This window comes from Neolamprologus brichardi, chromosome 7 (assembly GCF_056152115.1).
Source record: "Neolamprologus brichardi isolate AB-2024 chromosome 7, ASM5615211v1, whole genome shotgun sequence".
Lineage (NCBI taxonomy): Eukaryota > Metazoa > Chordata > Actinopteri > Cichliformes > Cichlidae > Neolamprologus > Neolamprologus brichardi.
Window position 1 is genome coordinate 13,693,691 of NC_142110.1, and position 70,765 is coordinate 13,764,455.

General features: G+C 40.0%; 4 protein-coding genes across 4 annotated transcripts; all 4 read right to left on the reverse strand.

Moving 5' to 3' along the window:
- Positions 1-14,601: 14,601 nt before the first annotated feature.
- On the reverse strand, positions 14,602-19,449 carry fbxl22 (F-box and leucine-rich repeat protein 22). The gene is made up of 2 exons (XM_006789293.3): positions 18,878-19,449; positions 14,602-15,902 (listed from the first exon to the last, which is right to left on the reverse strand). Exons 1-2 carry the CDS (start codon positions 19,447-19,449, stop codon positions 15,554-15,556), a joined length of 921 nt encoding a protein of 306 aa, XP_006789356.3. The 3' UTR covers positions 14,602-15,553.
- A 1,242-nt stretch (positions 19,450-20,691) lies between these two features.
- Positions 20,692-32,489, reverse strand: usp3 (ubiquitin specific peptidase 3). Its single transcript, XM_006789292.3, has 15 exons — positions 31,987-32,489; positions 31,664-31,724; positions 31,028-31,165; positions 30,736-30,819; positions 28,916-28,997; positions 28,571-28,650; positions 27,025-27,138; positions 26,675-26,788; positions 26,317-26,466; positions 25,996-26,102; positions 25,653-25,733; positions 25,415-25,533; positions 25,187-25,300; positions 22,769-22,836; positions 20,692-22,144 (listed from the first exon to the last, which is right to left on the reverse strand). The coding sequence occupies exons 1-15, from the start codon at positions 32,075-32,077 to the stop codon at positions 21,676-21,678; spliced, it is 1,872 nt and encodes a 623-aa protein (XP_006789355.1). The 5' UTR covers positions 32,078-32,489; the 3' UTR covers positions 20,692-21,675.
- Positions 32,490-38,748: 6,259 nt separating this feature from the next.
- On the reverse strand, positions 38,749-42,076 carry LOC102776964 (thrombin inhibitor hemalin). Its single transcript, XM_006789291.3, has 6 exons — positions 41,967-42,076; positions 40,808-40,999; positions 40,186-40,362; positions 40,011-40,055; positions 39,784-39,862; positions 38,749-39,681 (listed from the first exon to the last, which is right to left on the reverse strand). Exons 1-6 carry the CDS (start codon positions 42,061-42,063, stop codon positions 39,597-39,599), a joined length of 675 nt encoding a protein of 224 aa, XP_006789354.2. The 5' UTR covers positions 42,064-42,076; the 3' UTR covers positions 38,749-39,596.
- A 6,714-nt stretch (positions 42,077-48,790) lies between these two features.
- On the reverse strand, positions 48,791-56,345 carry LOC118454068 (actinia tenebrosa protease inhibitors-like). Its single transcript, XM_087844360.1, has 6 exons — positions 56,198-56,345; positions 55,362-55,553; positions 53,397-53,573; positions 52,759-52,950; positions 49,533-49,709; positions 48,791-49,017 (listed from the first exon to the last, which is right to left on the reverse strand). The coding sequence occupies exons 1-6, from the start codon at positions 56,343-56,345 to the stop codon at positions 48,791-48,793; spliced, it is 1,113 nt and encodes a 370-aa protein (XP_087700486.1).
- Between the last annotated feature and the right edge of the window lie 14,420 nt (positions 56,346-70,765).

Consider the following 70,765-nt stretch of genomic DNA (forward strand, 5'->3'; position numbering starts at 1 on the left):
GTGATAAATATCTTTATATGCACTCCTCTGATTATGCTTCCCTTTTGCAAAGATCAACACCTGGAAACAGCGAAGCACATTTGCAAAGGGCAACAGCACTATGGCATGCATAATGAACATACTGTACAGACCTGGAAGGGAAAGTCATATATTTATCCAATGAGGATAAATAACGATCTGTGGAGCGTTTCTCTCAGATGCACGTGTACGGCGGTAAAGGGATTTGAATGGAGGGGAAGTGGCGCCAAAACACAGCTAAGCACAGTGAGTCTGATAACTGATCCTCAGGAGGAAAAGGTTCAGCCAAATGCATTAGTATAATTCAAGGATCTGCTTTTCCGCAAGGTCAGTAGGTTCAGAGAGTCACAGATGGCTGAGCCTGGTAGTTGGTATTTCTGAGCAAAGAGAAACAGCAACCGGGGGATGGGCTTCCAGCGGGTCACCGAGTTTGTGTACATTTCTGCATACTGGTGAATGTATGTGAAGCCAACTCACAAGTTATTTTAGAGCTACCAATTAGCGAAGTAGCTTGTATTTATGAATGGAAATGTGGATGAAAGCCTTCTCATTTCCACTGACGTGATCTCAAAAACAGATGTACGTCAGCGTGGAGGTTTATAGCAACAGAGACGAGTAATGAGCTTCAGCACCTCAGAGGGAAACCTATTAAAAGCCCTGCCAGCAATCAGCAGCTCTACCTGCAATGACGGCACTGCGTATCTTAACAACTCTCTCACAGCAGATCCGGAAACACTTGAGAAATAACACGGCTGTGCAGTGGCTGGTCCTTAACACATGATGACCTTTCATTGTTCCTGGTCTCAGTGGAGCTTTGCTGCTCATCTCTTAAGAAAACATTAATTCTGGTCCGAGCTGCAGGTGGACTGACTGGCATTTCGTCTTTCTGCTCTTTATAAACTCTCAGTCTGCATGGCCTCCTATAAAACTTTGGGTCGTTTTTAATCACTGAGTCAACACGACCTATTGTATAATCTTTGAAAAAAAAAAAAAAGGCACTCAAAATATTAATATATTTTGCATAAATGGACTTGGACTTGGTGAAGCCTCTATTGCCTATGAAACTATTTATTCCCCTCTGCTTCTGCAGGAAGGTAGTGACGAGAAAAGAAAATTGAGCTATTCATACACTCACACACCTGACTTGACGGGTGGCATTGGCTTTTTAGCAGAATGCAACTGGAAACCAGTGTTCTTGTCTGACCTGTCAGAGTTCATTTTCTAAAATGTTCACAGCCAAAATGTCACAGCTCATTGAGAGAGTCACAAAAATTAGGTCAGAGGTCCCAGGATTCCCTATGAAAAGCATCACACTGTTTAACCATGCAGAAGACAGGCTGGTAGCAGTAGTGTGTGTCGCATCTGTTTTTATACATGCCAGATTATTAGCTTTTAATGCATTATTTAGCAAAGCACGATTATCCTCTACACAGATTATAGACAGTAACTGGCTTCTTAAAGAGATTTAAAATAGTTTTTATTTAAAATGATTACGTGATACAGTTTTTTACAGATTGCTCTGATTAGCTGATTTGAAAGAAAACTGAAATATTCTTACTGCTCTGTCTGTTTTAATTTTAGATCTCAACTTTCAGCTTATTCCCACTTACTAAAGGTCAGTCGGACCACTCACATTTGAAATTCTTTATTACTAAAGTAGAATAGAGTTAGAGTTTGGTGTATAGACTCTGAGCTCATCACATTACGTATAGAAGGTTGGGAGTGATGCGCAAACATCATCATGGTGGTGGGAAGACCAAAGATCAGCCAGCGATGCTGGGCAGCAGCAATGAGCTGTCAAAGGGAGAAATGGGAGAATAATGCAGACCACTAAAGAGAAGGGGGGAGTGCAGGGTGTTAGGTGGGGAGTGTTTTGGCATATAATGTGAGGAGAGTGAGCATGAAAGTGCAGCTTGCCTGAACAAGCTTGCAGGCTGTGCTCCATTAGTTTAAATGAACTCTACCTTGACCAGCTCCAGAATTAGCAGTCCCATTTCAATGCATTAGTGATAATAACGTTTAAATCCACAGAAAACGGCATTCGGCATATCAAAAAAAAGGGTTTGTACAATTTGTACTCCGTCTGCGATGGAATATCCTGAAAGTGAATCGAAGTTTTCTTGCAGTCTTATCCAAAGCTTTTTGTCCAATAAAGATTTCTCATGAAAGCGGTTTGGATGTTAATGATCTGACAGACAGGTTTATGGCACTCTCATGTTCCATCGCATAGTTTTGGTCGGATCACCCAGAAGAACAGACGTTATTGAGGACATGCTCACAGATGAATTCATGCCACAGGCTGCAGCGAGTGTGTGTCTGTGTATCAGAATATTTTTTATTCTTCAGGTGGAGGTAATTGACCTTGGCTACTAAACCCAAGGAACTGCGAGCTCAAGAGGCTGTTGCCGCGTTTCTTTTGTTCTCCAAGGTTAGGAAGCCATTATGGCTCTCTGTGTTTTCAATCCTCTCCATCTATGTTTCCCCTGCAATTTTAGAGCTGACATCAAAAGAGTGAGCACATTATGAACTCAAGTTGAAAGCCTGCAATTATAAGTAGCTCCCTCATGTGTGCACGCTGTGACTCACATGCAAGCTTCATTCAGCCGCCCACTCCTATTTGCACATGTCATCTGCTGCTCTGTCCTCTAACGTCAGAGGCGGCTGGCTGTCCTCCTACATTCCCCGTAGAGTGCGACCAGTTGGAGAGGCAGCCTGGTCTGAGGATGAAACCTCTTTGTAGAGTCTGTGATCGACAGCAGACACAGAGAGCCCTTCATACTGCCTGTCTAATTATCAGGCCACATGGGGGGGGGGACAAGGAAACAGCATGCGGTGTGCGATATCGGCTCAGTGTACAGCTTCACATCCTGCGCTGCTTTTAATTCTGTCCTGGCCTCACGCCTGGCCAAAGACCATCATCACCATCTTCACTGTCTTCCCCTTTAGTGCTCCAGTTCCTGCCTCACATGTGCTCCGGCCAGAGCTCGTCAGCCTGTGTAGATGCTCTGACAGACAGAAAGAGAAATAGCTCCTCAAATAGACCCATCGTTTGGCTCACTGGGGAGCACTAGCCCCACTTCTGTGTGCTCTTGCCTCCTATTTCTTTTGTGCCTCAGGCCACAACAAGTTAGAAAGGAACCACAGGGAAATCAAATTTGGAATTATTAGATCACACTGAAAGTATGGAGGGACGAAGAAAAATGTGTGCATAAATACATATTGTTATGAAAATGGGTTGATTTCTGGAGCTTTCATCTCTCTGTCAATAACAGGGTGAAATCTGGAGCAGCTTAGTGGGAAATAACACTACCTGCATTTACCTCACGTCACCTTTTAAAATGGATCTGCAGTAACCTGCAGGTCTCTTGAAAACTGCAAAGTTATAACGTAAGAGTAGAAACTAAATTCAGAGTATTACAGAGAACGAGCAGTTATTGACCTCCTGGATGCTGTGCGTGTGGTGATTAGATTAAGCAGGACCTCCTTTTTTAGTGAGACGTTTTACAGTTGGCGCTACGTGTAATGAGAACAAAGGAGAGCTCACGGAAAGAACATCTGGAGACTGAGTGTGCAAAATGCCTGCCCAATGTAGAAACTGAATTTAATTTAGAGTTATTATCCTGCGTTCATCAGTGAAGGTTTGAAATGTAATATCAGAACTGTGCATTCAGTAAAAACTCGCTCCGAGGAAGGAAGATTGAGTTTTCGCAGCAAAGTCTGCCTATAAAACCGGGATAAAATCTTGATGAGGTTTCACAGCGTGTGAAAGTGGGAGGCGAGAGACTGCCAATGACTGAGTCAAACCTCCATCTGTGTTGCGACTCCCGTTTCTTTTGGTTTTTCTCTTTTTCTTTTTTCTCTTGCTGTCATGTTGTGACAGACGCAAAACCTGTCTCTTGCCCGGACTTCACGTGTCCTTGAGCTGGCTTCCTTTTGCAAAGCTGCTCCACTGCATATCCTCTATTTCACTGTATTTCCCTCTCTGCTATCTCATGTACACAACACCTCCCAGCGTCAGTGCAGGAGCGGAGTGAAGAAGCTATTTCTCAGGTAAGAACTGAATGTGAAACTGGAAGCAGAAAGGTACAACATGGTGGAGAGCAATACCTAGAAATATACACACATAGCTACAGTACCACAGCTACCTAAATAATTTAGAACTGTGGCCTGTGCTGCTGGGTAGACATGAGAGAGCTACCTCAGGACTGAGACCTCAGGCATGGAGTGTTTGAGTTCCTTCAGGAAATGTGGAGAATAAAGTATCCCAGGACAAGAGAGGGGCTTCAAAGCTTTGCTATATTATTAATATGCGCTCTCCATCTGCACAGTGGGGCCTGAGGACAGACTCACACCTACTGCCAGATGCAACATAAAAGCGCTGAAATACACTCATGCAACTTGCACTAAAATGCCATTCAAAATTAGACTTATGAGGCAGTAAATTTAATTAAACTCTTAACAGGGAATTCAGACATCTCATTCTCACAGATATATTTGTCTCATGTGTCTCTAACCCTGCTAGTACGTCCAAACACCTGTCTACACAAACTGAAACCAACTATAGCGTCCAAAATTGAAAAAACAAATATGTGTCTGACTGGAAATGCAAGTTCGTCTTTTAAATAAGAGTAGCAATTACCCAGTGTATACATCATCTATAAGAAATTAAAGTCCTGCACTTGAAACAATAAAAAAGTATGGGAGAAATATAAGGAAATTGTTCTTGCCCCATGTTTGACCAGCATTTTAATATTAGTGCTGCAGTTTAGGCTAACTGTATGTGCTACTTTTTAAATTGCTGTGTGAGAAAATGCCCTACTTTAGTAACTGTATATATTTCCTACACAGTGTTTTCCCCAAAATGTGTTGAATTAAACAACACCAGTTCCTAAAAAGCAAATAAAAACAGAATTCAGTAATTTTCCAACTCCTATTCAATTTTCAATAGAGCAAATTAAAGATAATGTCCGGACCGGGCCGTGTTTACCACTGTTTCCGCTTTCTTGATAGCAGTCGGTAAACATCTGGGAATTGGGGAGAGCAGTTGCTGGACTTTTAGGAGAGGAATGATGTCCAATTCTTGTCTCACAAAGGATTTTAGCTGCTCAACAGTCCACGGATGCCTTTTAAAAAATTTTTCCATCTTTTAATGTGACAAATGCTCAGCACCTGGGCTCTTCGATTATGAAGCCATGCTATTGTAACAGCTGCATTATGTGGTTTAAGATTGTCTTACTGAAATATGGAAGGCCTTTCCTGTAAAGGATGTTGATGTGCGAGCCTATGTTCCTCTGAAATGTGTAGTTACCTTTCAGCTTTGATAGTGCCCGTCCAGATGTGTGACCAATTCCATATAGGCACCGCTGAGTGTTAATAACAAGCTGATTTACACAGCATCTGTGTTGTGTAAATCAGAAAGAATTTCAAAATTCGATCACACAACAATCTTCCACTTTGTTTCAGTCCATTTTAAATGAGCTTTGGCCCAGAAAAGATGACAGCGTTTCTCCATCATCTTCCTACATTTGTGGATGACTCAGGGAATTGTGTTCACAATGATTTCTGGAAGTGTTCCTGTTTTTAACACTGTGTCTCCTGAGGGCCAAAAGATCATCCAGAAATCATCCAATATTCAGTCTTGTGCTTTGCGTACAGAAACTTTCTGAATATTTTGATAACACTATATTGATGATATTATGTAGACGGTGAGCTACTCAAAGTCTTTGTAATTTTATATTGAAGAACATTTTTCTTAAATTCTGTCACAATTTGTAGACGCATTTTATTGCAGATTGGTAAGTCTCTGCCATTTTTCCTTCTGAAAAACTCTAAGGTCTTCTTTTATGACCACTGATGTTACTGACTAGTTGTTAATAAACATAATTAGTTGCAAAATGTTCTTCAGCTATTTTTGTGCCCTTCTCAACTTTCTTGAGACGTGTTGCTGCCATCAAATTCAAAATGTTTAATATTTTTTGTGAAATACATAAATGGCTCTTTAAACACTTTATATATTTTCTAGGGGTTTTTTTTTGTGAATACAACATGAGTTAATTAGATTTGTAAATTTGAACCATTGGATTCTGTTTGTATTCACACTTGCAGACCCTTGGCTAAATGTAACTGATCTAAAACCTATTTACACCTTGTCTCACACAGTAAAAGGCTTTATTTCCACTGTCCACATTGCATTACTGATCTCTAAACCAGGGATGGGGAGTTAATTATCCAAGGTGCTGCATGAGAAACTGGGACTGTTGTGAAGGGCTCTACCAATAAGCTGAAATCACTCAATATTAATTTGATATCTTTATGAGCTGATTGGTGTGGCCCTCCTCAACAGTCCCAGTTTCTTATGAAGACAATTAAATATTGCCCATCTTTGCTCTGTAAACTGCATAGAGGAGAGGAGAGGGGAGGAGCCAGCTCATATGTTATACCACTGATTCTTATACAAAGAGCTTTGGACTGTTTAAATGGCAGTACATATATTGATTTGAGTTGTTGCCTCTAATATAACACAGCAGTCCAGGAGCCAATCGTTAAAATAGCATGCACTGGATTTAAAATGGTTTTTTTTCTATACTGAAAGAGTGAAAAATCCCCAGAGCCCCTCCTTGAGTCAACTCAGGACAAGCGCTCAGCCACCGACTCCCAAACACACAAAGTGGGAAGCTCAGAAACATCAAAAACATGAGTCCTCTCTGGTTTCTTAGTCCGCCCCCTCCCAATCCCAAAGTAATCTTGGTGGGTACTGGAAATGCCTCCCATGGCTGACCTTATATGGCAGCCAGGAAACTGCTGATTTGGGGATTTAGGGCTGCCTTTCACCTCAATTGCTCCAGCCCTCCCCACCCACTATTACGGTCAGCATCCTGTCTCTGTGAGCTCATATTTCACACAGGGTAAAGGCCCACTCTACTGGCTCCACAAAGGCCTTTTCCAAGCATGACTTCTTAAGATAACATCATAGATTCTTCTTTTTTTAATTTTTTTTTTCTTTGCCAGCTGTCATCCTGAGTGCTGTTATAGACAGGGAGTGTCCTCTGCTAATGGCAGGATACAAATTGAGATGCTGAGATGAGTTGCACTTTTCCCTATAAAAGAATTTCTGTGTATAGTGTTCATATATGTTCGCAAGAAGGCACAGCCAGAAAGACAAAATAAATGTAAACCCCCAAGAGGCAGCATGGTTTAGAATATTTTGGGTTATTTGTGAAAGTGGATAAAAGGGTGATATAGTTCAAATGTTGAATCTAACAGTATTGGGTGGTGTTTAAACACACTTTTAAAAAGCCGCTTCTCAAATTTACAGTTACTGTGGAAGGAAACAGGATGAATGGAGTGAAATTTTACTTTGACAGCTAATGTATGTATATTCATTAAATCTGATCTCTCTCCTGAGCTACAATCACCCCAGTATCATGTATATTCATATGTAAGGTTGTACAGTTGGTTTGCTATTCATAAGCAAAGAAAGAGTTTGTGCAAGATTGGATTATTCAAACACTCTGCTGCCATTTGTGTTTAGGGCGTTAGCCGTGTATGACTGAATACTTAGACTCAGATAAACTAAATGTATATAAAAATGATTCTAGTTCTAAAAAGTGACGCCAACGTGCAGTTACTTTAGAAATGAATTCTTTGTAATTGCAGGAGGGGATAGAGCCTCTGATCTCAAACACGAGTTAAATGGAACAGAAGAAAATTAGCCTACTGCTCACATCATCTATAAGCTCAGTGAACGGTTTTCTGAGAAGTTTATGGCCTCAGTTGCAGGTTTTCCATTGTGTTTGGAACAGCGTGGGGTTCCTTTTGTAAATAATTTTCCCCATTATAATCAAGGAGGCTAAAGGAATGTATGCTTTATGGTGTACCTCACTTTGTGATTGACACGTCACTGCAGTATGAGGATGCAGCTTTCCAGGGTTCTCAGTCAGATCCAACCCTGACTGAGGTCTGTTGTTTCAGAAAAAATTAAGACAGCAACTGCTGAAATGCTCAGCTCAAGGATGAACCAGTGAGTCACATCACTCACTGGTCACAAAAGATGTCCCTCCATCTTTTATATAACACATATTATGTATCCAAAGCAGACAAACACAAACTAGGCAAAGAAATGCTCGAAAAGAAAAATCCTATTGAAACTTCACAGTTTTCTAGTGTTTCACGCAGGATCTCTTTTGTTGCAATAATGAATCCCATTATGCATTTTCCTATTTATTTCAATATTTCCAGTTTTTAAATCATTATATTTCCTTTTTTTTTTCCTTTTTTTTCTTTTTTTAATTTTTGGTGAATATATTCAAACCATTCCTTTTACAGGTGGACACAGAGACCTGCTCGAACTCTTTGCATCATTACATTTTAGAGGTTTGTGAGAGCTTCCCATCAGAGGCAAAGCAATTTGAAAAATATGCTCGACTAGAAACTGGACAAGTCACTGCTGGTCCATTTAACACCAGTGCAAACTTTTGCCAAGACCGTCAACAGTTGTTATTACAATGAAACAGCTGATCAGAGCAGACGAAAAAAGCAAGTCGTCTCCTTTCCTAGCCTCCCAAGTGAGTGCAATCCTAAATCACCAAGTAAGGGCTAGGTTGAAAAAAAAGTGAATTTCTTTTGCTTAAAAGAACACAATCTCTGTTCAGGATCTTTGCTTTAACTTTCCCTTTTTGTCAGTTTTAGAGGTCATTAAGTAAAAGCTGGGGGACTAAAATAAACAGAATAATTTCATGGCAAAGGAGCACGAAGAGCAAACTTTGCAAGAACGTGTTTCTGGAAGCGTGCGCCTCGGTGTTATTCACATGTTGATTTTCAACTGTTGTTTTTAATCTGCTATTGTTACCTCATCTGTCAGGGACCAGCAGCATCATGCTGTATATTTTAAACACAAATTATACTAACAAATTAACTATTGGAATTGAAAATGACCTTTTTCTCTTTTGATGGACATTAAAATGTAAGAGACTGCCTAACGAAACACGAGAAAATGCCACATCATTAACATCACGGTCTTTCATCTCTCCACGTGACGCCACAAGAGCAGCTAATTAAAATGATTAGCTGGGTCCCTCGGCAGAGGATTTTTAATGAAATTTGTTATTCTAATGGAGCAACATTAACAAATTCAATCAATCCCTTGCAATTTGCTTTTTATATGATATTCCGACAGGATCACAGAGTTGAAATCTTGCTGTGCCTTTCGTTCGGTGAGGCCTCAGAGTACACCGAGTTCCAGCTCCCTTCTTAAATGTGCAGGTTTTGGCAGGTAAGAACATAAGCCTGCAGAAAGTGAGGCTGATGCCATACTGTTGTTATGAGCTTCCTCTTGGGGGGAAGGAATAAAATGGTAAATAAAATAAAGTTTTTCAAGCACTTAACATACACATTTTGGGGTGCTTGTGCTTTTCATGCTATTTTACCAACAAATATTTTACTTCACACACAGCTGCCTTACATTGATGCATCAGTTATAATAATAGCCCAGTAATATGATTATATAATCATACAGGAGGTCAGTGTGTTGCATAATGAGTATGTTCTGCTGTTAATGTTTGCCTATTTTCATTTGAGTGACATTCATGCCTTATACCTTTGCTGAGATCCTTTTGCAGATGGGCAACCTGTTGAGTGGATTATGTGACCAAAGGCCTTTCAGTTCAGTCTTAAAATTGCACAACATTCAGCTTGAGACACTGGAACATGAAAGTTGTATCTGGCTGTTCTCATAAAATGGGGATATAATTGCAAAGCGTGGTCTGTTTGAAGATGTAGTTATCCACAACACCCAAAATCCACTGTGTTCTCTCCCAGGACTGCTTAAACAAGTGCAGACATATGCTTGTGGGCAATGTTCCCTCTAATTTTTCACGTGTCTGAGCGAATACACAAACTCCCTGAGCGGTCCCTTGTACCACTGTGAGCGACATCAGACATGTGCACTGTGGTCACACCGGCATCTAATCCATCCAAGTTACATGGTTTATTAAAATAATCAAATTACAGCATTTACATTTATGTTAGACTACTTTTAAGTAACTGCTTTAGCCCACTTACAATGAAATTTTTTTTAAAAAATTCTAGTCATTGACCTGTGCAGTATGTTAACACTATTGGAAGTAAAAATAACTTGAACTCCAATTTCGAAAACACAACTTACTTTTTTCTTCTTCTTCTTCTTTTTTATAAAGCTCTGACTTGTATCATGAGTATGAGTCTGTGGTCTGGGAGAGAGTCCGTAACTCTCTGTCTGCAAAATATAGTATATAATGACCAATGCTGGGCAATTAATTATATAGTTACTTCTTCAAAAAAGTAACTCGGTTTGGCAAACAACAAAGTTTTTTGCAGCTATTTTTTTTTAAATGCAGCCAATGTATTTTAAAATAAACATTTCAAACTATTTACAGAACAATCAGCTGTTCTGCATCAAATTTGATGCCACACAAATTATTTGTGCAGCTCCAAAAAATAATTTCTGTCCACTATGAGATAAAGGAGAACAACAGCCTGATACCTGCAGGCCTGACAACAGCAGATGTATCACTCCTGCAACACCTGTAACATTCAGCAGTCGCCTCATTGTTCTGACACACACAACAAAACTACACTACACACTAACTACACAAGATTTGCGCTAAACGTCTCAAATCTCTCACATCTCAATGCACCGCAGTCACTCCTAAAACTTCCCCCCGTTTCTTAACAACTAAAGGCCATGTTGCCATATCATTTTTTGATTGGTCGACATGGTACTTTTTTGGACGAATAGGAAAGGGAGAGGGGGGTGGAGTTTGTTTTTGCTCACAGAAGGAGAGCGCTTTCGAGCCTTTTTTCTTATAAATTTTTACCGTTTCTTCCAGCAGTAAATATAAACAACGATAGTATTCAGCAAGGAAACCAAACATTGCAGATATTTTTATTATAACTCTGGTTTTACGTGGCCTATCAACACAATTTAAAAACTGCTATAAAGTCCACACTTTTTCTGTCAATTGTTCCGTCGGTCCTGCTCACATAAGGACGCTGTCATAGCCTGTCAACAACGTTGATTAGCTGCTTATATAGGAATGTGAATCGCATCATTGGCTGGACTATGGGATAAGGTGGCATCGTTCTAATCCCATACGCCAGCAGCCAGTCACTCACTGACTAACACTGCAAAACAGAATTGTTAAAGTATTAATTTTAATTTCAATTCAGGTTAGATTTTTTTTGTGCGCAACGCAGATTTTCTGTGCGCAGAGACCGTGCCAGCAGTGCGCAATTGCTTAGATAGCTTAGAGGGAACATTGCTTGTGGGGATTCACATTTGATCTCGGGGGATTTTTATTTATTTCACCAGCACTCTCATGAACAGTCCTCTCATGAAGCGAGAAAACTACAACTCCAGTGGATATATGGGTTTATACATGAAAAAAACACAGAAAGTGGTTGCTCAGTTTAGACTGTAGCTTCCTCTAAAGATATCTAAAACAGAAAGCATAAACGGTCTTTTTTTGCTAATTACTTTTCCCAGAATCCACAAGTGTAAAAGCTGGACCTGAATACCTTATTCATAGTCCAGATAGACTGAAGGGACTGCATACACTCATATGAAAAAGCAAGCTGTTCACAGGACTTTCTGTGCTTGAGGTCCAGACTTTAACTGGGCTATTCTTTCCTGTCTTTTCTTTTTCAGACATTCTGTTGTAACCTCACCTTTGGCACTGGACCTGGTTTAATTTCGTCGATCAATAATTTTCGTCATAGTTTTGGTCAACTACTTTTTGTTTCCCAATAACTAAATAAAAACTGATGTAAAAGGACAAAATATGATGAAATGTATTGACATTATGAAAATAATTTGGGGAGATAATTAGGTAGGAGGTAGGAGGTAATCTCCTTGTGCAGTCAGGTAATACACCCACATTTAATGGGAAATGGTGCAGCTAGCCCCATGCTCCCCAAAATGTCAACCCTTTGGAGGAAGAGAAGAGTAGACATATGGAGACATTTCACATTGGACGTCAAGGAAAGTAAGGCCCTTGTTGAACCACATTGAGGAACTCTCAACGGTAATAACATTAAAAACTTTCACACACAAAGTTTTGTGATAATTAGTGGACTAAAACTAAAGGTATTTAGATGCCTGAATTATGACTTAAACAATATGATTTGAGTTCAAATGTGTCTAAAACTAAATCAAAGGTTGCTGCAAAAACTAACACTGCCCTAAACGACTTTGTTATACAGAGGAGTTCAAGGATGACTGCAACTATGTGACCAGGTCCTGTGGCTGCAAAACAACTCCAAATCACCACCCTTCCACCGCTGTGTCTGACAGTTGACATGATGTGTTTGTTGTGTTTGGTTTTCTCCAAACACGGTGCTGGGCATTATGGCTAAATATCTCTCCTTTGGTGTTGTCTGCCCAAAGGAGATTACCCCTGAGGTTTTGTGGTTTACTCAGATACAGCATAAGCCATGCTGCCATGTTCTTTTAAGTGAGAAAAGGCTTTCTCCTGGCAACCCTTCCAATAGTTTTCCTGCCATGAACTTTAACATTTAACACACTAACTGAGGCCTGTAGTGTAATTTTGCATCCACATCCACTTTTGGGAAGGAGTGTTAACAAGCACCTGAATGCTCCAGACCAGCAAACTGCCAGAACTTCTGTTTTTATAGATATGCCCACACTTGCTGATGATCAGTTCATCAAGTGGATTTGACTAGCAGCACCTGGCTGCTGCTTATCCTCTTAATTTTTAGGGAAGCTGTAAGGGTTTACTTAGTTTTTCACACAGGACTGCAAAGAGTCCTGTGAAAACCTTTTATTTTTTTCACATGTAAAGGAAAAATCACATTACATCAGCTGTAGCTGCTAAAACACATGGACACGTGTTCAGGTCTTTCTTCATTATCTTCCCTCGCAATCATCTAACCATAAAAACACTGCCCCTGGTAGAAACAAGTAGAGCAGTGATGCTTTGATACAGTCGTGTTTTTACATGTCTGGCACTCAGTGCTGTTTGTGTGCATGACTGCTGCAGGCAGCCGGATGTGCTTTAGGACCTTTTCTCCCTACTTAGCTCCTAACAGCTTCAGCCAGTATTTGATGGTAAATAATACACTTTTTGTTGTCTGGCCTCCAAACAGTACACCTGTGTTTCAGTCCAGAACGATAATTATAGTTGGCTTGGGGCTTGCTTTGTTGGAAACCAAGATGAAAACAGTACATGCTAGACTATCCTCTCCCACATGTAGATGAAAATAAAACTTGACTTGTCGATTTTTAGGTACGCACAGTTACAGCTAATGAAGTCTAACAGTTATGCAATGATTTCCAACCCTACCAGGTTTACGTTCAGTTTTTGTTGAACTGGTTTTAGAGATGTTTTGATTTCACTCTGTGGTCATTCTGGAGTTTGTGGTATTACTGACATGTGCTGCATTGTACTTGGAGGAATAGTCTTATTAGTTTCACTCTGTATTTTCCACCTGGTCGTCCAAGGTCCCAGCTGCACTGAGTCCAGGATTCTGTGGTCTGAGAGCCACTGTTGTAGTCCAAACCACATGGACCACATTACACTGCTTAATCAGTTTTGCATGGCCAAACAAAAAGAAAATAGGAATCATTAGATAAGGACAACTCTAGTGGGTTGTGTGCTTTTCAGATGTTCTTGTCAAACTCATATACTATATACACAAATATACATATACACTCTTTAATTTAGCATAATCCCCCATAATCTGTGTGTCTCATAAATAACATTCAATATTTGCACTCACTCAGCCTTATGACTATGGAAATAAAACACTACGTGGAAAGTTTTTTCTTCCCCCTCAAAACTGTTGCAGAGGTTCCCACAAGTGTTTTTCTTTCACTCTTCTGCCCATTCAGTTAATCCCAAACCAGCCTGATAGGGTTTAAGTTCAGGTCTTTCCCCTGTTGGAGCTTACCATCTAGTTCTTTTCTTTCTGTGTTTTAAGTCACAGTCTTTCTGTAACATGAAACTCTCGATCAACCAGTCTGTCTTCCTTTTGTTGCCTGCCTTTTTCTCACCATTTTCTGCTTTCCTACAGTACAGTATTATGGTAATAATGCATCAATTAGTATAATAACAGTTTGTTACCAAACCACCTAGGTGTAGACTGATGGCTTGCAAGAAATCAGACAATTTGGGGTGCCTGCATCGCCTTTCAAGGTTAATTTTCAGTACAAAAGCTGTATGTTTAACAAGTTCCTAATCTCCAAAAAAGCCAGTTTTCTGTGAAGTTCACATGATTTTAGATGATGACGTTTAATTGCTTAAGCTTTGGAGGTTTACATCTTATCTTTGTATCATATCAAATTCACTCGACTTGAACTGCTTCGGTTAATTAAAAACTGGAAAACTGGGTGTCGGAAACTAGCGATTAAGGAGTACCCTGCTGCCGCAGTCACCTGTCATAAATCTGTCACATGGTATTTACAGACACGCCTGTTCAGCCTAATTTTGTCACTATTACGTAAGATGACAACTCAGGCTTAAGGCATTTTTCCTTGGGAGAATCCTTCCTCTCTGGATGGAGATCACGACCACACACGTGTTTGAGGGTTTTTAATGTATTTTACTTTTTAATGCTGGAGTGGTTGTAAAAAATGTAATCAAACCATCAAATGCTATTAAAGGAATAGTTTGACATTTAGGGAAAATGACTATTCAATCATTTGGAGATACACAGAGATGATTGATTACACTCCTATGCCTGTGCTGGAAATAAGACAAGGCAAAAGAAGATCTGTCATTCAGTGTGACAGCAGCTACTTTGCTGGAAGAAGAAACTTCCTGAAGTTTCCATTTGTTGCCTGTCAACTAGTCCTGGCCAAGAGACAGGTCACGTGACCCCCTATGCAAACTCAAATTTTGTCATTTTGTCATTATTTGACACATGGGAACTCTGGACAATGTCAGGAAAACAACTTGGGACATAGCTTGAGATTGCCTCAGACACTACTGTGTTCGGTTTAGCGTGTTTGGCAGGTGAACTATCTGGATAGAGAGAGCAGAGTGCAGAGAGCAGAGCAAAGGCCATGGATACACGGGACTGATACCTGCAGCTGCTCTCACACGGGCACAGACTGACCCAATCGAACGTTGCACAGACTTTGTACAAGCGAGCTGGCAGGTCAAAGATTGTTTTGTGTCTAGTCCAGCTATGTCTATCCATTTGTGTTGTCACATTCTCAAAATCAACAAAAGTTCAGGGCTGCGGTGTGAAAACAGTTTGTGTTTCTGCAGTTGCTAAATGTCTTTTTTTTAACCTTTTGATAGAATCGATCTGCTCCTTCCTGTTTCTAGTTTGTGTAGCTCTTGGTGGCATCTTCATCTTTACTACACGTTTTTCCAAAAATGTCAAACTATTTCTTCAAGATTTAAAAGAAATTTATAGAAAATTTAAAGTGAAATTAAATACAAATCATACAAAACATCACAGTAGAGTCATTACACAGTAAGTTACAGGAATGCTCCTTTATGGTCCCGGTTAGTGTGGAGGTGAGCCGCTACCATCAGGAATGCTGCAGGACCTTCTGCAGTGTCCTCCTGATTGGTACCCTCTCCTCAGGCTTGCTGTCGGGGATCAAGTCAGCGCTCCTCTCAGCAGTCAGTTGAAGGGCTGGCTTCATCTCCTTACAGTGCTGCAGCCCTGCCTGAGTGATATTCCTACAAAAGTCCACCTTCACCTCCTCCAGATTGTCTCCGTGAGCCACCACGCCCTCCAGGCTGCAGTCAGTAATGCGGACGCAGTTCTCTAGGCGGAGGTAGCGTAGCTTCCTACAGCACTGCAGCACAGAAATCACATCCCGGTCAGTGATGTGTCCACAGCCAGACATGGTTAGCGACAGCAAGTTGGGGCACCTGTGGTAGAGACATCCGTAAGACATGTCGGTTAACTGAGGCAGGTTTTCACTTTTCACACATAGAGTACAAAACCTGTACTGTGTCATCTTTACTCATAATGCCTTGGGATATATATATATAGTGCGAGATGGACACATGATGTGTTTAATGACAGAGCTGTTAAATACCTAGACCGTCTGTGTACACCGAGTCCCACTGGGCCATGTGTTCTTCCTTTCTTTAAAAAGCTTTTATGAGTAAGTGAAGAAAAAAGAGGCGACAACAATTTTAATTAGAAAACCGCTTCTGAAAACAAAATGTCAAGTGTTTCTGTGAAATGCATGCACTGCTGGATTGTCATTCAGTGCACTGCAACCTAGCGGCAGGCCAGAGCTGGTAGACAGGCACCGGGATGGCAAGGGATAGTGAGTGTCATTCATGTTGACAGATGCAGATTACATAAAGACTTACATAATCTTACCACTTCACCACATGTGAGCCCGACATATTCCAGCTGCCTGCGAGTGTTGAGGGCAGTGCCCCAGTAACCTCGGAGCATGCAGTCGATCCATGTGCCCTGCTGCATTGTTGCATGGGCTCAGAGTGAGACTTTAACAGAGCATGTGATCGGACGCTATTGACATGAACAAAATATTGAGGAAGTCGAGCAGTGCACTAAAAAGAAACAGTTCCATTTAGAGACTCGTTTGTCTTTTTTAATGACATAGGATAGGAAGTGGATAGAAGCAAGAGATAAGAGGAGTAGTATTTTTTTTAAACCCATTACATAATCCGCCCTCTCATGGAACTTCCACTGTGCGCAGACTCTTTTGTGTGTTGTTCCAATATTTACACACCCACTTATCTGAATGTGTCTTGCACACACACATAGAATATGTGCACTTACATACATACAGGCATTTAGTTGTTGGTGCATTAAAGCACCGCCTCATAGCACCTTGTTTTTTTTAAGTGGAAAAAAATCTCTTTTTAATGGCTTTCTTTGTTTGTTCCGTCTGGAAGCTAGTTTTCAAATTCATTCCCATAATATTTCATATGTTCGCCAACTGTAGGAACGTAGCAGCTGAATGAAAAAAAGAAAAGAAATGCAAAAACCTTGATCTTTTCAAAGTAGCGAGGGCAAATATAAGTGCTTCCACCTAGCAGTGTGTGCCTAAAATGTTCAGAATTTTTTTTTTATGCCTTTAATTTATGTTTGAGACATGATGTAGTTCCCATTAAAAGAAACAGCAGCAAGAGCAGACTGGTCAATGTTGAGCACAAGCAGAGCACCACACCACCAACCCGTAATCATGCCTGTAATGAGCCGTTTGGTTTCCTAACGGTTAATTTGTCTGGTCAAATTATCCAGTGAGCTCTAAAAGGAACTGAGACGTAGTGTACATTTACTGTTCGTGTCCTTCAGTCGTTTGAGGGGAAAGGTTTGCGTCAAAAAAAGCCTAAAACATTGCTGGAACCTTCCATTTTCTAGATTTAGTAGTAAATATTTTCCAAAGCAGCTATCAGATAAATCTCTTAAGCACTTCATAAGCAAAAGTCACGCATGCTCTCGTTATATAAGAGAAAGCATCGGTTTATCCAAATGGTGCGCAGTAAAGATCGGAGTAAAACTACTCAGAAATGTTTAACCAGTCTCATGCCAAAGCTTCTTGTGCCACCCACTGCGCAGCCCACACTATACTGCAAATCAGGCATGTTAATTAATCTTGTATAATTCTAATACTGTGACCTTAAGAAAATTAATTTACTGTAGTTTTCTGGCTCTGCAGAGTATTACACTGAAAGTACACTCCAAAAGAGGCCTGAAGACATGCTATGTTTTATAGTTTTTTCCATGTAGATAAAAAAAAAAGAAGAGAATATAGACACGAGGTTGGCGTCAGAGTTTGCGTGGAGTCTTATCCAGGAAGAGGCAGGCACAGACAGAGCACATGTTCATTCCTCTGACGGCAACAAAGAGCCAATTGTAGGCTCCACCTGCCTGCATAAATCTCCACTATGCAGCTGACTGGGAGGGTCTGGAGCCAAGTCACTCTTTATCACCCCCACAGCCTCTGTGTTCCCTCCCACTTTGTCACGTGCGCTTCCTTTCCTCTGACAATTTGGGAGGGTTTATCAGTATGCAGAGAGTGTGCCTTAAGGACACAGAGATGCAAGCCTCAGACGAAGTGGGTGGTTCTAAACTCTGACTCATCTCACAGCTCTCACATCACAAATCTCAAATTTCACAATACAGGAAGTCCTCACAGGGTTGTACACACGCCACTGAGACTGCCCCTTTTCCCTTCCTCTTGTCCCGGCCAGCTGTGGTGGCCAAGCTCCCTCGCATCGACTGTTATTACTGGCTGCCTTGAAGAAATTATCCAGAGACCTCATTACGCCTCTCCGGGACGATTCATGCCTGGACCCGGCCACGCACACAAGGCCAAAAGCCAAAACGGCTACTTTTCAGCGACCTATCAAGTCCAACTGTCACGTCATTCATTAAATATAATTTGATATGTGACCACAGTTATGTTAGTTAATAGAATCAGTCTTGTGTCCCACAGATGTGTCATTTTTCTGTCTCCACAGCCAGTTGCGGATACGCCATCTGTTTCTAATGATCATGTTCCATGCTGCCTGCAGCTAAACATGGCAGTTAGACTGAGCGACGTGCCTTTAAATGAAAACCATTTGGTTCCCTGATGTGGGTGTAAATGACCCTGAAAGCAACATCCCCTCCCCCAAATTGTGTGAGCATCCTCAAGACACATAAAGAGAGACGCAATTTGTTCTCGTGCCAGTGTCAAGATGAACACAAGCTGCACAGGCTGTGCCAATGTCATGTTAATTCTACTCTACTTTTAAGGTGTTTAAAAGTCAGTGCTTGAGGTATTATTACAGGATATTACAGTGTCCTCTCTCCTCTTCTGTCAGTTTTCATTCTGATCACACAACACAGCAGGGGAGAGCCACACACAAACACTCACATATAGCAGACATGTGCCAGGAACGTGCTGACCAGGCTTTCGTGTTTACTGCAGATGTTCTTCTGAAACGAGCTCTTCAACCAGTCCTCGATGTTGCACACTTTCAGGACCATGCTGGAGTACCAACTAATAGTTAAGTAACGCAACGAGGGTCCCAGCACAAAGTTGTCCTTCCTGAGCTGACAAGGGGAGCTGAAGTGGAGTAGATTCCAGAGACAGGGGTCCAGGAAGACCTCACGCAGCTGATGACAGGTGAGGGACAAACTCTTCCGACTGTCCTTGTCCAGGAAGGAGAAAAGGTGAAGGAGACACTCACGGTTGAGCTGAATGAGATGCATGGTGTGTTGTCCTGAGACATAGAGATAGGCTTCGTCCCTGGGGCAGTGGTAGGCCTGCTGGTAAGCAGCAACAATGAGCCCACAGCCCGTATTGTGTGGCCTAGATACATGATGCCCCCTCAGGCACACCACACAGGCCTGCACATATAAGGCCGTAGAGCACGGGCTATTTTGGGAAGACAACTGCTGTGCAGTCAAAGATGGAAGTGTTTGAGCCATACGCTCCCTTTCCATCTGTCATGGCTCTCAACAGGCAGCAAGTGCTGGATTCAGCCAGATGTTTACACTGTCCTGGCCTAGTTCTCAGATACACACTAAGAGACATAAAAAAAGAGAAACACCTTCACTGGGTAGTGCAGAAACACCCGTGCAACAACTACGGTTAGGGGTCAAGTTGAAGGGAAAAAACAAACCTAAAACACCTTAAGAATTATGAAAAAATTCTGTGATACTTTTAAAAACAGAGGTAGTGAAAAAATAATGGGATGATATATCAGTCTCAAATTTTTACATTAAATGATTCTTTGCAAAATGTACCAATGTTTAAAAAAACCTGTATTTAATGTACTTAAAGGGATCTGCATTCCCTGCATTGTGATCAAGACCATCAGAGAGCCACATAACGTGGAAAACGCTTCATGTGAGTGAAAGTCACGAGCCGTGTTACACAGGACTTTGCCTCAAGGAACAGACAGTACTACAACTCAGAGTGTGTTTGTTCAGTTGGCTCGCAGAGGACGTACCGAGTTGGCGAAATGCAAAATACCATTCAGCTCATGTCATCACTCCACACTTCCTTGCCAGCTTTTCCTACGTCACTCCTTATCGGCGATCTCTATAAAAAAGCAGGACACTGGGAAATTCCACTGCTGGAAGGCGGATCACATTCTGTACTCTGCGTCACCGTGTCACGATGCCCCTTACAAGATCTCCAACGTTGTTTTTTCCACGTTTGTGATATAACCAAAAAAATGTGAAAAAACAAAACAGGGGGGGCACTTGTATCACTGATGGGGACAGAATAACAAACCACAGCCACCTGTGTGCAGGCGATGAAGAGCAGCTGCTCCTCAGCATACAGGAGTGCCTGTTCCTGCCAGAGTGAGACGGCTCACTGGGTGGCACGTGTGCCGGGGGGAGGGTGACTCTGCGAGTGTGTGTGTGTGTGTTTGTGTGGGAAGACAACAGAAAGGCTCTCATTTTAGAAGTCCTACTTGGGTCATATCAAAGCCAGCTAACCATTACAAGGCATAATAAGGGTGTTGAGACAGTTGTATACTGGAAATACACATGAAATATATTTTAGTATGCATGTGTCTACTGTACACACACACACAAAAGGAAAAAAACAGTTCCTAACATATGCATCAATAGTTTGGTGACGTTTAATTTGCATAAAGTACATGAACCTGTTTAGAAAATAGATTTCCAGTATAAGCTTAAAAATAGAGGCTTTTGTAGAAACATTAGTGATGCAGTTCTTTAATTCCTCCAGAGCTGCTCGCTAGGTTAATATCCCTACTCCTGACTAATGAACAGATTTCTATACATGTTTTTCTTCAATATTCAATCCTGTAAAATCTTAACTTGGAACCACACTTTATTAGTTTTGGTCTTACCGTCTTTCCTTGTGACAGTGCAGTAACCACCACCTAACGTGATCCATGGCGTCTTGTTTGCCTTTTACTGCAGCGGGTCGGCCGGTTGCCGTCGATGATAAAAACAGCCCAACACAAACATCTTAATAAAATGTTCTCCATTGTATTCTGTCATGTTCATGTTGCCTGGTACACATTTGAAGAGAATTTCACTTCAGGTCCCCATGTATGGCCATTTCAAATCAACATAAAATGTTACATGATACTCCAGCATCAGTACAGGCAAACTTTGAGAATGATCACTTTTTTTTTTTTTTTTTTTTTTTGACATTGGTTCTGGTCAAGAAGTTAAAACAACTTTCTAAAGCCCTAATGAGCACCAGTCAGTCATTGCATTCTAAATCTTAAAATATCCTCTAATGACTGGAAAACAGAACTACTGGGCTCTTAAGGTGAAAAATATGACATCTGAAACTTTAAAAACAATAGAAATGCCAAATATTACACAGTGTTCTTGACAATGAATCTCTTCAGTCTAGGCTAAACATTGGACCAACTGAGGTTTTCCAAGGCTAAAGCTTCATTACGTTAAACTTTAAACGATCACCTTTGGAATCTATTGGATATGGAGAAGTCTACCTCGGTATGAGGGCACATCATCGAGAGAATACATGCAAAAAGTCCCACTAAACAAATTAAGCAGCAAGTTAAAACATGACGCTTTCAAACAAATCATAACACAAGAGTGAAAATGTGAATGTTATGTGAAAATTATAATCAAGCACGGTGACAAATGTGATTGAGGTGAAGTCGAAACAAAAGTCACGAGCTGGTCTGAGGCAGTGAAATCTCAAAGAATTATTTATTGTGCAACAGTTTGTAGAGCTTGGTGAGATTCTTCTGTTGCAGCCTTGTCTGAGGTATCTGCATCTGCTGCAGCTTTCACTGATACTGTGTCACCCTCAGCCAGTGTAGCCATGTCTTTGTTCACATCTACCTCCTCTTTCTTGCCCGCGACGTCCCCGTGCGACGATGCTGCGTCTGCAAAATCCATATCTGTAGCTACCGTATCGGCTACGACTGTGTCCTGAGAAACGATTTCTGGAGAAACATTGTCCACAGCTGCAGCGTCCACGGCAGGCTTATTCGTGCCTGTGCTGTTTGATGCGCTTGTGTCAGAGGGCACCTGACCAGTCCTCTCTACGTAGAAGAGGATGTAGGCTTTGGCCTTCCTCACTGTATCCTCATTGGTCAGAGTCACTGTGCTGTCGTTGAAGTGGTACCAGTGACCCTCATGGCTGCCGTACGCTGTATAATGCCCCGACCCAACCCTGTGAACACAAACACACGTCATATTCTGCTGCCTGCTTTCATGTAAGACTTCATCTATCGTTGCTGAAGCAAGAGGGGAGAATTCAGCTTGACAATATAGCAGCAGTGCAACACTGCCACCTAGCGGCCAAAGACAAAAGCACTTTGATTCTGTTTGAATCTAAATGTGTTTTCAAGGACTTGCAGCCTAATGCCTTTTAGCAGCTACATGAATTTTTAAACTGCAGCTTTCACAAAGCGGATGTGATCCGGCTATACAGTCACTCAAAGCTGGCAGATAATAATGCACAGATCCATAACCCAGTCTTGATTGCATGCTAGGATTCAGTACCTTATTCTTCTACAACACAAAAAATACACTTGTACAAAAAAAAAAAAAAAAAAAAAAAAACATGGATCAAGCTGGCCCTTTTAACCAGAGGAAATAATTAGTTATATTATATAACTATAATTAGTTATATAATTATATGTAGTTATAATAAGTTAAATCAGTTATTAATTATAGCTTTGATTCATGACCTCTAAACATGGACGATTCTTGACTAAGAAAGCTGTGTAATTACCGCATTTTACGCCATCTAACAAATCAGGAAAGCCAGACTCAACAATGTTAAACTACTCACCCAGATCCATGATGCACCACGACAGCAACAAGGTCATACAGGCAGCTCCCTGGTAATGACTTCTCTGGCTGCAAACACAACAGAGCAAAAGGAAAATGCTGTGGAAATGCCCTTAACACCTGGAAGTGGATACAAGCCACAAACTGGCAGACAGACAATAATCAAAACAGTTTACACTCCTTCAGTTATGAGTAGAGATGTACGCGATTAATGGACTACATGTTTAAACGCTGCTGCACTATCTAGTCAGTACCAGAATTACGAGTCAGTTAAGCCTGTTTTTCTTATTTTATTCATGTACAACAGCAGTTACTGGTTGAGCTGGGATACAGGGACACTGACCACTTCCCGTTCACCACACTTCTGATGGCAGTTGAACAGATTAAAGCAAGTAACAACCATGGTAACAAGGCTGTTTTGCAGTATTTTGATGTTTTAAAAAACAAACAAAAAATAAAACAAAGTAGTTGTATATCAGCTTCGCCGGAATAAACTGGATTAGAGCCAAGCAGCCGAGGCCAGGTGTGACCACATTCTTCATGTGGAAGCTCCCAGAAAAGAAGGTCACCGCTGCTAGCACTGCTGAACTCACAGAGCCAAAACAATCTCACTCAGTGTGTGTTTGCAATGGTTTAAGATGTGTCACACTTTTAGTGAGGATTAAAACATGATTTTATTAACAAGGAAAATTATTGTTTTCATAGACAAAATTATTTCTATGAAAAATGCTAAAATTTCTCCATTTAAATTCTGTTCACTTTTTAATGTTTTCCGAGGATTTTCTGTCGTTTTGACTAGACCAGTTTTTCCTGTTATTTAGCAAATTAGCTGCCAACATCCCGAGCTCCCACTCATTACTTGCATTTGTGTACATGTGTTGCTTGACCTTCTGTGTGAAGAACAATGTACAAGACTATTTTTATCTGTTGACAGAGCAAAAGGAGCAGATCTGCAACTGACCTCTTGGACTGAAAAAAAAAGTCACACAAACATTAAAAATTTATGTTTGCTAATAATTTTAAAGTACAAACCCAATTCCAAAATAATGTAAAAACAAAAAAAAGAAAGTTTTACTACTGTTTACGTTCAACTCCATCTTGGATTGCTAACTCAGGGTTGGTGGGCTCTGCCGACTTTCCTAATGAGAAATAAAAGCTGAGTGGGCATTCCACATCAAATTCCATATGGGAACTCGGAAATCCTGAATCCTGGCTGGAACTTGAAATAGGGCCTTGGAAAGACACCATCAACACTGAAAGGTACATATGGGTTTTAGAGCATCCAGATGACATCTTTTTCAAGGTTGGCCTTGCATATTTCAGCAAAACAATGCTAAACTTTATATGTAACCCTGTCACTGCTCCTTTGAGAAGTGTTGCTGTATATAAAATATATACAATTAGCTTATATATTGCTTAAAAAGGTACATTTTCTCAGTTTAAACACTGGATGTGTTTTCTATGTTCAATTATGAATCAAATATAGATTTATGAGACATTGGCATTTTACAGTGTCCCAACTACTTAGGAATTGTGGTTGTATGTTAGGAGAAGCTCTCGTATTATAACAAAAAACTGACATACTTATTGCACAGCGGTCAGAAAAGCGATTTGCTGTAGAATAGCACCCCCTGAAGCTCTGGAGCATTCAGACAAACAAGATTAACACTTGTCACAAGTACTCTGAATTCCAGACCTTACATAAAGATCTAATCAAAAGCAGTTTATGCCCAGTATAAAACTGTTTGCACTCTGAAATGAAATGAAATAGACACTCCATGTCCCCGAATCAGACATAGGTGTGAATCAGCCATCACAGCATCTTGCAAAGTTGTGAACACAAGCACGGACCTCCTACGTAACCAGCTGGAGATCTATCAGAAAGTCACAAATGCAGGTGGTAACCACTGATCCAATAATGAAAAATGCATTCGCTACAGATGGTAGTTTAACAACCCAGGTCTGTGCAAGTAACAAAAGTAACAAAACTATAATGCTTCATTACAAAAAATTCAAACTAGCACAAGTAAACTACGTTCCTGTTGTGATCTTTCCTACCACACTGACTTGAATACCAACAAATCTCCACAATGGTAATTTCTGTGAACTTGTTTTTCTGTCGTAAGAGCAGAAAAATGGAAAAAGAAGATCATCACTGGCTGTACAAGTGTTTACTGATACAGCACTGTGAGCTTTTAGGAGCCAACAAAATTGTAGCAAATTTCATTTACTGCAGTTTTTATGAATTTTAGCTGGTGTGTTTTTCTCACCAACCTACTCTGGCCTTTGTATTATCTGCCATTAAAAGCATATCTTACCCTCTCCTGATTAAACTGCAGATCAACATTTGATCTGACTCTTAAATGTAGCTGTTGTGGAAAAACAAAGAAAATAAAAAGTCTGTCAGTGTTGGGCTCACCTCAAGTAAGTAGCCTCTCATGTCCAGACCTTTCAGTGGAAATTCTACATAGGTATCCACCTTGTTTCTCAAAAAGGCAGTCCAGTGGAACCGTTTTAGATGCAGGCACAAAACCTATGAGTAGAAACAAAAGTGCAATTTATTTAAGAAGTAAAAGCAAACATATGTTTTTATAGTTTCATAGTAGATACAGTGAAGTGTATATTAAAATATATATTAAAAAAAAACCTTTGGCAGCTTCTGGATCCAAAATTTCTTGGTTGATTTCTGTCTCTTTTTACACTTATGGCAGTAGTACAGCTCTGTGTCATCGAGTTCTTCCAGGTCGGTGAAGCTATGTAAGCAGTCTTAAAGAAAAACAAAAACGAATACACACAAAAAAGATTGAAAAGCTCTAAAGAATTTTAGTGTCACAAACTTTGAAACTAGGTCTATAAAAGATCATTTTTGACTACAAGAAACTTACCACGTAGAGTGCATGTTGGCACTGGCTCTTGGTCCTTATTTCTCTTTTGTCTGAACTGACTGGGAATGTCCAAAGACAGATCTGAGTAACAAACACACAAGGGGAAAAACATGACATGTCATGCACCATCAGGCTATATCAAATTTAACTCTATAACTCTATAATAAATGGGTTTCCATTCATTTATTTGCTTTATTATGTAGAGCAACAATAAAAAGATTTGCTACAGAAACCCAAATTTATTTTTGTGTTATCTTGTCAAACACTGACACATAAACTTTGCTGTATGGGACAACAAAAGCAGCTCAGTGTGTGGTTTCACTGACAAAGGTTTATGTCTTACCAAGAAATGGATCAAACTTTCGAGATTCTGTCCCACAAATTAGGCAGTTGACTTCATTCTGAAGTATACCACCAAAAATGGATGTCACAACACTGGCGGTCCCATTTCTGTAAAGAATAAAAAAAACCAAACAAACCATGCAGTAGCTTTTACATTCAAGTTATAGTGACTTACTGCTAAATATGGTCATGCCGATAGTATATTGTTACAACTAGTCTGTTTTAACTGGAAAAAAGTAGGAAATATTAACTATATGCAAAAAAATTCAGGATCCCGCTGAGACAACAAAAGCAAAATCAGTGTATGGTTAGAAGGACTCACGTGCAGCATTTGCCATCTGTACTAGAGAGTCTGACTCCATCCTGAGGTGAGACTGGATGAGACGCCCCGTTACGGCTGTACTGTAGCTCCCTGTGGAGGTGGTCCAGTAAGTAACGCATGAATTCATGGGCATCCTGCTGCTGATAACCTCTGCACACACAAACACAGCTTTAAATTGCATCCATGCAATGACTCACAATGGTTTATTGCAGTTTTTTGATACACAATGCACCTTTGTTAGTAGTGTGACTAAAAACGGTAACACTTCGGAACAACAACAGAAGTGAAACGGAAACAGTTTCCTGCTCTGCATTAGCAGCTTAACTTATAGAAAACAGTTTTTACAATGTGGGTGTACCTGAAACTTGGCATGATTTTCCATATGGCATAAAACAAGGAGTCTGGACTGAAGGCGGTCTGGTTCCCTTGCCATAGGGAACAGAGAGTTTTCCTGAATTCCTCCACCAAAGATCTGTTCAACATAAAGCAACTTTAATTTAGACTTAACCGAAATAATTTTCTGGATTTTTAAATTATACCTGATTTTTTCTTCTTCATTTGCCTACCTATCTTTTCCTTTTCAGCAAAAACATTAGAACTGGATGCCTTACAGAACCACTCACAACTAACAATGTTGCCAATTTTACTTGCTGAAATTAACGTTAATTATTGCCCATAATTCGTCCCTCCTTCAGAAGAGGACCTTACACACTGTTGTCCCCTTGGCTGCGGGTGTGGTACATCCTTCTTCCTGCCGTCTTACCACTGCGTAGAGCCACAGCAGGCAACTCCTTGAAATAGCAGCTGAACTGCTCGATGTTGCTGTCAAAGAAACAAATTTTGCCATCAGTCGTCTCAAACGTAACATCAGCAGACAGCCGACAGGTCACGAATTAAAGGAAAGAGCAGGAGAGTGTCAAAATAAAATGCTGGACGATTAAACGCTGGGAGAACAGGTTCAAAGCACCTTCGCATTGATTCTAAAAGTCTCTAAACCTTTAGTTGAAATAGCAATGTCCCAGTATGCCCCATGAACTGAAGCAGCGTTATCCTGAAAATATGGAAATGCTTCACTGTAGGATAAAAAGGCAATCACTCACAATGTCTATCGATTGATCTGCAGTCACATTTTCCTCAGAGGAGACAAATGGGCCCAAAACATGCTAGTAAAAATACCCCAGTATAACACACCTACCAGATCACCTCACTATAGGGATCGAGGATCCAAGTTCCAAATACACTATGTGCACAATCGTATTGGGTGACAACATCTGCAGGAGCTTCTGTATCTATTTGCAGATACAGTATAAGAGGCTTTTAACAATTTTGCCCGTTCATCCAGAAGAGCCTTTGTGAGGTTAGACACTAATGTTTAACAAGAGGGCCTGGCTCGCAATCTAAACTCTAATTCATCCCAAAGTTATTCAATAGGGTGGAGGTCGGGCTCTGCGAGACAGTCGAGCTCCCTTCTCTAAAGGTTCCCACACAGTTGGATACGATTTTCACAAATGTTGGTAAATGAAGAGTGCATGGATAGGTGCTTGATTTTATACAGCTATGTTAAAGGGTCTGAATTCACTGATTAAGAGGTGTGGCTCAAAGTTACATACAATGTATGTACATGCTTTCAAACAAAGATAACTTCATATTTGAAGGGATGATGCTGGAACCTAACATACATCCAAACTTTGGACTTTTAAAGCAAGAGTAAGTGTGGAAAACCTGAAAAACACATGCTGTGGTCCACACAAGGTTTTAACCTTTGCTTTCATGTTTGTTGGCAACCATGAATGAAAAAAAACTACAGCTGAAACTGTCTTAATACATCTAATTATTTATTCACTGACTTTAAAGAGGCAGCAGAAGTTGCCAGGTGATGACAACCTGACAAAATAAAATTCAAAGCAACAAATTTGCTTATTCGTGACATTTTTTAGATGTTCAAATTACTAATCAATATATTGAAAACGGAAAAAAAAAGATATTTTGCAAGAATACTAGCTTTGTTGTCTGTAAATGTGGAACCCCATTGCTCTAATCCTTTAGCATTGTGACTAAATGTGTATTATCTGGGAAACCTGGCCTTTGACTGTGTCTTGTTTCCAAGCAGCCTCTGTAATCCCCCTAACTGTGCCCCAGACTATATTAATAAAGGATGACTGCTCGTGGGGCCCTGGCTCTACAGGGGCAGAGCCACTGAATCGTGCCACAGACTCGGTTCACCACCCACATACCTCGTCCTCAGTGCACTTACCTGAGGGACTGCAGAATGGCATTCATGAAGCATGTGTTTCCAAGGTTGCGCAGGCCTGTAGCACCTAGAGCCACGCCATCCTGAGAGAGAAGAGTATATGTGCATGTTTAAAGCCACATGGAAAAATTCTGCTTTAAACTGACATTTAAAGTCAGTTGGCGTACAGCTCTATAAAGACGCTGTGACTCATTTAATTGAAGCCCTGCACCACAGTGTAAAAAAATAGTCTTGTAAAAGTTTTAAGGAGTGGTGCAGTCTTTTGTGCTGGGAGTGGGATTCTAAAGTAGCTGCTATCTTTACTTCTTTTTTCAAGGCAGCAAACATTTGCCTTGAACTATTACTTACACTGTCTTTTAACAGCTTGCCATCTCCTGCTGGGCTATCCTGAAGTTTCCTTTTCCTCTGTCGCTCACCCATTAGTGCTGAACTGTAGGCAGAAAAGATTACTTGCGTCACCCGGATAAAGCAGATTACTTTGGTGCATGTCTTAACTTGCCTAGCATACTCTTAGAGTAGGGCTACAGGTATCAATTATTTTAGTAATCAAGTAATCTATCGATACTGAAATATTTTTAAGTTGAACTGTTTTACAAAATCTCTAATGAAAAAAACAAACTAAACTCTCTGATTGTACAAACATGCCACATTGAATTACATTTTTAACTAAACATTTTCTTTAATGCAGAACTATAGAAATAATCTCAAGTAGAGTCAAAGGTCAAACTTGAATAAAACAAGATGTATATGCAAACTTGTCCAAAATAAAGACAATGTTGGATAATACCTCCCACTCACTGCATGACATGCTGGTCAGTCACAGGAGCACGTTCAGTGAAAGACAGAGTACCAAAAAGCACCACTGAACGACACAGGAAATCATTCCTGCCTGTGGCCATCTCCCCGTACTACACATCCACTTAACACACTGTATAATGCAATAGCTACACCCTTTTTGCACATGCTCTCCTCTTATTCAGCTATTTATTAATAGTGACTTATATGTATATAAGTCATGTATATATTGTGTCTATTTCTTACTTAGTGTATTGTCTTTGTTACCGTTTATACTGGAGCACTGTAACCAAAATAATTTCCCCTAGGGATCAATAAAGTATTCTGATTCTGAAACTAAACTAAAGCATAAAAACTTACCTTTACTATATTCTTGGAAGGTTCTTCCTATGTTGATGTTTTAGTGTTGTTGAAACAGACGTTTTGTAGACATTAATTAATACTGATAATAATTCAGTGTCCAGCTTAACAACCACCAGGACAATGACTCAGAATGTACTGGCCCGTGTACAATTTTCATTGTATTGTTTAAAAAAAGCTGTTTAATTAATACAATTTTTTATATTACTTCAATTTCAATCTGAACAGTGTTACAAAAGCCTTGAAATTATTATAGTTTACTACACTCCCCCCCTCCCCCCCCCCCCCCCTTTAGACTCATCCCTGTTTGCTGCAGGTTTCACTTCAATGTAAAATAGGACAGCTGCCAGCCTTCAGTAAGCTGTATAATTTAAACATGGTGTTAGACTAAGTTAACAGTTCATCTGCAGATTTTAATACGACTTCTGGAGATTTACTGCAGGTTTTTGCGCGGTGTAGAACAAATGGCGGTGGATGGAGCAGCTACAAAGTTTGTCTGAGTTTGTTGATCGGGTGCTTTGATGACGACCTCCTGCTAGCTGTTTCCCAGTAAGGATTTTATTGGTGATCACTGTTCCTATGATCATTCCTATGTTTTTTTCACTCAGTCTAAGCTCAGCGTGGCTCCACCTCTGTATACAAACTCCGGCTACGCGTTTAATTATGTCAGCATCATCATCGCTGCTGCTGTTGTGTTTTTGTTCAAAACTGGGAGCTGTGTGGGCTTAATGTTGTCAAACTTTCTATTCATATGCTGGTCCTTAATATGTTTGAATTTCTGTTTTTTGTGACAAATGCAGGTGAAAAACTCGCATTTACATCATTTAACACAACGGTGTGTGTGTGTTAAATGAACCATTGAAGCAAAGAATTTGCATTGACAATTTTTTATAATCGAACTACTCGATGAATCATTGCAGCCCTACTCTTGAGATATCAAAACAAATTGACCTTTTTAAACAGTAAAAGGCAACCATGACAGTAAAATGAGGAACATATTGTTCAATACTTACTTTTCTAAACTCTGAAGATGTTCCCGCAACTTCTGCACTTGCCCAAGTTTGGTGTCGTTCACAACAAATTCATCACATCTGTAACTATTAAATACACATTAACAACAACATATTATTATTACAAATATACTAATATTGTTACATCTTAGCATAGAAATGTGGAAGAAATGATTACAATCGATACAGATTTAAATCAAGTTGGATCATTTTATTTATTTATTTTTTTTAAATGACAACACAATCCTCTGACTGGTAAGAGATGAGTCAGACTGTAGTCAGAGAGAACACTTACCAAAACACACTGTAGCTGCTGCAGTCCATGCAAACAGAATGATGGATTTTCTCTTTTTCATGTTTCTCACCCTTCCTTTGACTAACACAAAGGACTTGATTCTCTTCAAAGTGTTTCTTTGCATGCCCATTGACATATCTGTGAGGAAAGAGACAGCTTTATAAACACACATCTGGAATTTTCTTGAAATGACTCAATAGTTATGCTCAAAAATGTATTTACTTTTGGTTAAAAGGTTTTACGCAATTACGCAAGGGGAATGTTTTAAAATCAGAAGTGTTTTTTCCCCTCCCAGAAGTTTAACAAATGTTTGTTGTGTTATAAAGCTTACAAGTGTGAATTGAATTCTGGAAACACATTTTTTGTTTAAAAAAAAAAAAGGTTTGGCAGAATATTTTTTTACGTTTTATTAAACAGAATAAGCACAGGCTAGGGCCAGTAGGATCGATCATATTAAAATCACAACTGAGGGTTTTTCACAGTCATCTCAGTGACCACCGGCTGCAGTCTACACCGCTTTATTTAGTGTGTCCTTAAGTGACTGAATGATTGAAGCTGTTTGTCCCAAAGTCAATAGCTTCCTTAATAAAATTACTAAGAGGGCGGTTTAGCGAACAAAACAAAACCCAAACTCACCGTCCACAATGAACCATCAGACAAGTAAGGCAAATCCATGGACTTTTATTAGACCTGCAAACTAAACATAAAAGATGATTCCGTTTAATGAACTCGCATATGTAAATAAATAATTCTCTCAACAGTCATAAAGATATGGCGAATTGTGATTTGCCCTTGCGATATCTGCTGTTGACTCGTGGCTAGTGCTTACCTAGCAGACAGAAATATGGCAGTCTGCTCACAAGTTGGCATCCAAAAATACTGCGCACCGAGCTACGCTTATGTACAACGAAATTAATTTTACTGAAGTAAAATGAAAGACAGAAAAACGCTCCTCTTACCGTTACAACACCAGGAGGACGGAGTACCGTTAGGGAACCTGGAAGAATCAAAGGCACCGCTTATGTTTGAGCTCAGATGAGGGCACTCCATCAGCTCACGATTGTGAGTGAACCGACGTTATAACCAGCACTAACACACCAACGGTACCGGGACCCTGGAAGCTAACAATAGTTAGCCAATTAACCTAAAACTAGCTAGCTAACGTTAGCAGATCTACTACTTCTGGTGGCGAACGCACGTTTTCCTGCTTTTGCTTACGCCGACGCGTTATGCAGCTATTGTATAGCTTCCATAATTTCACATTAAAACTGTTTACATAAATAAAAAGAGCCGCTGCTTCCACCCGCACATACTGTAAGATGAAATCGTAACCTTATCTTTGGTGTTAAGAGGTACCAGATAACTGCTGGCGCTTTCCACAAACAAATGAAAATGGAAATAACTTGAGGAAGTGACGTACTGTCTGCCGGCTCACACACACGCAGACAAAGATTAAAAACTTAACCAGATAATTTTTCCCACCACTTCCGTTTTCGTCCCCCCACCCTTTAACTGCTGCTTAAAGCTGGCCAAAGCCACGTTGTAAATCGACCTTACTCTGGGACAGCAGCTCTTTCGGTCATGTTTACTGATATTTTGATGCTCCAGTTTTTAACAAAACAGCAGCTATTTTCATTTTGAAATTGCAGGTAAACGCATAAGTAGCTTATAACACTAGTAAAGGTTATGTTCTTAGTAGTTACACAAATATTAACAACCATTTTTGCCACGTCCTCTATAACGTTTTGTTTTGTTATGTTTTTCGTCGCAGGTCATTAGTAAGTTTCCCTTGTTTAAACCTCGGTCGCCAACACGCATGCGAGCTTATGATAACGTCTGTTTTCGTGTTTCGGCATCGTGTGCTGTCCTGTAGGTGACAAAGGGACTTTAACATTTAAAAACTTTAACAGTGTCACCACGTATCTGCAATTAATCGCTGGGATTATAGTTGTAGTAAATCTGAGGATAGAGATTGTTTGCCAAATTATTAGGGAAATGTAATAATTTGTCTCTTGGGCATCACGACCACTTTACATCAATTTTGTAAAACGCAACGATGCAAGATTATCAATATTTAAGATTTTTTTTTTTATGTGGATATCATTCTGGTCAACTGGGATGTTGATGAAAAATTACTATTATTCAATCATACCTAAAAATTTACTTAATGATTTTGTTACCATTTAATAACCGAGTAAACGTGGACAGATGCTACTTCTAGCTGTTAAGCTTCATGGTCTGTTAAAATTAAATATCACTGATTAAGTAACCTATGAAAAAAGTGAACTTTTACTATTAACAATTAACAGATGAACCTATTACACAGTGTCTTTAAATGTAGAAAGTAGTCAATAACTAGGGACTTTATCCGCTGACCACATTAGCTGAAACTGCAATATGTGCCTTTTGAATATTGGAGAATAGTTTCTAATATAATCTGCACATAGCTAAAATACTTTTTCTTTAAGGCCTGTTAATTCACTAACACACATTTAAACAATTTTGCACTTAATTTTGGTCCTTCTGAAAGAGGAGGATTAAACTGATTCAAACTACGTTTTTTCTATATCATCAGCAGAGATGTACTACAAGAGTTTTATGCACATAGACATACTCCTATGAGCCAGGGTCAGCCACATGGCCAGCATAACTTGAGGTTCCTGGATAAAGGTTTGTGAGCCACCATCTGCTTATAATTTCTAAATAAGTCCTCAGATCACACCTTCAACGCTGAAACAGCACTTACTTTAGCACTTCCATTAAGCACAACCTTATTTAGGACTATGCTCCACATGAATACATTATAAAGTGAAATAACAAAGAAAAACTAGATCTTGACACTGGTCCCCTTTGCAGAAGGTGTCAAGTAATAAGCAGTAATGCAGGGTTCATCTTTCTTCACCTTTAAAGGTCCCAACGCATTCACCCCATTATTAAAAGTTATTATGCACTCACTTCTACATTATTAGTTACACATTTCTAGTACCAGGTTGGACCCCGTTTTGGCTTCAGTGCTTCCTTAATCCCTTTTTGGCATAGATTGAACATTCATCACAGATTCTGGTCCATGGACAGATCCATGCTTTGGGGTTGTCTACCCCAAATTCTAACTCTGCCCTCCAAATTTTACAGCAGAAGTTTCATCAAACAAAGCAACATTTTTCCAACTTTCGGTTGTCCCAGTTTTTAATGAACCCGTTCCAGTCTCTCTTTCCCACCTTTAGCTGTCAGCAGTGGCACTTGATGTCGTCTGCAGCCGTAGTACATCTGCTTCATGTTCAACATGTTGTACATTCAGAGATGCGCTTGTAGATATCTCAGTTGTAACGACTAAGATCTGAGTCACTGCTGCTTTCCTATCCGCTCGAAGCAGCCTGACCATTTTCCTCTGACCTCTGACATCAGCAAGGCATTTTCACTCTGAGAACTGCCACTGTATAAATTTTCTTTTTCAGGCCATCCTCTGTAAACCCTAAAGATGGTCTGTGGGAAAATTCCAGTAGATCAGTAGTTTCTGAAATACTCAGAGCAGTCTGTCTTGCACCAACAACCATGCCACATTCAAAGTAGCTTAAATCACATTGTTTCCCCTTCTGACACTCGGTTTGAACTTCAGCAGGACATCTTGACCATGCATGTGATTCTCTTATTAGAGGTTTTCTTTAAGAAGCAGATTTCATTTATTTATTTATAAAGCACATTTAATGACAACACAGAGTTGACCAAAGTGCTGTAAAAAGTAATAATTAAGCAGTGACATTAACATCAACAACAGGTAAGAAAATTAAAAGAAAATTAGGATCAAAAGAATTGGTAATTCTCATGTAGTATCGAAAGCCAAAGTGAAAAAATATGTTTTAAGATGGGATTTTTAAAAAGTGACAGTTGGGGCCTTTCTAATGTGGAGAGGTAGATTGTTCCACATTTTTGGTGCCACAACCACAAGTGCCCGATCCCCTCTATGAACCATCCTAGACTTGTGTAAGGTAAGATGCAAATGATCACTTGATTGAAGGGCTCTAGAGGGCGTACAAAGCTCTAAAAGGTCAGACAAATAGTTTGGTGCATGGCCATTTAGTGCTTTATAAGTCAAAAGTAAGATTTTACATTTAATTCTAAAAGTCACTGAAAGCCAATGAAGGGAAGCAATCACCGGAGTAATATGTTGGTGTCTCTTCACACGAGTCAAAAGGCGGGCGGTCAGATGAATAGTAATTTTCACCCTTATTCTCACCCTAATAAAGTAGTGGTCTCGCATGTTGTTTACCGACTTTTAAAAAAAATGAGCTCTTGCTCCCCACATAGCTTTCTGAAAGTGTGCTGTATTTTTTCTACCATAGTCATGGAAATGAAGCAAAATAATGTTGATTATCTACCCTAACCCCTGATTCTGTGAGTATAGTGTCGCTCTCTCCTAGATGGTAAGAAAACACCAAAGTCCATCTGTACACATTACAGCCAGCATCAGGCCCAGAGCAGATACTGTATGTGTGTACTTGCATAATTCCCACATGGAAGTCAGGAAATACCAATGAATGAAAAATATTTAAGATTGCACTGCAACACAAATATTAATATGAAAACACAATAACTCACACGCAACTCACATGCAACTCTTGCATATTGGAAACTGACATTAATATTTTAATTTATATATATATATATATATATATATATATGTATAATTCTGGTAGTTCGATCCCCTCAGTTCTGACTACCTTCCCTCTTTTTGTTACCATCCGACTACACTTATCCAGTCCGAACGACATTCCAGTGTCATTGCTGTATAGCCTGGTAGTGTGGATCAGTGAATCGATGTCTCGTTCACTCTTGGCATACAGCTTGATGTCATCCATGTACAGGAGGTGGCTGACAACTGCTCCGTTCCGTAGCCGGTATCCGTAGCCGGTCTTGTTAATGATCTCACTGAGGGGGTTCAGGCCTATGCAGAACAGCAGTGGGGACAGAGCATCTCCTTGGTAGATCCTACACTTGATGGTGACTTGTGCTATGGGCTTGGAGTTGGCCTCTAGTGTTGTATGCCACATCCCCATTGAGTTCCTGATGAAGGCTCTTAGGGTCCCGTTGATCTTGTACAATTCTAGGCATTCCAGTATCCAGCTGTGGGGCATTGAGTCATAGGCCTTCTTGTAATCAATCCAGGCAGTGCACAGGTTGGTCAGTCTGGTCTTGCAGTCTCGGCTGACTGCTCTGTCTATCAGTAGCTGGTGTTTTGCGCCTCTGGTATTCTTGCCAATTCCTTTCTGTGTCCTGCTCATGTATTGACCCATGTGCCTGTTCATCTTAGCCGCTATGATGCCTGACAGGAGCTTTCATGTAGTACTGAGGCAGGTTATTGGTCGGTAGTTGGAGGGGACCGGTCCCTTCTTAGGGTCCTCGGGGATCAGGACGGTCCGACCTTCGGTTAGCCATTCTGGGTGTCCCTCGTTAACTAGCAGCTGGTTCATTTGTGCTGCCAGACGCTCGTGGAGTGCAGTCAGCTTCTTTAGCCAGTAGGCGTGAACCATGTCGAGCCCTGGTGCTGTCCAACTCTTCATACTGGAGACCCTTTCTTGGATATCTGCCACTGTGATGGTTACTGGACCCTGTTCAGGGAGGTCGCTATGGTCTGTCCTCAGATCCACTAGCCACTGAGCATTGCCGTTATGGGTTGCATCCTTCTCCCATATGCTCTTCCAGTATTGCTCCGTCTCCAGCCTTGGTGGTGCTGTTCTCTTATTATTGTTCCCTTGCCACTGAGAGTACACCTTTGCTGGTTCTGTGGAGAACAGCTGGTTTATTCACCTGCCTTCTATCTCTCTGGTGTACCTCCTCAAGCGGCTGGCCAAGGCTGTGAGTCTTTGCTTGGCAGTTTCCAAGGCCTCAGGTATGGACAGCTTGCTGTATTTCTTATGCACCTTCTTTGTCACACCTTTCTGCAACTCCGTTAGTTGGCTAACCTCCCTCCGTGCTACTTTGATCTTGCCCTCTAGCCTCCTTCTCCATGGAGAACCAGAAGGCAACATTGCAGACATAGAGGACAGTTACAAGTACCTGGGGATCCCGCAGGCGAATGGGAACCATGAAGAGGCCGCTAGAAAAGCTGCAACCACCAAGTACCTGCAGAGGGTCAGGCAAGTCCTGAGGAGTCAGCTGAACGGTAAGAACAAGATCCGGGCCATCAACACGTACGCCCTGCCCGTGATCAGGTACCCTGCTCGGGTAATAGGCTGGCCAAAGGAGGAGATAGAAGCCACTGAAATAAAGACAAGAAAGCTCCTTACCATGCATGGAGGGTTTCACCCCAAGTCCAGCACCCTGAGGCTGTACGCTAAGCGGAAGGAAGGGGGCCGGGGACTGGTGAGTGTCAGCACCACAGTCCAGGATGAGACAACGAACATCCAAGAATACATTGGGAAGATGGCCCCAACTGACCGAGTGCTCAGTGAATACCTCAGGCAGCAGAAACCCAAGAAAGAGGAGGGAGACAAGGAACCATCATGGAAGGACAGACCCCTGCACGGTATGTACCACCGGCAGATAGAATAGGTGGCTGATATCCAGAAATCCTACCAGTGGCTGGACAAAGCTGGACTGAAAGACAGCACAGAGGCACTAATCATGGCAGCACAAGAACAAGCTCTGAGTACAAGATCCATAGAGGCTGAGGTCTATCACACCAGGCAAGACCCCAGGTGCAGGCTGTGTAAAGATGCCCCAGAGACAATCCAGCACATAACAGCAGGGTGCAAGATGCTAGCAGGCAAGGCATACATGGAACGCCATAACCAAGTGGCCGGCATAGTGTACAGGAACATCTGTGCCGAGTATAACCTGGAAGTCCCGAGGTCAAAATGGGAGATGCCCCCAAGGGTGGTGGAGAATGACCGAGCTAAGATCCTGTGGGACTTCCAGATACAGACGGACAAAATGGTGGTGGCTAACCAACTGGACATAGTGGTGGTAGACAAACAGAAGAAGACGGCCGTAGTGATCAATATAGCGGTTCCGAATGACAGCAACATCAGGAAGAAGGAACATGAGAAGCTGGAGAAATACCAAGGGCTCAGTGAAGAGCTCGAGAGGATGTGGAGGGTGAAGGTAACGAAGGTCCCTGTGGTAATCGGAGCACTAGGTGCGGTGACTCCCAAGCTAGGCGAGTGGCTCCAGCAGATCCCGGGAATAACATCGGAGATCTCTGTCCAGAATAGCGCAGTCCTGGGAACAGCTAAGATACTGCGCAGGACCCTCAAGCTCCCAGGCCTCTGGTAGAGGACCCGAGCTTGAAGGATAAACCGCCCGCAGGGGCGTGCTGGGTGTTTTATATATATATATATATATATATATATATATATATATATATATATATATATATATATATATATATATATGTATATATATATATATATATAGCAAAATATGTGATTACCTCTCTGCAGATTACAAATAGTTCTATCCTGTTTGCCCAAAGCTAATTGTAAAATTAGCCATATGGAGGTGACAAGATTGGACAAGGACCCATGTTTTTTTATTTTTAAAGAAAAGTCACTTTCTGCAGCATGGGACATTCTAGCCAATAATGCAGCTGCATATATCCCAGCTGTATTTCTGGAATTAACAATGACAAAAAATTAACATCCAAATAAAAGAAACAGCATCTTTTATTGAACCAGTCAGACAATGTTACAGTTGAATTTGATCACTTTTCAACTTTGCTCCAACTCAAACAGTACAAAAGCACCTTAAAAAGAACACCCTGTAATGTAAAACAACGCTCAGGATATTTCCAATCTTTTATGAACATTTATCCCTCCTCACTAACAAAAAATAGAAAAAGATATTAAGATCAACTTGTACCAGCACATTTATTAAAATCAAACATTGCATGTTCTGTGAATACTTTTTATACCCTGAATACAATACAAAATAAAGCAATACTAAATGAAGAATATGAAGATGTGAGAAGATAGGAAGGAATGCGTTTTTTTTTTAATATTTAGATCATTACTGCCTGTGCAAGAGTTACAAATGCTGAGTAAGAAAACATAATCACAGAGAGTGCATAAGACATCATTGTACAAAAAACAGTTCTAAATATACGTGCTGGGCTTCGAATTGGCACGTGCATTCCGACTTCAGACGTTTTTTCATCAAATCCCCAGGTGTCGATGCAGTTTTGGAAACAGTGAAATATTATGAGCTCAAACTACTAACAGCCTTTCAAGCAACAAACGAACGTGAACTTGTTTCCTGTCTCCTGCCTTTGTTTGAATGCTTGTGTAAAACACTGCCTGGGTTCTAATGACCCCAAATTATTGATGCAAGTCTTTTAGGTTGTTTTTTTTTTTTGATTATTTAACTATTGCTACTATTACAACAATCTATTTTCTATTCATTTAACAATGACTAATTCTATTGATCAAAGCTTTAAAAATAATTAAGAGATAGAAATGAAATAAAACACAATATTTCAATAATGTAATGACTATTATAAGGAAATCAAAACTAGTGGACGGATTATTGCCCAAAACCAAGCTGGTAAAATCTAAATGTTGCTCTTTGAAGTTTTCTATGACATTTCAATGTCTCTCTCTGCCTGAAGAGGCGCATCAGCCTGGGGCTCTTTACTTTTCCCAGCACCCTTCTTCTTTTTCCTAGAGGAAGTAAAACGAGTATTAAAGTAATTATAGAAAAATTGCCATTACCAGTGGGGAATGATCTTTCTTTTCGTTTAAGGCAAACAAAATTGTTCTTACTTTGACTTAAGCGTTAGGAAAACCACTGTTCCAATGATAGCAACAACGATGAGTCCAAGCAAAACTCCACAGATGATCGCTATTAAAGAGGATGGCAGTTTAACAATAAGGTTTGTGTAAATGGATACGGTGCTAAATAAAAAGCTAGTGAGAAGTTGACTCATAATAGTTAAAACAATCTGTTTTTCTCACATTATGTCCTTTAAGGTTAAAGTGTGTCTACTGACCGATTGGAGTGTCTGGCTCATCCTCCTCTGCCTCATCACCATCATCTTCAAACAAAAAACACATTATCGTACTGCATGTTTTTTTAATTAACACGGACTCATTAGTTAATATTCAATAACATATTGATATATTAACATGTAACAGTGACAGTAAAAGAGAGATGTGTGTGCTTACTATGGATGCCAGCACAGGTGGAGTTGCAGCTGATAAAGTCAAAAAATCTGTTTCCATTTCCAAGGCATCCAGTCCAAAGGAATCTTTTGCATTTGTCATAAAAAGAGTCATAGTAGTATCTCAGATATTTTCCATTGCATGTACCTTCAATCTTTTTGAAGTGGCAAGCTTTCCTAGCTGTGGGGAGAAAACATCATCGTCACTGATCACTGAGAGTATCCATAACAATGGCTGCTAATAAATTGATTGATTAATTATAACTGTAAGGCAAATCACCCGAGTGATTTACTTATTTTTAGGAAGATGTGCTCTTTCACCACTTGGTGGCGCATTGCAAATACTCAATAGCCCCTGTCCTTCCTACAGCTGCTGGACTTAAAGAAATTGCATGTGGACAAAACTGTGACAATATGCGACACAATGATCATTTTTCTTTTTTCTTCTGTCAGTTTCTCTCTCTGTCAGTTACACTGAAGGAGTTGTCTGGCCTAGGCCAGGGCTAGTTTATGTTCCCAAGTTCTTCAGAAAGTCAGGAAGAAAGATGTTTTGTGTGTGTTTGGATTGGATTTTGCATATTAACTAGTAAGTGGTTAGAAAACGATTTATTCAAAATGATTCTTACCATCCATAGGGTAGACATTTTCTGCATTGAGTGAACAGTTTCTCAAGCACTCTCTTTCATTTTGGAAACGGTTAGCATTTCCTCCTTCACCGTTGTACAGGAAAGGACTGCACTGATCTTTGCTGACATCATAATACACAGCAAAGTTGAAGCTTGTTCCCTGACCCGCATCAGCAGGCAGTCGACAGAATTCTGTTGGATGAGAAAGAACATAATGTAAGAAACATTTTATATGCAAAACAAAAATTGAGTGGATGTTTTGGTTTTCAAATAATACACATAATATAGTATAATCTAAAATATAATGCTCAAACAGAAATGTAGCTAATGTTTAACTAACCTCATCAGCAGAGACCAACTCCCTGTTTTTATGATGGCAATAAAAAGTATCATTTATGGCACATTTTCAGCTCTCCCGCCCTTCATAGGTTTCACAGTAAGGAAATGGTTTCAAACTTTTTATAAACAGTTAAACTTTAATTCAATTAAATATCCAATAATTTAACCTGTTATTACCTTCTGGGTGCTGAAAAGCTGCACCCTTTCCTATTCTATTACTCTGTGGTGCAGTGAAGTTGTGAGTTAATGTCGTTTTAGCTCAGCATGTCCATAACGGTCAGGCTCAGACAAACATGATCTCAGTGCTTTGTGCAGTCGTGAAGAATATGTAAATAACATTTACAGTATGGTAAACAGCCAGAGTGAAAACAGTCATTGTTGGCGTCAGTTGGAAGTCGCTACATGACTTATGTCTCGTTAGACTTGCAAAATAAATATAAATTTTTTTTTCCTATTGAACTGATTAAAATAGGTATAAGCAACACTCTATGTGATTCCACACAGTGCACCACACACAGGCTGTGGTGCAGTTCATCCGCTCATCTCAGAAAAACTGATAACAGAATCGCCATGTTGGTCTGAAAGGACTGAAGGTGAAGCTTATCTATTTGATTCAGTTTTAGTCACCAATCATGGAGATATTAAAAAACTAAACAAAAAAACAGCAACACAAGTCTCCAGTCTTTGTGATTTTTCACTAAAGATGAGCTCAGTGAGCTGAAAGCCTGGTTGATAATGAAAAGTAAACCTCACGTATAAAAAAGCGCTCGGCTATTCTTTTTGTTTAGCAACTTAAAGAAGAAAAAAAAGTTTTATATACCTGGAATGTTGGAATAGCCGATTTGGAAAGCTGAGAACACAATCCCCAACACCAGAAGGCCCGTCATCTTGCTGCTTGCCTTTGTGCTGTCTTTCATGGAGTGAGAGAAGGTTATAAACTACAGTGGGAGTGGGTGGTCATAACTGACCTTTGGACCAGAGTTTCTCTAATGGGGACACCTTTAATCGAAACAAAGGGTGGTGCTAGTGCTTTATTACCTTTACTGTATAGAAGAAGTTAAAAACAGTTATTGCCACTCCTATTTTGTGTTATTGTGATCGCGTACAACACAGCAGAAACATACACATATACACTCACCAACCCTTTTTCAGGTACAGCTGTTCAACTGCTTGCTAACAGAAGTATCGCATTGCTGTAACTTCATGGATTTGGATATGAAGATATGGTTAAGATGACCTTCTGAATTTCAAACTGAGCATCCAAAAGTATAAGAAAGGCTAAAAGCTTCAAGAAACCAGTTTTTATTATATATATTGTTACAACCTGACTCAAAGGCAACATAAATATGGAGACCAACACCAGAGTTTCATAAATAAGAGGTTTTATTTTAAATTACATAATAAATAAATTATCTAAAATAGTTGCCTGAGCTCTCCAAAGTCAGCCAGAGTCAGTTTATCCTAACCTCACTATGTGCGGTCTATTAGCAATTCATCCCAAGCAACACCGGAAGGCTCCTGCACTGCCACTGCAAAGAGATTAGAGATTGCAGAGGGGTGAAAGCATATCTATAAAAACTGGTTTTAAAATACAAAATATGAGTATAATAGATACAAAATATGTATTCCGTTACAGTTACTGTTTAAAAAGGTGGTATTCAGAATACAGTTACTTTGTTGAAATTAATCGATTACACAGCAGTATTTTTCTGTTTCATAAGGCTATGCCCTTTGTATTTTTAACAAAACACGCATTAAGAGGCTCTAATACCTGTGTCTCAATCTCACGGGCCATGTCACCCCTACTTGCGGCCCGCATAATGACGTGAAGAAATATTTTTAAAAATTATTCACAAAAATGATTTAATATGAAGGCAATAGGCAGAGTGTTACAGGCATAGCCCTAAAGAATGTAGCGTCATGGGCAGTGTAGCCCGTGGTCCAGGGAGAATGGACTGTCATACCTGTTATGTGTCTGTAAACGTGAGGGAAGGAGAAAAATAGTCGAAAAGTACGAGTTGTCACCGAGCAGAAACGGGAGCTGGAAGCATGTAAATACAATAATAACCACTGCAGCCAAAAAGAGGGCCTGACGAGCCAAGTTGTAAATACGCTATTAAGACTCGACCGTGTTCGTGTTTTCCTCCGAAACAATAAGTTCCGTTGGAGCAGCCTTTCAACGCCTCTCTTTGTCTCTCGCTAGCAAAGTTGACCCAGACAACAAAGTAAAGCTAGTTTTCGCCTACAAGCCCGACACGGAACCCGACGTATTAGCCAGACGTCCCTTTACGGATTTATGCCTTTACGGTTTGGAGCCGCAGACCTGTTTCATATATGCGCGGAATAGTTTTCTATACGAGATCGCTGCAAAAAGTGCCTTACCTAATGTCCACCCTACTGTTACTTATTTTATATTAAGATTTAAAAATCTAGTTGGTATTCCTATGGTTAATAACCTTCACTAAAAGTAATAAAACACACATCAATAGTACACTCACGTAGTTGTAAAAAGCATAATAATATATTAAGTAATCCAAAGTATTCAGAATACGTTACTCTCATTGAGTAATGTAACGGAATACATTACAAAATACATTTTTGGGCATGTATTCTGTAATCTGTAGAGGAATACATTTTAAAAGTAACGTTCACTGCAGATGGACAGCCGAGTTTTGTGACACTTCAAGGAAAGAGAATCAAGGAAACAGAAGACAGATAGTTTGAAAGAGGAGTGAAAGAAGCCATCTATGTCCACCTTGAACGACCATCTTTGAACAGAGGCGGTGGCTTACGACACCAACTGTCTGCCATCTATAATCCAGTTTTGAGATCCCTTCCCAGACGCTTTAACGCCCACTCACATCCTGGGCCTTCTGACCTCAGGAAATCACGTGATAGGGTGGGGCTAGGTTTCACAATGAGTTCACCTGAAACCTTGGCTAATTATGATCTACACCCGTTGTTACACCGTGGCTCGTGTGATTAGTTAGAGGATCATTAGGGGGTCAATTGTTCCTCTGGAGGGGACACTCCTATAGGGCATAAATCTGGGACTCTCCACCATTTGACCTTAGAACTGAAGAAGCTTCTCAGACGAGAGGTGGGACGTAAAAAAGTCCAGACGCTTTTCTTTCCAAACTACTTAGACTATGATGACCTGGATGACTGAGAACCTTCACAGACATATGTAAATACCATTTCCAAGGGATTAAATGTGCAGTAAATACCAATGGTCAAAATGGAAGACAGCCATTATTCACTTACAAGTCATAATATGAACATGAAGTCAGTAAAAACCAATTATAACCAAAATAACAATTTCAGGAGTTTAGACGCAAACTTAAACATAACCCTGACAGAAAACAACGAGAAGACATCAATCTATGTGCTAATAACCTGGCTCGTTATGAAAAGTAAACTTAGATTTTGAAACAGGTTTTTTTGTAATGATTTTAAATGAAGGCTAATTTAAGACAAAAACATTTTTATGTACCTAGAATGTCTTAATGTCAGATTTTGAAAGCCAAAAAGACAAACCTCCAAAACAGAAGGTGCTTCATCTTGCTGCTTGTCTTTGTGATATCTATCTATCTATCTATCTATCTATCTATCTATCTATCTATCTATCTATATGTATATGTATATATATATATATATATATATATATATATATATATATATATATATATATATATATATATGTAAGTGAGAAAATATTGTAAACTTCAGTGTGAGTGGGTGATCAGTATTGACCTTCTATGGCAGAGCTATGGCTTTATTACCTTTATTGTATAAAGTGGGTGTTTATATGTGATAATCTTTGATGTAAGGTGTGATGGGGCGTGGTCTGCGGTGCTACTGCAGGAGCGATGGACCCACCTGCATGGCATCTGCAATCATGCCTCGCCGGCTAGAAAATCTTCTCTGGGTCCTGAGGGTTGCGTTGTTATTGATGTGAGTCGGGCTGTGAGCTGGAAGGCTGCAGCCGACTGAGTGTGTTTGTAGCAGCCACTGGAGTTAATAAAAGATGCTGTAAAACATGTTCGTGTCTGCTGTGGTATGTTTACCGAAGGCTTTAAAAAGAAAGTCATCCAACTATTTTCCTCTTCTTATGCAATTCAGGGTCCTGAGGGGAGCTAGAGGCTATGCTATCTGTCATAGGGTGAGAGAAAGGCAACACCCTGAGTAGGTCGCCAGTCCATGGCAGTGCTAACACATAGAGACAAATTCCATTCATTTTTACATTTGCACCTAGAGTCAATTTAGAATGACCAGTTAACCTAAAACCCATGCATATCTTTGAAATGGGGGAGGAATTCAGAGTAGCCAGAGAGAGCTCACACAGACATGGGGAGAACATGCAAACATCATACAGAAGGGCACCAGACGGGATTCAAATCCAGGACCTTCTTTCTTTGAGGTAACCACTGCATTAACCAAAAGAAAATCATATCTGGAATATCTTGAAACAGCAATTTATAGAGATAGATATTCTTTAATCAGGAAATAAGAATGACGCTGGTGATAGCAGACAGGAGGTGGTTGAGAGCAGGCACTGTAAGCGTCATGGCAACCTTTGTACTGCCCTCTCATTTAAGCCAGATTGCATTTTGATGCTGTCACATTACTCACACCTGTTTAAAGAAAACAAATACATGATGATGAGTATGAATACCCGATATCTAGCATTTGTAATAACTTAGAAAATCTCCTGCCTCAGGTGATGCTGAAAAACTAGTTCATGCATTTATTGCTTCTAGGCTAGACTCCTAAAAACTTAAAAGGCCTTTAGCTGACCTGAAATGCTGCAACAAGACTAAAGGCTGGAAATAGAGAGCACATATTTCTCCTATATTGGCTTCTTTTCATTACCTCCCTGTCAAATCCAGAATCCTTCTCACCACTTACAAGGTCTTAAATAATCAGGCTCCATCTTCTCTTAAAAACCTCATAGTAACATTCCAAAAAGAGTACTGCAGATTTACTTTTGGTTTCTGGGATATTTAAAAGTAGAATGGGAGTTCAGAGCCTTTGGCTTTGAGGCCCTTCTTCTGTGGATCCAGTTTGGATTCAGGACAGACATTAAGGGCAGACATTTTAAGATTAGGCTCAAAATTTCAGTTTTGATAGCGCACATAATTAGAGCTGGATTGGGTGACCCTGAATCCTCCCTTATTTATGCTGCAGTTGGTATAGGCTGCTGGGGTGGCCTTCCCATAATGCCCTGAGTGTTTCTTCTTCACTCACTATGTGTTTACACACCAATCTGCATTTAATCATTAGTTATTATGAATCTCTGGCTCGTTTCCAAAGTGTGCCTTTGTTCTGTCTTGTCTTTAAGTAAAAAAGCACCTTAAAAAGAAGGCTTGGTAATACACGGAGAACAACACTGAGAACATTTCCTGCAGTGGTTAATAAACAGTAGATGGTAATTAACATATTTTGTGAATCTTTAGGACTGTTAAAAAGGCACTTAATACTGAGAATGCATTTTATGCAGCTAGTACAATACTCAAGCAACATAACATAATATTGTAAGATTTATGAATATCTAGCAAGAAAACAGAGAGTCAAAAGGCATCACAGTGCAAAAACAGGTTTAAACATATGTGGTGTTTTTTAATTGGCACATGCATTCAGATTTAGTTCAGTTTTCAAGAAAACACAAGCTGATAATGCTGTTATATTTAAATAATTATGAGACCACAATACTAAAAGACCTTCAGGCAATTGTGCACAAGTGAATAAGTATGAGAACCTAAAATTACACTTTTAGGTTCTCATACTAAGAAAACCTAAAAGTTTACTGTTGTTGTTGAGTGTTTTTCCCTCTTTTTCTGCTTCTGAGTGACAGGTGTCCAGAATTGCTGAAACACAACTCATAACACGTGAAATTACTTTCTGTATCTGACCAACACTTTAAAAAAGACAAAATTTTAAGTTTGTTATAACATAAGGCAAGAAAAAAAATTGTCAATATGAAAAGTAGTTATTAAAAAGTGCTCAGAAAAATAATAGAATGAAAAAATCATTACTTTACATTTGTAATGTTGATTAAGTAAAACGTAAAATTGAGGATCACGTAAGACTTTTACATACACGAGGAAGAAAAATCAAAAGTTGAACATTGAATCAGTGACCACCATGATATTGTTTGATAGAGTTAAATGTTGTCCTGAATTATCCAGTCAAGTAAGGGCCTAAAGAAAAGAAAACAAAAGTTATATATAAAAAATAAATAAATAAATAAAAATCATTATATAAAAATAAAAATTATATAAAAACTGCTTAAAAGTGGCCATTAACTGTTGAGTACAATCAAAACTCCACATAATATGGCAATTTAAAAAAGACCTGTTTAAAGATTAAAGATATTAAAGACAAAAGGTTGTTTCACCGCTCAGAATCTTCAAAATCTGTTAAACAGTATGTTGGCAACCAGGTTGGACTAAAGCAAACGTATCCTACATTGTCTCTTTTTAAATAAGAGTGTGATCTACTGACCAGTTGGAGTATCCACCTCATCCTCCTCAAGACCATCTAAAATCCAAAACAGTTCATGTCAGTCTTGATGCATGCTCCATCATCTACATAAGGACATCGAAAAAACATTGATTCTGTTTATTTGGACGTAGCATTTTCGAAATGTTTCTCCCACTGAAAACGTTACTTCCAGATGAACAGAATCAACTTTTTGCGAGTTCAGGTCAGTATGTATAAACACATATCACTGTGTTGTTTTGGATAGAATTATCACTGACTAATTCGTTTTTACAACATGTAATGATTTATTGATATATGAACACGTGTTAATATCTGAAACTGTATAGAAAAAAGGAGAGCACATCGTTCTTACACTTGACACCTGAGCAGGAGGAGTTGCAGCTGTTGTAGTCGTGAAATCGGTTTCCATTTCCAGAGCAACCAGTCCAAATGAATTCTTTGCATTTTTTATCACTGGAATCATAGTAGTACTTCACACAGTTGCCATTGCATCCACCTTCAGCTCTTTTTAGGAGGCAAGCTTTAGATGCTGTTCAGAGAAAATGTGCTTGTCATCGTCATCATCATCATCATCATCATCAAAATAGGCATAACATTTGTTTTGGTTGTTTTAGCATTTTTAATTGTCATTATATTAAAGCTTTTTATCAGAGGTAAAATTTAAACACAAATATTTTAAATACTAACACAACATGTTTGAAGGCATTCGACTTTCAGACATGTAGACATCTTAAGCCTCAGTAAACATTTACCAAAGCCTCAGGCATGCTGCCAGTAGATTTTACCAAACTTACAAACACTAAAAATTGATTCTCTGAGAACTTGAGAAGTTCATTTTTAGAACTTGGTGACATCTGACTGGTGCTTAGTGTGAACACTTTGTTCCTACAGCCTCTCGTGAAGTAATTATATGTAGAAATAGTTCGTATAAAAGTCTGAAAATCTTAACAAACCACAAATGTTCCTCTCTCTCTCTATATAAGATTCTGCCTTGTCAGACAATTCATCCTCCGAAGTCCTCAGAAAATGAGGAAGTAGGACAATCACATATTTTTCATCTTGTCACATCTGCTTTTGGTGGTCATTAAAGATACATGACATACATTTGCCATCTGAAGGTTATCGGTTAAACACAATAAATTATTCAGTTATTCTTTTGTCCTTATAAATCTTACCATCCATTGGGTAGATATTCTCTGCATTGGATGAACAGTTTCTCATGCACTCTGCTTCATTTACAAAGCGGTTTGCATTTCCCCCTTCACCTTTATATATGAAAGGACTGCACTGATCTTTGGTGGAATCATAATACACAGCAAAGTTGAAGCTTGAACCATGACCTTCATCAGGAAATAAATAACACTTATCTGATGGAATAGAAAAAAATAATCTGTGAAACACATTTTATTAAGAAAATGTAAGACAGTCAATGCACAATACACTGTCTGTTTCAGCTAAAATCAGTAGATGCATTGCAGAAAACAGACTTTATAAAAGAAAGTCTTTAAATAATCTTCAACAGGCAGACAAATAGATACTGCAGGTAAGAAATCCAAAACTCTGTTTTCATTTAAAAATGATGCATTTCTATTTCAATAATACAGAATGCAATGATTTGTTTGATTTTTTTATAAAAAGTTTCTAAATTGCACATTTAAGAGGATTGGTCCTCAGTGTTAAGTAACAAAGAATGAGTGAATTAATCATCTATTTTAAAGATTTATTATTAACAAAGTCTAGAGAAAACACATGTAACTGTCCTGAATTTTGGATAGAAGTATCACTGACTAATGATTTTAGAACATGTAATGAGTTATTGATATATGAACATGTGTAAATATCTGAAACTATGTGTAGACGCAACAGAGCACACTGTTCTTACCTTTGACACCTGAACAGGTGGAGTTGCAGCTGTTGTAGTCGTGAAATCTGTTTCCATTTCCAACGCATCCGGTCCAAATGAATTCTTTGCATTTTTCCTCCCTGGAATCATAGTAGTACTTCACACAGTTGCCATTGCATCCACCTTCCGTTTGTTTTAGGAGGCAAGCTTTAGATGCTGTTCAGAGAAAATTTTGTTATCATTATCAAAATAGGTATGACTGTTGTTTTTAATCTTTTGGTTTTCCATTTTGTTAACAGATTTCACCAAACTGACAAAGTCAAAGGACATTTTATCTATATTTCTTACATTTTACATAGTTTTATAAGTAAATATAATTGTTATTGTTTTCTCTCTTTCTTTCTTTCGTTTTTTAAATACTATAGTTAGTTCCTATACAGGCATTACCCAAAGTGGGGGAGAAAGAGCAAAACCACAAACCAAAACCACTGTAAGCCTACTAAGACCATTACACTGAGTTATAATATTACCAACAACCAAAGAGAAATCAGTGTACTGCTCACCTGTCAATGGGGTCATGAAAAGAGAAGAAGAAAGACCTTTTTAGATACATACAGTGGGGCAAAAAAGTATTTAGTCAGCCACCGATTGTGCAAGTTCCCCCACTTAAAATGATGACAGAGGTCAGTAATTTGCACCAGAGGTACACTTCAACTGTGAGAGACAGAATGTGAAAAAAAAATCCATGAATTCACATGGTAGGATTTGTAAAGAATTTATTCGTAAATCAGGGTGGAAAATAAGTATTTGGTCACCTCAAACAAGGAAAATCCCTGGCTCTCACAGACCTGTAACGTCTTCTGTAAGAAGCTTTTCTGTCCCCCACTCGTTACCTGTATGAATGGCACCTGTTTGACCTCATCATCTGTATAAAAGACACCTGTCCACAGCCTCAACCAGTCAGACTCCAAACTCCGCCATGGCCAAGACCAAAGAGCTTTCGAAGGACACCAGGAAAAGAATTGTAGACCTGCACCAGACTGGGAAGAGTGAATCTACAATAGGCAAGCAGCTTGGTGTGAAAAAATCAACTGTGGGAGCAATCATCAGAAAATGGAAGACATACAAGACCACTGATAATCTCCCTCGATCTGGGGCTCCATGCAAGATCTCATCCCGTGGGGTCAAAATGATCATGAGAACGGTGAGCAAAGATTCCAGAACCACACGGGGGCACCTGGTGAATAACCTGCAGAGAGCTGGGACCAAAGTAACAAAGGTTACCATCAGTAACACACTACAACGGCAGGGAATCAAATCCCGCAGTGCCAGACGTGTTCCACTGCTGAAGCCAGTGCATGTCCAGGCCCGTCTGAAGTTTGCCAGAGAGCACATGGATGATACAGCAGAGGATTGGGAGAATGTCATGTGGTCAGATGAAACCAAAGTAGAACTTTTTGGTATAAACTCAACTCGTCGTGTTTGGAGGAAGAAGAATACTGAGTTGCATCCCAAGAACACCATACCTACTGTGAAGCATGGGGGTGGAAACATCATGCTATGGGGCTGTTTTTCTGCCAAGGGGACAGGACGACTGATCCGTGTTAAGGACAGAATGAATGGGGCCAAGTATCGTGAGATTTTGAGCCAAAACCTCCTTCCATCAGTGAGAACTTTGAAGATGAAACGAGGCTGGGTCTTCCAACATGACAATGATCCAAAACACACCGCCCGGGCAACAAAGGAGTGGCTCCGTAAGAAGCATTTGAAAGTCCTGGAGTGGCCTAGCCAGTCTCCAGACCTCAACCCCATAGAAAATCTGTGGCGGGAGTTGAAAGTCCGTGTTGCTCGGCGACAGCCCCAAAACATCACTGCTCTTGAGAAGATCTGCATGGAGGAATGGGCCAAAATACCAGCTACTGTGTGTGCAAACCTGGTAAAGACCTATAGTAAACGTTTGACCTCTGTTATTGCCAACAAAGGTTATGTTACAAAGTATTGAGTTGTATTTTTGTTATTGACCAAATACTTATTTTCCACCCTGATTTACGAATAAATTCTTTACAAATCCTACCATGTGAATTCATGGATTTTTTTTTCACATTCTGTCTCTCACAGTTGAAGTGTACCTCTGGTGCAAATTACTGACCTCTGTCATCATTTTAAGTGGGGGAACTTGCACAATCGGTGGCTGACTAAATACTTTTTTGCCCCACTGTATACTGATTGTCCATTAAAATAAATAATCTAGATACAAACAACCTTTATTTGTAAATGGTAAATAGCCTGCATTTGTATAGCGCTTTACTTGGTCCTAAGGACCCCAAAGCGCTTTACACATACATTGTAGCCACAGCCGCCCTGGGGCGCACTGACAGAGGCGAGGCTGCCGGACACTGGCGCCACCGGGCCCTCTGACCACCACCAGTAGGCAACGGGTGAAGTGTCTTGCCCAAGGACACAACGACCGAGACTGTCAGAGCCGGGGCTCGAACCGGCAACCTTCCGATTACAAGACAAACGCCCAACTCTTGAGCCACGATCGCCCTATCTGTCACATACACAATCATACAGAGGACGATATGTAGTGAAATGCTTGTGTCAAGCTGAGGACATAGCTGTGCCATTCCAGGGCTTGGTTTTAGCATGGGCGGTCTGCAACTCCTGCTCCGAAGGTGTGTAGTTTTATCACTGTACTATCCAGATGCTGATACACTTCACTATAGAAGAAATTGTCAGAATTTAAATTCTAGCAGTTTCACTAGCAATCTTAATTTGCACTGTCACAGGACTACGCACAAAGATATACACTGACATATTTGTGGAAAAAGTCTCTGACCCTTTGGGCTATTATGGCTAAAGAAGATTGACATCTCTGTGACTGATGATGGATTCAAAGATGCTTAATCCCAAAGTGTACCATGTAAAATCATCACCGTTTTGTATAAAATTTGAGTTCATGTTAACTGTAGTGTAAAGCATAATAATCTTGCAGGTTATCTACAATGTTTCCCTGCATGTTTGATCAGTTTGGGACAATTTGTCTGCAGTGCCAAGAAAGTTAGAAATGTTTTGAGAAGTATGCTGAAGGAATTGTAAAATCATAATTAGTAGTCCTGCTGCTCTTTGAGCACTTGGTGGCATATGGCTATTGCACAACGTGAACTTTGTACATGGTGTACATGACATTATAGTTTGCATCTTACCATCTAAGGGTTATCAGTCAAACATAATAAATTATTCAGTTATTCTTTTGTCCTCTTACCATCCATTGGGTAGATATTCTCTGCATTGGGTGAACAGTTTCTCATGCACTCTGCTTCATTTTCAAAGCGGTTGGCATTTCCACCTTCACCTTTATATATGAAAGGACTGCACTGATCTTTGGTGGAATCATAATACACAGCAAAGTTGAAGCTTGAGCCATGACCTTCATTAGGAGTTAAATGACATTTATCTGATGGAATAGAAAATATAAGACAGTCACTGCACAATACACTGTGTTTCACTTAAAATCAGTGGATGCATTGCAGAAAACAGACTAAAAGAAAATCTATCAGACTAATACTGAACTGAAGAAGCTTCTCGGATGAGAGGTGAAATGTCTTCAAGCAACTTAAAGAAGTCCAGACGCTTTTCTTTGCAAGCTCCTTTGACTATCAGACTAATAGATACTGATAGATTGCAGGTAAGAAATCCAAAATTCTTTTTATTTTAAATGGTGGATTTCATTTCCAGTAACTTGTATCTAATCATTTGTTGTCCATATTGGAGAAAACATGTATAGATGTCCCGTGCTTTGGATAGAATTAGCACTGACCTATTAAACGTACAGTGATTTATTGACATATGAACACAGTATCTGGAAGTGTGTGTAGAAGAAAGAGAGCCCACTGTCCTCACCCTGGACAACAGCACAGGTGGAATTGCAGCTGTTGTAGTCACAAAATCTGTTTCCATTTCCGAGGCATCCTGTCCAAAGGAATCTTTTGCATTTTTTATCAATGGAATCATAGTAGTATCTCAAATATTTGCCATTACATTCACCTTCAGCCTTTTCTAAGGTGCAACCTTTAGATGCTGTGTAGAGAAAACATCACCATAATTATCATCATCATCATCATCATAGTAATTAAAATAGTCAAAGCAGTTGTTTTTAATGTTTCCAGTTATTTTATCTACTAAAAATCTCAGGTGAGTTTGAATCTCAGTAACATTGACCTGAAAATTAGATTAGTTTTGTTATCATTAGCTTCTGTAATTTTAGCCTTTTTAATTGATTGAATGGTTTTTGTCAGAGCCAAGATTTAAGAAATTCACCACAGATATGAAGTTTTCTCATTTCCTTATTGTTAAAAACTTAGTAGTAACTTAGCTAGTGATCTCTCCACCTGGGTCAAAAATAGGTCTTAGTTACAGTTCCTCCAAGTGAAGTGTAACCATGGCACACTTGGGGAATCTGTAACAGACTGTATTCTTTTGGTATTTTGGTATTTTTAGTGAAATGTTATCGCTCTATAAAAAGCATCTAATTCACAAGCATGACCTGCAGACCTGAAGTCTACAGTTTTCCTGGTCGCCATGTGAACAATGTCACGATTTTAACACTGATAAAAGTAGTAACACAGAAGGCCAAAGCAAGACAAAATGAACCTTAAGTAAAGATGTCAGGACAGAAACTAGAGCTTCACCTCACAAACACAAAAAAGCTGTTGTGGTTGGGCATGAAAATCAATAGATCCTCTCAGTGGATGGGGAACATTGGGTTTCACAGGCTGTGACCTCAGGTCTGTTATGTAAATATGGACAAGTATGGTATTCACAGAAACACTGGAATCTCAGCTAAAAGCTCATACAAACCATTTCTATGACCAGCGAACACAGCTAAAACAAAAAAGAAATAAAAGAGCAGGTAAACAAATTCTGCAATCGCTCATTCACCTCACACCACATAAGCAGACGAGTAACAGCTCTACTGAAAACCGACATCTGACAGCTTCATCACGCTCTGACCCAAATTCAGCAGAACCAGCAGAAAAACAGTAAAAACAGTAGTATGTAGCATTAATCTTTATCTTACCTGTGCTGTCTTGCTTAACAGTGTTTTGTACATATAATGTACATGTAAATGTCATTTTTGAGCAGGAACATCAGAAATTAAACTTGGCGTCAATTTAAAGCCATGTAATGAACATTTGGATGAACAAAAGCTGTTCAGTAAAAAGGGAAGTTAAGTTTTCTAAGAGAATATACTGATATTCCATTAAAATAAATAAACTAAATGCATTTCACTGTAGTAAGGAAGAAATTGCCAGAATGGAAATGTGTTTTGGTCCTTGCTATTTGCTCTTCTAGCCCTAATTTACACTGCCACAGACAGAGCGAAGCACACTGACACATCTCTTTGATGGGCAGGTATTTTGGAGAAGATGTTCTTTTAGTGCAAATCATAACTATCTTGCAGGTTATCTGCATTATTTCCCAGCATGTTTGAGCTGTTTGGGGCAATTTGTCTGCAGTGCCAAAAAGTGTAACAGTCCTGCTCTATAAACAGTTGATAGCATTAGTGCTTCGATCCTATAGTCTTTTGTGCGAGGTAAATACATGCTAAAATGATCCAAGAAAAAGGTCAACCTTCACATCTCAAGAAAGTCTCTCCCTCTCTTTCTTTCTCGATGTGAGATTTATCTTATTAGTCAATTCATGCTCCAAAGTCCTCAGAAAACAAGGAAGTAGGAGAAATCTTTAGTTTACATCCACTCTTGGCATTCTTTGAAGATTACATTACATTTTGCATTTTAAGATCTTAAGGTCAGACGTTAAACATAGAAAATTATTCAGTTGTTCTTTTGTCCTTATAAATCTTACCATCCATAGGGTAGATATTCTCTGCATTGGGTGAACAGTTTCTCATGCACTCTCTTTCATTTTCAAAACGGTTAGCATTTCCTCCTTCACCGTTGTATAGGAAAGGAGTGCACTGATCTTTGTTAACATCATAATACACAGCAAAGTTGAAGCTTGTTCCCTGGCCCACATCAGGAGGTAATAGACAGAAATCTGTTGAAAAAGAAATAATGTACTGTAAGATTTCTTGTATAGGCGACATTTGATTTAGGTGTTTTGGTTTTAATCAAGTTCTGCACTTCATAATGATCATAAGTAGCATTGGGCCACAATATGTTGTTTTAGTAGAAAACACAAACACATTTTTTCACATACATTTTCAGACCTCTTGCTTTTGAATGATTTCAAAAGTTCTTTCATCTAAAAATTCACTGGACATTGTTGGAAAATGATCCTATTATTACCTCTTGGGTGCTAAAATTAATCTCATCATGCTCACAACTGATGGGCTCGGACAGAAATTATCTCATTAGTTAAACGTTTGGCATTATAGAGGAAGAAATCATCCAGTCAGCTTTGAAAGGCTGTCAAGAGTATATAAATACCATTTCCAGGGGATTAAATGTGCAGTAAACACCATTGGTAAAAGTAGAAGACAGTCATTATTCACTTGCAAGTCACAATATGAACATGAAGTCAGTAAAGACCTAAAATACAATTTTAGGATTTTAGATGTAAGCTTAAACATAACCCTGACAGAGAACGACCAGAGGATCAATAAACTTTGTTTTAAATAGTGCCTTCTTTAAATGAAATGTAAATTACCTCTAATTTAAGACAAAAACATTTTTATGTACCTGGAATGTTTGAATGGCTGATTTTGAAAGCTGAAAGGACAAACCCCCAAAACAGAAGGTGCTTCATCTTGCTGCTTGTCTTCAGGATATCTTTCACAAGTGAGAGAAGGTTGTAAACTGCAGTCTGACCTTTGGAGTTTCTCTGCATGGTGACACCTTCCAAATGTAAGGTAGTCCTATGGCTTTATTACCGCTACTGTATAGAGTTTATAGCCAGATATAAATGATCTATAGATCACAAAAAAAACCCCCCAGAAACATGTATTTTGACCACCTGCACTACAGCAGAAATCTACACAGACGGAGTGAGGCATAGTCTATGTCTACAAAAGCCAGGAAATTTTTGTAAACTAACTTGCCCTGTCCTAGCGTTACAAGAGAGAGTTACTCTGTCCTATTATTTGGCTGTTATTTCTACAATACTTACATCAGCTTTCCACTCTTAGATTTTTAGCATTAATGTATGATCATGTTTGATGTGAGGCTTTCTGTTAAAAAGAAAGTCATCCATCCATTTTCCTCTGCTTATCCAGTTCAAGGTCGTGGAGCTCAGCAAAGCTGGAGGGTATGCTAGCTGTATGTCATAGGGATGTTAGGCAACACCATGACTAGGTCACCAGTCTGTTGCAGGGCTAATACAGACAGACAGATACCACTGGCATTCACGTTCACTTCTGGAGTCAATTTAAAATCACAAATTAACCTGAACCCTGTGCACAACTTTGGAATGCAGGAGAAAGCCAGAGTACCCAGAGAGAACCTGCACAGAGATGCTTCCAAAAATGTTTTTTGGGGGGAAGCACCACACAGAAGGGGCTCAGACTGGATTCAATACCAGGATCTTATTTCTGTGAGGTAACCACCGCACTAACCAAAAGAAAATTACATTTGTCATATCTTCAAACAGCAAGTTACAGAGACAGATTGATATCCTTTAATCAGGAAATAAAAGTGGCGCTGGCAATGGTAATCAGGTTCCGCTGTGCTGGAGTGGCTGAGAGTAGTCGCTGTAACCATCATCACAACCTCAGGTCATTTAAAGACATATTTTTTTAATCTGGGCATGCATTTCTACCCAGATTGCATTTTGATGCTGTCCCCTTAGTTACACCTGTTCAACGATGATCTCATGTATTTAAATATGTGAGTATGAATGTACCTACCATTTGTAATATTTAAAAAAACACACTCCAGTTGAATGGATGTGTGTTTTGTGAGACCCCTTATGTTGGTAAATTGGCTATACAGTTTACAGTTTCTCCCAGAGTTTAAACACATTTCCAGAAACTCCTGTGCCTCAATTTCTCAGAATGAGTAGTTGCAAAGTAGTTAACTTCTCTGACAAGAAGTTAACTACTTTGCAACAATTTGGCATATCTCTGAAAAGGAAACAGAGCACTCAAGGCTGTATTCTTAAAACACATTCTTTCCTCCCAAATAATAGACACAGTTGTTTTACACTTTTGGCTTACAGACGATCAAACACTGATGTGATTAAATGATCAAAACGCTATCAAAAGTGTTCATGTATACTTTGGTTTCATGAAGCCATGTTACATATTTAAATGTATAAAGTGTGTGTGGAAAGGCCTTTTCTTTTGTAGGGTACTACATGTTACACCTATGCAGTGTAAGGACAATGAGAAGCATTGCAAAGAAAGGAGTGGTATCAGATACAAAAAATAACAAAATTAATATTTATTCCTTACTGAGCTGACAAGCTTCAAGGAAAGAGGAAAATACTTTTCATAGCCCTATAAACTGATAATCAGTGAAAATAAATAAATTGAATACATTTGATTTCACTAGATTTTTGTTCTCTTAGCTCCAATTTTCACTGACACAGGCAGACACAGTGTCAAATGGATGGCCAAAAATAAACTGTGAGATACATTTTATTGTTGAGAATAGCTTCTGACTTGATGGGCAAGTATGTCTAAAAAAGATTGTCAACACTGACACGTTACTTGATCATGTCTGTCACTTTGAATTCAACAAAACATTGCATTTAAAATGATCAGATTTTTGGATGCAACTTTAACTTCGGGTTAACTACAGTGCAAACTATAATTTGGTGCAGGAAGTTTAGAAATGTGACCATGCAGCTAACAAAAAAATGGTCCCACGGTTCTTTAACCATTTGGTGGCATATGTCTGGTGCTCAGTATGAACAGCCTACAGCCTCTTACATGAAGTAAGTTCACCTAGAAAGGATTCATGAAAAGTAAATATTAACAATGCATAAACATAGATAGATTTTAGGGTAGTTATAAACCAGTTTCCCTCTATGACTAACACAGTAATCCTTTACAAAGTTGGGTCTCTCTCTTGCTATCAGACCACGTCATCAGCCAGTTCAAGGTCCAAATTAAGTAGGACTCTTTTTAAAAGTGTATCAGTAATATCAGTCATATAACATTACATTTTGCATGTCAACGACCAAAGGTTCATGGTTATACACAATGCATTGTTCAATTGTCATCCATTAGGTAGATACAGAAAATGTCTGACATTGCATACTTTACCTTTGTAATATGACTGCACTGATCTTTGCCTGAATAACACAGCGAGGTTTAAGTGTGAGCCATGGCCTTCACCAGGAGCTAATAGACACATTTTATTTTTTGTATTGTATATAAACTGGTTCTTGGATTTACCTTTAAATCAACAATCACTCACTTTCTTTAAGTGATAGAGTCATAAACAACAGTGCGACTTTTGGACAAGACAAATTTTAAAAAGACAATGGCAGTGCTAGACATTTATCAGAATCAGAATACTTTATTATTCCTCGTTTACAGCGAACACTTTTATTGTATAGGCAAGATATGTATATGTGTACGTATATTGCTGACCTACACCTACGATCGTGGCTCAAGAGTTGGGAGTTTCTTGTAATCGGAAGGTTGCTGGTTCAAGCCCCGGCTCGGACAGTCTCGGTCGTTGTGTCTTTGGGCGAAACACTTCACCTGTTGCCTACTGGTGGTGGTCAGAGGGCCCGGTGGCGCCAGTGTCCGGCAGTCTCGCCTCTGTCAGTGCGCCCCAGGGTGGCTGTGGCTACAATGTAGCTTGCCATCACCAGTGTGTGAATGGGTGGATGACTGGATGTGTAAAGCGCTTTGGGGTCGATCCAATACAGTAACAGTAACAGAAACAGACTAGACTATTTAACAATACAATAAGTTACAGATTTACAGATTTAAGAAATAGAACAAATATATACAAATCACTCAATAATATATATCAAGGATTGACAGAGATGATTATAAATAAATATCAAGAATATTGACAGCAACATTACTGAGTAGAAAACAGCGTGTGCTATTGCAGTGTTTACAGTGTATACTGTGTATAAATGGAGGAGCTGTACAGGAAGATGGTTTCCTGTGTCGTTCAGTGGTGCTTTTTGGTACTCTGTCTCTCATTGAACGTGCTTCTGTGGCTAGCCAGCACGTCATGGAGCGGGTGGGAGGTATTATCCAACATTGGCTTTATTTTGGACACCACCTTAAGGGAGTCCAGCTCCATCCCCACAACATTACTGCCCTTGCAGAACAGTTTATTTAGTCTGTTGGCATCTGTGACCCTGAACCTGCTCCCCCAGCATGCAACAGCATAGAGGATAGCACTGGCCACAACAGACTCATAGAAAATCCTGAGCATTGTCTGACAGATGTTGAAGGAGTTCAGCCGCCTCAGAAAATAGAGACGACCCTGGCCTCTCCTGTAAAGTGCAGTGGTGTTTTTAACCCAGTCTTGTTTATTGTCTATGTGTACTCCAAGGTATTTATAGTCCTCCACAATGTCCACATCGACCCCCTGGATTGAAACAGGAGTCAAGGGTTTCCTGGTCTTAAAGTCCACGAGCAATTCCTTGGTCTTTGCCACATTGAGCTGCAGATTATTCTGCTTGCACCATGTGACAAAGGAGTCACCCACAGCCCAGTACTCTGACTCATCACCCTTGCTGATGCATCCGACCACCGCAGAGTCATCAGAAAACTTCTGAAGACTGCAGGTCTGTGTATAAAAGTGTCTGTAGCTAAGAAGGTAGAGCAGGTCATATACCAAGCTGAAGGTTTAAGCGGGACAGTGCGTTGAGGTTATTTTATATATTTTTCTAAAAACAAATGTCCTCTATGCACCTGTCATTGATTCAGGTGTGCAGTATTTTTTTATTATTTCCATCACAAAATGATTGTGTCTGCCTTTGGTGAATATAGTGGTTCTTATATACTGTTTTTCTACTGTACTTGTGCGCTCAAAGCACTTTATACAATGTGCCTCATTCACCTAAGTTGAATGCTTCCTATTCACACTCCAACAGATACATCGGAGAGCAATTTGGGGTTCAGCATCTTGCCTGAGGATAATTTTTGCATGCAGACTAGAGCAACCAGGAATTGAACCACTAAACCTTCGGCTTAGTGGCTGACCAGCTCTACCTCCTGAACTACAGCCACATTTTGATGGTGTGTGTCAACAACAGCATGCCTAGGGTCACGAGGCCCACTAATGGTGTAGTGAGTAAAGGAAGGCCTAGTGACCTTAAAGCATTTTTGACATATATTGTGTAATTCATTTAGTACAAAATGACACAACAATGGTCAGTGGAACCAGAATTATAAACCTTTTCAGGCAAGGGTTAAAGTGGGATTTGGCAGGTGGACGAACCTTAAGTTCTCACCTAATAGGGGAATGAAAAAGAATGTTACATAAACCTTATCTGTTTAAATTCAATCTGATTACTGCTTCTGGAAACAAGTCCTGTTAATCAGCAGCCATAGTGAAATGTACATGGGCACCGACTTTAAAGTATTTTCTTTTATTTTCATTCTAATGGTCAATGAGACATAAACATGCATGCACAGAAAATTATAAATGTTTGTGAAAAACAATAACCTAAGAACATTAGCTTACTTGCCCCACAAATAAAAGCCTTCCCCCTAGATTTTGTCTTTCTATCGCTACATTTGCTCTTGCAAAATTCTTAAATTCATACATAGCTGTTTCTCTTATAATGGTGATACCGAGGACCTAAATTAATAATGTCCATGTAAACTCTACCAAAATACTGCAAAACCAGTTTTGCATTTAATGTCCATCATAACCTTTGAATAATATCAAATTCTTATCATGTAATTTGTTAAACACATTACCTAATATGAAATATCATAACTTCTGCAAAACATCAAATACAGATCCTCTATTTGATTAAGAAAAATCTAACATGAGCTCGGTCATTACATGTAAGGTCAAAATTTCCAGTTTATCGAATGTCGAATGTCACTTGCTAAGCAGGTCTTATCTTTGAAGATTGTTTTTAGTCTTCAGTAGTCTTCAATTTGAGAATATCTTTGACAAGCTCATCTTCCTCTTGAGTCCTCTCTGTCTTACATTTTTCTTCATATATGATAGTGAACTCCTTGCAAATGCAACTACAGTAACTGTGGACATCTGGAAGATGCAATGTGTGGCTAATAGCACACAGAGCAATATGTGTGGTTGATGATATTTGTTGAGCTTTTTCAAGTGTTGCAAATTAGCTGCCACTTCACTTCTGTTGTGCCTGCAGCTCGTGGTGAAGTGAAACCTCATCTTGATATTAGTGGCTTAATGAGCTGCCTATCAGATTTAACTGCTGAAGTCATTTCCACATGTCAACACCGACAGCTGAAATATTTTCTCATGCAGTGTCTTGAACTGCTCTCCTAAAAGCCAAACTACCAAACTTATATAAAGAAACAGAAAGTTTAATATGCATTTGATAAAACAAACAAACAAAGCAAACAAAGAACATTGCACTTTTAGATACAAAGTATAGTACAATTTCAACGTAAGAATGAGCAGAATGATAATGCAGAAAGCTGTAGGAATGACTTGTATAATAAAATGTAATACTTAAAGCTTTAAACTTGGAGTATAGCTTTAAAATTTATGTTACAAAGAGATGACTAATTTAAAAAAAATAGAGTTGGGAAAATACCAAAAGCAAACTCAGATACTTTAAATATTTTGATCCTGGCATCGTGACTTAAAAACAAAAAAGATCTAAAATGAAGAATCTTAAATAAATGGTCAGCACTCACAACATATAGTGTGACTTTTGGTTTTCAACTGCTCCACCAACACAGATATTGATCGCAATAAGTGTGAGTGCTGACTCAGCACTAAGATATCGGTCTTAATTTTTTTTTTTCCATCCCACATTTCAAAAAAATTCTAGAGGTTAGATTAATTGGTGATTCCAAATAGCATACCAACCGTTGTATTATTTTTTATTTTTTTGCCTGTCCCGTTCAGTACTTTAGAAATCAGAACTGAAGGCCAGGAAAGAGCCCAACAGATTTATTTGTTCAAGTGGAGAAAATATGCCAATGCCATATTGTTCCACTTGATTAGTCTATATTATCATTGTTTATTTATTTTATTTTTTAGACCCAAGAGAAGTTACTCTTTTCACTGCGGTGGGGGCAAGCAGACCACCACCAGCCCAGCAGTCGCAGGGAGGCCCAGCGTCACACAGACCCCAACCAGACTGCCAACTCCTCCCAGCCCCCCAGCCTCTATGGAGTGCAACGAGGGTGTGAAGACCCCATACCTCACTCCACCCACTCATATGTCGTTTTGCTGCATGCTGTTTTAAAGTGCATTTAAAACATGGGAGGGGCATGGTGCTTCCTGCCAGAAAGCAGTAGGTGTCAGCACGGCCCGTACCGAGAACACTCAATGTCTATATGCTTTTAAAATTAAGAGGTAGACACCGGCCCCAGAGGCTGGGTTGGATATACAAACCGTACTCTTGACGCCGTATATCACGCTCTCTCTCCCTCTTATTAAATAACTGTGGCGAACCCCGACAGGTCATTCTCGCAGTTGTGACCTCCCAGGTGTGTCAGGTTAATGATCAGGAGGGGCGGTGGAATGGGCATCCCCCTGGAACAAATCACATATCAAAACAAAAAGCATGCAATAACCCCACAAAAATAAAACACTACACGCTAGTAAAAGATCAAAAAATAAAACACAGCACTACATGCAAGGAGATAAAAACACCAAGTTAAACTTGTCCATTCCACCCTGTGACACAGCCACCAGGAAAACACCACCTAAGAGTTACCAGAGCCTCCACCAGAATATGACCACAGGCCCTAGGCGGTGCTCTCCAGGGAAAACGTCCCTAGGGAATCTCCAGACGCCCCAAGCCTGCACCTACCGCCGCACCAATGATACTAGGAAAGGTAGGACAAAACCACGACCCCCCCACCCCCGCTGGAGCAGATTACACTTAGTGGTTTTTGCAATTCAACGTGACTGGGTTTAAATTTCTTTTTGGTAGTGGAGGAGGTGCGTCGACAGGAGGAAACAGCCAGATATGCCAGAGCCGTAGCGCTGGCCAAGCAGGGTCGCTGGATGAATTGGGAGGGTGTTGAAAAGAGGAAACTCTCATGGAGTGAAATCTGGGAAATGGAGTCTTATAGACTAAGTGTCATCATCCGAGCGACATATGCTACCTTCTCCAATAAATCTGCAGCTGTGGTTTGGAAAGGACCCAGCCTGCCCCATGTGTACAGTCCCAGCCACACTCAAGTACATCTTGGTTGGTTGTAGGCCTAGCCTTACTCAGGGCAGATACACATGGAGACACAACCAGGTCCTCAGGTGTCTAGCCGAGAAAGTTGAGCGCAAAAGAAAATCCATCAACGCTCAACCTTTTACAAACCAAGAGGAGCGTCAGTTTTCATCAGCTTTTGTCCGGGAGGTAGACAAACCGAGGATAAGCCCCTCAACCCTGGACCTGGGCCCACTGAAGGTTGCCAGGGATTGGCAGATGCAAGTGAACTTGGATCAGAGGCTAATTTTTCCAACAGAGATCGTAACAACTACTCTGCAACCAGACGTTGTCCTATGGTCTAACACCCAAAAACTTTCGTACGTCATTGAGCTGACGGTACCATGGGAGGAAGCAATTGAGGAAGCATTTGAGCGTAAGAAGCTGCGGTATGCCAACTCGACAGCTGAGGCAGAGGACAGAGGCTGGAAGATCAAGGTGGAAGTGGGGTGCAGGGGCTTTGCTACCAGTACAACAGCAAAGCTGCTTGAGAGATTGGGATCAGAGGACAATCAACAGCAGACTATAAGAGAATTAGCTAACACTGCTGAGAGGACCAGTCACTGGCTATGGCTAAAAAGGGCTGACATCATTTGGGCAGCTAAGGCAGTCAGCTAACCGCGAGACACACGCCCAGGATTGATCGACCCGTGGTGGTCCTGCCTCAACAGTGGGCGTCAAAAGGGTAAAACATAACATTAGAAGTTTTGCTGGTTGACTGATACAGCTGTCTCAGGTCCTCCTGGGGACTGTGCAGTTAACCTCATGGTAGTGAAACCAAAAGGAGGAATGAAAGAATAGGAAAGAAAAATGTTTCCGTTCTTCTCCCCTCTGCTCTTCTTCCCTTTTCTGGGAGGCAGTGGGGAGGAAGAGCGAACAGCCCAATCCGGCGGGGAGGTGTGGGATGCCAGATCAGGCGCCCCCCTTCCGGCTCTCTTCTCTGCTCTCTCCTATCTTGTCCCTCTTGTCTTACTTCTCTCTATCACCTTTTCTATCCCTTTGAAGAAATGAGGCTCCAAAAATGTTAAAGAGGTAAGTATTATTTCTCAGTTGCAGTGAATAGATAGATGAAAATAAACTGTAGAAAATTAAATAGCAGAAAGAAGAAGAGAAATAACAATTCTAACATAAACCAGTCACACACTCCAGGGTCTGATCAACCCTGGCAGGGTCTCCTTGGATGAGGGTTTCTAGTGATAATGGATGAAACCGGATGAATCCAAGGTGCATTACTGACGATGTGTCCCAAATTTTAGTATGATAATGTAGATGACATAATCCCTAAACCTGGTAAAGTTTCTGGGCTGCCTTTCCTCATAACAGCCATCCCTCAAGATTTTCTCCATTTAAAGCAATGCATTATCAGGGATTGTAACATCTAGTCCTTTTACTGAATCTGGATGTAATTTGTTGATATTCTGAAAATCTTTTCTTGTTGATCCCTTATTGTATAACTACTTTGTCAAACGAAATAAAATCTGTTCCTTCTGATATATGTTCCAAGTATTTAATTCCTTTGCAACTCCAATCTGGGAAGTTAATCATATTATTGTTTTGTAATATGTCAGGGTTGTTCCAGATAGGTGTACGTTTGCATGGAATTAATGAAGACTCCTTCATTTTTAGAAACTCCCACCATGCTGTCAGAGAAGAGCTGATGTTGATGCTTTTAAAGCATTCATGTCGTTTGATGTTTGAACTGAAAAATGGTAGGTCTGATATCGCTAGATATCCACAGCGATGACAGCACAAGAGCCCTTCTGGATGAAGTCGAGTCTGATTGGGAACGGGACCTTCGGTGAACTGGTCGTTCATGCTGAAGTGTGTTCCTTTCAGCTCCCTCCCGCGACTTTTCACCTGCTCCTTCTGTTTGAAGTGGCCGAATTTGGCCACAATAGAATGTGGTCCCCGTAGGCCCGATGCGATGGACTCGATCGAGTGATGTTCTTCACGGTGTCCTCTGGCATCTTCAGGTGGGTTTTAACCCTTTAAGACCGGTTGGATCGAGCACGCTCTGTTTTGCATAACTATTTTTAAAGCCCTGTAGAACTGCAACCACATAAGCTAGGGCAATAATTTTTTTTTGCATATTGTAGAAATGTTTAGCTTATTTTAGAGTTTAGAAATGTGTTAACATAGAATGTAGAATTATTGTAGAGACATTGACACTGCCCTCAATGTAATAAAGGCCTGATGGTGTCCTGAATTTAGGAGCAGAGTATAGGAGACCCTCCCCAGTTGAACTGTGAAAGTAAAACAGAGAGGAGTTAATCCTGAGAGGAAATTCCCCAGAGAATGTTTGGGTGGGGGTCTCAACATTTGACCTGGATAACTGTGGTCTGGAAGGGAAATGGGTTTTTTATGACCTCTAGGGAGTCACCTACACCCACAGTGTTTTAACTGTCACGCACACTCACTTACGTGCACACACACATACACACAGGTATGCTACACAGTCACACACGAGCACTCACATAGACACAGAGTTTGCAGCACACCGTAGGGGGTTTTATGATGGGGACACCTCTATAAAGCTGGCTGTAACTAACAAAGGGGTGAAGATTTTGCAGAGGGACACACCGGCCTCGTCTTCCCTTCTAGAAGTGCATGCTTAAATGAAGATGAATAAAGATAAATAAAAGTTTTGTGAAAATGACTACTGAGTTCTGGTGCCGTCTCTGGAAGTTTCGACGAATAAAAGAACAGGGGTAAAACTGATTTCGTAACAGTTTTGGTGCCGAAACCCGGGATTCGCTCGAGGCCCAGAGAGGATGAATTGGCAGAGCTGAGATCGTGAAACGAGGTGAACAGAGAGCTAGCTCACGTGATTAAAAGGTAAGCACGACCTGTTTATTTTCGAACCGTGCATATTGTTTAAAGCCTAAATTATCTGTTCGCTAAGTTGAACGTATCTCAGTGTAAAATCACTCAGTATGTTAAAGAAACGGTGTGTGATCCGTCTTAGTTAGTAATTAATAGAATCGGTGTTTCATCCGTGGCGGTGTGTGATCCGTCTTTAGTTATTAGGAAAAAAGTGGCGGTGTGTGATCCGTCCTCCGTGCGTTAAAGCAGGAAACGTGTGTTACTATTAGTTAGAAAGCGGGGTTTAAGGCCTCGTCGCCGGCTGAGGGCCGTGTGTGCTCCGAGTTTGGCAACTCCACCCTCCTTCGGACGCGTCGTTGGGACCTGTGGGACAGGAGCCGGGGTGGTGACCTGGGCACCGGAGGCGCCTTAAATAACTAAAGCTAGGTGTTGGATCCTAGTCACGGTTGATAACCTGCATGAGAGTGGGGGCAAGTTGCTTCGTTAGTGAGAGAACGACTGCTTGGCTCAGCCCACCGACTGCAGTGTGTGTAGACTGTGTAGGTGTGTGAAAGCGCCGTTAGAGTCGGCGTCTCGTCTGAAGTACGGGAGTCAATTAAAGTAACAAAAAGAATTTGTGTCTAAAAGTGTGTGTTTGTGGTGTGCAGAAATTGCGGCAGGAGGCCGTGTCGCGAATTGTTGCAAGCTGTGAAGTCAATTGGGGGGTTTAATTTGGTTTTATTTTTTATGGGGAAGAGAAACTGCGGTATCCAGTCCGTGGCGCAGTTTGAATAATTCGTGAGGCAAATGTGGCGCGATCTGAAGATCGTGAGCCTAATTGTCCTAGTTAGGTTGAGGTGTATAAGAGCGGACGGCACCCGCTCTTTGTTCTGATTAGGGCGTTGTCCTGAATCAGCAGAAGTGTCTCGCAGAAAGTTTGTATGGGACTGCAAGAAGTATGAAGTGTGTGTGAGCCAGCCTCGAGGGGCGGGTTCACAGGTGGAACGAACGAAGAGTAAAATGTGCGTGTGAGAGAGAAAGAAAAGGTGGGGATGAGTGACCAGCCTGTGAGTGTGTGTGAATTCCTTGATGACAAATAGGGAGACAAAGTAGATTAGTTGATTTTCTGTGAAATAGTAATAGTCAAGGAGTCGTAGTTATCAAATAGGAGAAAATGAACTAAAGTAAATAAAGCAAATTAAAAGTGGATTAGCGTTAAAGTAATGATAAATAAATTGATAAAATTAATAGTGACATTTAAAGGTGATCAAGTATTCAAGGATGAATGGAGAATTTGATTGTGGACTGTATGAGAGCTGTTGGGGTGAAAGGAAAATGAGGTTGGAGGAGTGAGTTAACAGGTTAATGTGTGGGTGTAAAACAATGAGGTAAAAAAGAAAATGATGAAAACACAGAAAATAAAAAGTGTGGAAGTGTGAGTGGGAAATTGTCTCCAACTGGGGGAAGCAGTGACACTACAGGTCACCTTCTTCCCCTGCTGGACACAAAAGAAAACATAATTTGGAGTGTTGCGGATGAAAAGAATTAACAACAACATCAAGAAGATTTTTTGTGTTTGCGGTTAAGATCAAATAAAAATTTCATTTTTGGGGTTTAAAGTCAGTAGAGTTCAAAACAAAATAAGTAGACATGTGTTGCTTTAGGAGTGATTAAAACATCTGCAGTCACACTGAATAATGAAAGTCTCTCAGTCTGTCGATTACAGGTGGGGAACAGACCTGGATCAATTCTCCACGGGCAGCAGTCGGAAGAAAATTATAGGTTAAAATCATTAGAAAAATAAAATAAAATAGAAAAACCCAGCCAGAATTTTTGGCTGAATTGTTTTGCAGCTTCCAGTCCTCATCCTGAACAAGCAAGCTCCAAGGAGGCTAATCTCTCCCTGAAGACACCGAGTGCAGTTCCAGAAAGCACGAGCATGAACATCAACAGTGGACAGCAGTCCAAGAGACAATACCACGGCTCTGAGCAGAGAGGTCCAGCAGCACTGTGGACAAAACGGCATCAGAAAGAGAAGATCCACCATCTAGATTGGATGGATGGAGATGCGTTTCCAGCAGGCTGCAACCTCACTGTGTGTGAAGGACTTTTGAGAAGACTGTCTGAGTTTGACATTTGCCATGTTTGGAGCGAGATGGCAATGAAAGAGACAGTGGGACAAAGAGATACACGGGACAAAGCTGAAAAGAACTGACTGCCATTGGACGGAAAAGTGGGAGAGAAGAACGGAGAGAAAGGAGCAGAAGAGGACTGAGGCTGCTGTTTTAGTTTGGGGAATCAAATTGGGTTAAGGAATCCGGGGAGACAAACGACTGCCTGGAAGTGGAGGATTGACACAGTGTCCAGACCACCACAAAAGGGGGAGGAAGACAAGCACTGACGTATGCAAGTGAACTGTTAGAAAAAATGGAAAGGTTACACCACACATGCACATGATATGCACTAGAGATAACACAAAATCATACACAAAGTCGCACACATCCAAAGAGGGTATTTTTAGAAGGGGTTAACAACACACAGCGTGGTTGCCGATGGTAACCTGCAAGCATTTGGGGTTTTGCTGTGCCTGACTATGACAGAGTTTTTCATTTAGATGTTTCTGAAACAAAATTTGGAGTGAACAGAGTTTTTGTTTCAGAAAAAAGGGGGAAGGTATATAAAAGAATACATAGAAATAGAAAATGTATTAACCCGACTAACACACACACACACACACACACACACACACACACACACACACACACACACACGTAATGAAGCTCATTAGGATCAAACACAATTTTAAGTAGGCAATACTGTAACCATCATCCTGTCTGGTTTATTGAGTGGGTTGAGAAGTGATACATAGATGACTGAATTAGTATTATTTTGGGGAACATGATAGCAGGGGTGAACAGAATCCTGCAGCCAGAGTTTAAATGAGTGAAACTAGCAGATTTTTTGTTTTGTTCTGTTTTGTTTTGTTTCTGAAGTATGGGGAAAGTTTTACCATGGCACCAAGTTTTAGATTTGGTGTTTTTTCACCTATAAGAAAGAATATTCTGTGACAAGTCCTAAGACCGGGCTTTTGTATTTTTATTTACTATTGTTTTTCAGTTTTATCTTTTATTTTTCATTTTATTTTTATTTTTTGAACAGTGCACTGATTTCTGTTTGTGAATTTCTTTTCTTTAAGCAGATCTGCACGTCGGGAATTAAAAGTGGTACACGTCGTCGAGAAAATTGTTGCAAGTGAGTTTCTCCACATTAAAATGGGCTCTGGAGAAAGCCACTTATTTGGGACAATTAGAAAATGAGAGTCCCTGCCTAAAAAGGATTCAGCGAGGTAATCCGACCTAAAGTTCTTCTTTTTTCTTTTTGAAATGACGTCATTTTGCTGAGGGTGGAAATCAAATGCGGCGATAGTTTCCACTATCAGCAAAGAAAGAATGGATGAATGAATGAATGAATGGAAATAAAAACAAACTGACTGACTGGTAAAAGCTGACAAGACTTGACCACGACTCAAAGTTAACCTCCACCTAGACAGGACAAAAGGGTGGATGAATTTATGTGTTTCTTTTTACAGGAGCAGAAAGATGACAGCAACATCTGAGGTTGCGTGAGCTTTGGCTGTACCGTTTTAACTTGTAAATGGCACTTTCTGTGTTTGTGAATCTACCAGGGGTGTGTTATTCATGGGCTTGTGTTGCTCACAGAGATTACTGTGAGAAAGTGTGTATACATCTGCGCGGCGCTAACATTTACATTCTCTTTTCTACAGCATTACAGTTCTTCATGTGATTTGATGATGTGATTTATAACAGAACAATTGGTTGATGTTTGTTTCTCTACTACAGGATTGATGATGCTGTTACACTGTGTTGTTGGGAAAATGTTGAAGGTTACTTTGACGATGTGAATAACGTGAGAAATTTCCTGTGTTGAAACCAGTGTCATTCCTTTTACAGCAGGCTTAATTTTATGGCCTTTTACGGCACCTCTGGAACCTATCGACCTGCGCCTGACCACCAGGATTGTCTATGTGTACTCCTAATGTTGGTTTTTTCTAAGAGTGGATGTAGAGCATTCAGCAGAAAACAGACAAGTGACATGAGGAAACAAATAAGAGATGCAGTGTTTATGGAATAGTT

Coding starts and splice junctions, on each gene's coding strand:
- fbxl22 (XM_006789293.3), bottom strand. CDS start 19,449: ATGGAAAGGGAGCGTATGGCTCAAACACTTCCATCTTTGACTGCACAG. Junction 15,903..18,877: donor CTGGCACATGTCTGCTATAT/GTGAGTGTTTGT, acceptor TCTCTACCACAG/GTGCCCCAACTTGCTGTCGC.
- usp3 (XM_006789292.3), bottom strand. CDS start 32,077: ATGGAGTGCCCTCATCTGAGCTCAAACATAAGCGGTGCCTTTGATTCT. Junction 26,789..27,024: donor AGCCAAGGGGACAACAGTGT/GTAAGGTCCTCT, acceptor TATGTTGAACAG/ATCTTTGGTGGAGGAATTCA. Junction 25,734..25,995: donor AAAGTTTGATCCATTTCTTG/GTAAGACATAAA, acceptor TTTGTTACTCAG/ATCTGTCTTTGGACATTCCC.
- LOC102776964 (XM_006789291.3), bottom strand. CDS start 42,063: ATGAAAGACAGCACAAAGGCAAGCAGCAAGATGACGGGCCTTCTGGTG. Junction 41,000..41,966: donor CGGCTATTCCAACATTCCAG/GTATATAAAACT, acceptor CTCATCCAACAG/AATTCTGTCGACTGCCTGCT. Junction 40,363..40,807: donor AAATGTCTACCCTATGGATG/GTAAGAATCATT, acceptor TTCTCCCCACAG/CTAGGAAAGCTTGCCACTTC.
- LOC118454068 (XM_087844360.1), bottom strand. CDS start 56,345: ATGCAGAGAAACTCCAAAGGTCAGACTGCAGTTTACAACCTTCTCTCA. Junction 55,554..56,197: donor CAGCCATTCAAACATTCCAG/GTACATAAAAAT, acceptor CTTTTTCAACAG/ATTTCTGTCTATTACCTCCT. Junction 53,574..55,361: donor GAATATCTACCCTATGGATG/GTAAGATTTATA, acceptor TTCTCTACACAG/CATCTAAAGGTTGCACCTTA.